Source organism: Globicephala melas, chromosome 10 (assembly GCF_963455315.2).
Source record: "Globicephala melas chromosome 10, mGloMel1.2, whole genome shotgun sequence".
Classification (NCBI taxonomy): domain Eukaryota; kingdom Metazoa; phylum Chordata; class Mammalia; order Artiodactyla; family Delphinidae; genus Globicephala; species Globicephala melas.
Genome location: NC_083323.1, coordinates 23,382,200 through 23,454,288, shown reverse-complemented (window position 1 = coordinate 23,454,288; position 72,089 = coordinate 23,382,200).

Here is a 72,089-nt window from a genome sequence, read left to right as displayed (position 1 = left end):
TGACACAACAATTTCCTATTTTCCCTTTTATATCTCTGGCTACGGCTCCATTTCTTTTGTTGGCTTTTTAATATTTAATATGAAGTTACTCAAGATTTGGGCCTGGGTCTTTTCCTCTTCTCTCCCTAGGTAAGCCTCTTTAGGCCTGTGGCTTCATAATTTCTTGCCTATCTCTTCTCTTAGTTCCAAATCCATATACATAACTACCTTCCACTACATTCACTAGGATGTTTCAAATGTATATCATTTGCAACACGTTCAAAACAAATTAGTTTTCTTCTACCCTAAACCTGGGCCTCCTCCACAGTTTCCAATATCTGTGAATTATATCCACTGCATAAAGTAGAAATCCAGGAATAATCCTTGGTATAGTTCTTACCCCATTTCCTTTTTTTTAATTGAAGTATAATTGATTTACAATGTTATGTTTCTGGTGTACAGCAAAGTGATTCAGATGTATATATATATACATATGTATGTGTGTGTATATATATATATGTCTGTATATATAGAGTCGTTTTTATATTCTTTTCCACTACAGTTTATTATAAGATATTGATTGTGCTATACAGTAGGACCTTGTTGTTTATGTTTTATATATAATAGTTTGTATCTGCTAATCCCAAACTCCTAATTTATCCCTCCCCCCACCCCATTTCTAATTTCAAGTTATATCTTTTATGTATCTATTGATTCCATCCACTTTTCTCTGACCCCACTGCCACGACCCAAGGTCAAATGCCAGAATGACTGCAGTAGCCTGCAGCTTGGCATTTCTGACCTATTCTGCACCCCCTCTGGATATCCAGTCTCACAGCACAGCCAGACATAGCTCTTCATATTCAAAACTGACATGTCAACTTCCTCTCCTTCTTAAAACCTTTTTAGTGTTTTCCAATGCTGTTAGAAGAAAGGCCAAAGTCATCACCATGCCTTCCAAAGTACTACAGGATCTGGCCCCTGGCCTCCCTGTCCCCCTTGCTCTGTGCACTCTGTTCTCCTTCATGCCCCTCAGTCCTTTAAACAAGTCTGTACTTTCCCACCTCTTTACACTCATGGCTGCCTCCATCTGGAAGGCTCTCCAGTTCACCGCTCCACCTCCATCTTTCTAGGAAGGGACGTCTACTCAAACTTCAGACTCTCCTCCTCCCATACGCCACCTCCCCAGCTTCCCGTACTAGATCAGGTTCATCTGTTACATATTCCCACAGAAGTGTGTGCCTTTTTTTCAGGAATTTTGACTCAGTTTGTAATTATTCATTGTGTAATTAATTAATGTTCTTATCCCCAAATATAACTTAGGCTCTGTGAAAGAAAGGGCTTTTTCTGGTGTTGCTTCTGTTTTCCTCGAGCAACTTACCAGAGGACCTATTATCTAGAAGGTACTCAACATTTGCTGAATAATTGAGTGAGTGATTTCCCCATCCTGGGTTATCAGAGTATTTCATGTTTCTTTTCAAAACCCTCAAATCCCCTCCAAAGCTTGATCTTACCACATTCTAAGAAAGATTTGCAGATTATAATTAAATTTTTTGGCTAAAACATAGCAAGGGTTTCTTTTAAATAGATGTGGTTTCCCTATAAAAGTGAGATTCATTAAAGCACAAGTTGGGGCTTCCCTGGTGGCGCAGTGGTTGAGAGTCCGCCTGCCGATGCAGGGGACATGGGTTTGTGCCCCGGTCCGGGAAGATCCCACATGCCGTGGAGCAGCTGGGCCCGTGAGCCGTGGCCGCTGAGCCTGCGCGTCCGGAGCCTACGCATCCGGAGCCTGTGCTCCACAACAGGAGAGGCCACGGCGGTGAGAGGCCCGAGTACCGCAAAAAAAAAAAAAAGAAAAAAAAAAGCACAAGTAGAAAGAATGTGTGTAAACAGCATCAAATGAAGTACCCAAGATTCAAATAGGAGAGAAGCCACAATTAACTTGAAATCTAAATTGTATTTGTGCATCAACAAAGTTAGAGAAAAACAAGTCATTAAGTAATTGCTATTGTGACATAGATTCATGCTATAGTTGAAGTACTTTGCACAGCTGTAATCTCAAACCACCTTGAGGTTTGCCGCGTTCTTTAATTTTCTGATTGACTAAATGGATTATTTGACATTTTGGCAGATCATTGAAATTACAGAATAACAAAGACTTCTTTCATTCCTCATTATTTGCTCTCTCTGAGCTTAATGCAAATTCTTTACAAAGGTATGATATTTCCTTTTCTATAATTTTATTTCAGTGTTGTAGTTTTATTGATAATAGTAGCAGTTCCTACACAAAAATTTCACATTATTAACTTAGCATTCTCTCTAATTAAAATGTAATGCATAATAAGATATGGACTTCATATCATATTCAGACTTTTATCTTCTTGTCATTTGTACAGAGAACTGTGTACTTTTATATTCTTGTCATTAGAACAAAGGATTTAAAAGAAAAACAAACACGCACTGATGATGGAAAATTTCTTCAGTTCTAGCCGCCAGTGCATCCTTTGGGAGATTAGGTATTTCCAGGTGGCCAGTTAAGTGATGGTTTGGACAGTGTTTACATTGATTAGACTGGCCAGAGGAGGGCTTTTAGGTTCCAGGCTCATTTTCTCTAGTCTATTCAGTTAGTACTGATTATATAAATATATAATAGTTGTCCCTCGTCCACTGGGACACCCACAGACCTCTATTTACAACCTCCATCCAACTTCTAACTTGGGTAAAGTTCCTTAGGGCAACCTCGCTAATCAGGTTCTCATGCCCACTCAAGGACAGAGCGTATTTGTCACCTGGCTGATTGCCTAGGAAGGCAACCCCAACAAAGGTACATTGAGTTTCTACTAAGTGATAGGAGCTGGTCTAGGCATTAGAAATAGACACTGAAAAGACACCAAGTTCTCTTTAGCACAAGATACTCAGACTCAAGTGGGGAAAATAATTGTAATGTAGTATAATAACTGCTATCTTGAACAATTTAACCATCCCCTACCCAACCTGGCAAGCAGGGAAGGCTTGTCAAGGAACTAACATCTCAGCTGAGATTTGAAGGCGAAATAGGAGGAAATGCAGGGAAAAGGGGTGGAGGGGGAATACGCAGCATTCAGAATGAAGCAGCAGTGTATGTTAAGGTTGGAAACATCATCCGCCGTGACAAGATTCAAGATATGTAATCAATTCCAATTCAGTGCATCCCAAGCACAGGCTATAAGAGGGATAGCTTAAAAAGAGGTGATTCAAGTAGAGAACTGAAGGGTGTGTCAAATAAGGAGCTCAATTTTATCTCTTACGCAGCAGAGAGCCACTTAAGATTCTGAGACAGGGAACACTGGTCAGCTCTGCTTCTCAGGAAGATCTCTCTGATTGCAGGGGTGGGAGGAAAAGATAGGATGGAGAAAAGGAGACCCATTTGGAGGTTAACGCAGTAATCCACTACTGTGCTAATCAACCTACTATAGTAGCAGTGGAGATGGAGACCTCAGGGGACAGATAGGAAAGCTATTTAGGAGGAATATTAGGCAGGAATTTGCAACCACCTAATGCAGACAGGGAAGGAGGAGTGGAGTTGAGGGCAATGCTTAGGCTTCCTTGGGCTCCTGCGTGGATGGCATCAGTCCCGGAGATAACACAGGCTTCCTATTGGCAGTGCGAATTAAAAATAGGTAGATACGCTCCTGGATCCTGGAAACTTTAAGCAAAAGGGATCCGTAGCATTCATTAGCTGGTCCCTTTCCTGTCTGTGCAAGAGGTTTGAGCCTGTGGCCTTTTTCCTCCAAGGGAGTCTTCAATTAGGTGGCCCTTTGTCTTCTCAGGACACCCTCCCTCCTGAATTTCTCTTTTGGTAACACATTTCAGATTGTGCTGTAGTTGTCCCTTAACTGTTTTCCTCAGCAGAACACGTTTCAGGCAGGAACAGTGTCTTATGACTCATTACTCAGACATTTGTAATGTCTGAGTTTACTCATTTACAATTTACTCATTACTCAGACAAGATACTCAACATCCGTCATGTCTCCTAGGTGTCAGGCACTAATCACGCTCAGGACCTTACACAGTGCTTGGCACACGGGACCCACAATGAATGCTTGAGGCATTGAATTCAGGCCAGCATTTGACTTGATTGGCTACTAGTCAAAGATCTTCACTCTCATGTGAGGAAATCTCAGAGTGTGAAATTTTGGCAGACAGGTTGTCTAGACTAGCCTTTCTACGCATGTGGGCCGAGGACCAATACTATTGACATCACCTGGGGGCTTGTTAGAAACACAGAATCTGAGGCCCCACCCTGACCCACTGAATTAGAATCTGTGTCGTAATAAGGGCCCTGGGAGATCAGTGTGCACAGTAAAGTTTGAGAAGCCTGGCTCTGGAGAGTCGGTGTGAATTGCTGTGGCCCGCAGTTGAGTTGTGTACACGTGGTCATTCCCCAGTACTTGTGATTATCCCTCAGCGTGCTCCGGTCCAAGCTAAACTTTCTTGGAGGAGTCTATGTGTAGCAGGTTTCAGACCACAGACATAAGAAATCCAATGAGGGAGAAATTATTTAAAGATGAGATTCCGGAAGAAGGCTTCATGTAGAAAAGGTTATCTCGAGGGATGAATATGATAATTTTTAAACTTAATTAATCATACCTTTGATGATAAAAATTAAAATGGTAAAGACTATTTTAAAAAATATGTAAACCCTTCCCCAAATCCCATCATTCTTTTATTTCTATATTGTTTTCTCCCTTTTTTTGTCTATGGGCATCCATATTTCTCATGCTAAAGCAGAACTATTCAATAGAAATGTAATGTGAGCCACAAATTCAAGCCAGACATAGAATTATAAATTTCTCAAGATCCACATTATAAAAATTAAAAAGATACAGGTGAAAGTAATTTTAATAACATTTTATTTAACATATTATATACAAATATTTTCAATACAAAATTAATGAGATTAATTCATATGTAAATACAGCCTTTTGCATGCTAGTTCTTCAAAATCCAGTGTGTATTTTACACTTAATACAAATCTTAGTTCAGACTGGCCTTATTTCAAGTGCTTTATGGCCACATATGGCTGGTGGCTACCATATTGGCAACATCATTCTAGAAGGTATGATCTACACAGGACATTTAAGGGATTCAGAAATAGTGAATATATATTAACTATTATTATTTTTGTTGTTTTCTTGTCGTTGTTATTAAAATAGAGATCTGGTTAAGACAAATCCCATAGAGTCAGACCACCGTGTGGATTACCCCAAATACTGGGTTAAGGGCTTTGAATTTTATTTAATGGCCATGAGAAAGCGCTGGCAATTTTGAGTAAAAATGCCAACTGGGCTGTGTTAGATGAATTGGAAGAAAGGGCAGTTGGAGGTGAGAAGACCAATTAGAAGTCCAAGAGAGAGGTAATTATGGTGTGGATTCCAGCCAAGGCAGGGGAAATGGGAGGAAAGCAACAAACGGGATAATGTTCACAAAGACATGGTGATTAATTTCATTTGGGATAGGGGTAGAGAAACAATAGAGTCAAAGATGACTCTGTGGCAGATGGGAAGGTCGGGGGAAGAGTTCGTCTAGGGTGTACGGAGTGATTCTGTTCAGGTTTATACATGTTGAATTTGAGATCTAAGTAAGATGACGTCCTGATCCAAATATCTAGGAGGTAATGATTGGTATGTGGTCTTGGAGTTTATCTAAAGGAAGGGTTAAACCAAAGAAGAAAGTAGAGAACATAACAGAGAAGATCTGTAGGGGAATATGAAAACTGTCTTTAAATACCTAACGAATTGATATTTGGGAAAATGATCACAGTTTACCAGTGCAGCTCTGAAAAGCAAAAATGGCATTAGTCAGAAAAGTCATAGAGAGGCAGAGTTTAGCTTCATATGTAAATAAATTACCTAACATTTAGATAATGGTCCATTCATAGAATAAGTGGCCTCAAAAGGTAGTAAATTCCTTGGCCCTTTTTAGAGCAAACATTTAGAAATAAAAGCACATGTAGATACAAATCAGATGTCTCTCTTCCTTTCTAACAAGACATTGCATCATTTCTGTAAGAGCTTATCTAAACTCCAGTCTTAAACACATACCCTGAGTAGACTGTTAACCTCTACTAAACTCCTTTATTCATAAGTGGCTGTGCTTGTGCCATCCCCATTCATAGTTTAACCACTGGCAGACAGGTTTGATTAGCCTACCTGGAGTCATCCTTCCTCTGCTTCTCTCTGAGCCTTTCTGACAGAGAATTCTCTCATCACACGGCTCTTCTGTTCTCCAGCCAGGGACCTATCTTCTTTTGGCTTTCTTCACTCTATTCTACCACTGATATCTATTAAAATGGCATGAAAGCTTCGGCTTCTAGGAAGATTTCATTACTTCCTTTACTCCTCCTCCCTCTTGTTAGATTGAATCAGAACCAATAAAAAGAACATTTAGTCAATTATGGGGTTAAGTTGTGGTATGAGTTTGGTATGATGTGAAAGAAGTAAAATGTGAACCTTCATGAGGCTGCATGGTCTCTCTCTCCTTCCCCTTTCCCTCCCTCCCTCTCTCTCTCTTTCCTCCCTCTTCCTTCTCTTCCTTCTCATTTCCTCTTGGATCTTTTTCTTACTTTGGCTTGACATTGGAAATACTGGTGGTTGGTTAGAAATAGGCTTAATATCCCACTACGAATAAGAACTCTTTCTCTTCCATCCTCATATTTTTACAAAACAAGCAGGACTCTGGGAGGATTTGGGACATGCCAGATGACACCATTGTGTTTCCTCTTTTAGTTTTAGGCACAAATCCTGAAAGCAAAAGTTTTGTGGATCCACGTGACCCAGGTTATTAACTAAAACCTCCTCCGTTAGAGTACAGTGTAGTCGGTAAGAGCATAGACTCTGGAGTCAGGCAGCCAGGTTCAGTCCTGGCTCTACCGCTCATTAGCCGTGTGTCCTGGGTCAGATTGCTTAACCTCTGTGTTTCTCCCATTCCTAACCTGTAAAACAGGGATGAATTATTTCTGCAGTTGTGTGGCTTGCACTGAGAGTAAAGCAGTATCCAAACAGATGACATTCCTGTTCTGATAGAGTTTGCATTCTAGCAAAGAAGACAAAACACAAACAAATAAATATATGATTTGTTGAGTAGTGATAAGAGCAAAGAAGAAAAGCAATACAAGGTAAAGTGATAGAGAGTGATGGAAGGGGTACTAGTCTATGGAACAATCAGGTAAAGCCTTTGTAAGGAATCATGTCCCAGCAAAGACCTTACATATAGCTGGGTGATGCATGTCCAAGCTGAGGGAATGGCAGGTGTAAGGTTCCAGTGAGGGAAGCTTCTCTGGGTGCTCAAGGGATAGTAAGGACCAGCATAACTGGAGTAAAGTAAGGGAGGAGAAAGTGGCAGAAGATGAAGTGAGGAAATAGAGAACAGATCATTTTGGCCTGTAGGCCATGGATGTTAGATGGTGTTCTAAGTGAAATGGAAAGCCATTAGAGAAGAGTCAGAGGTGACTGCAAAGTATTTTGCCAGTGCAGTTAGAATTCTGCATAAAGTTGTCATTTACTGAGGTGAGGGAAGATAGAGGGAGAAGCAAAATGGGGAGATCAAGTGCTTATAACCAGACACATTAAATTTGAGATGCCTATTAAATTTTTAATTGAAAAAGTCAAGTAGAAAGTTTAATATATACCTTTGGAGTTTAAATGGTGTGGTTGCTATGAGTCCATATGAGATGAGAACTAAGAATTGACCACTGAGTTTGATAACAAAGAGGTCATTAGTGACCTAGACAGGAATATTTCAATGTTTTAATATTTCAGTATTTCAATGCGAGGATGAAAACTTGACAGCAGTGAGTTAGAAAGATAATGGGAAGATTCTGCTTCTGGCTATGAGGATTGAGCTTATATCAAACCAGTCTCCTGCTGAAATAACTAGAAAAGCTGGATTAAAAAAAAAATCTCTTTGAAGATATTTGAGATAATACTAAGACTGACAGTACTGGAGAAGCCAAGAAGAGAAGAGAAAGGAAGTGCATGGAGGGAACCTCAATATTTGTTGCTGTCTTTTTTTCCCCATTTAAGGCGTTTGCCTATTCATAAGTGGTACTGAGTAGAGGCTAGGAGACAAGAAGAAAGTGATAGCCAAGGAATTAAGAAGCTGACTGGACCTATGGACAGTCTAACGGAGTTGCAGAGAAAAAATTAGAGACAGCTGGTGAATAGCTCAGGATTTCATGTGGAGACCCTGAAGGGCCTCATCCTGAGAGCAAGAACAACCAGAAACAGACCAAACCTCCCAAAGAGTAAGCCCAGCTTCTACTCACCTCAGTCACAGCCTGCAGTAAGAGTCTTCCAAAAGCAATAATAAATCCTCTGGAGCAGAGCGTCCAGGAGAACCTTTCATGAGGAGGTAAATGTTCTCTGTCTATGCTTCTAATGAGGTAGCCACCAGCCACATGTGGCTAGTGAGCGCTTGAAATGAGACTAGTATACCCAAAGAAATAATTGTTCATTTTATTAATTTTAATTTAAATTAATTTAAGTTTAGATGGCCACATGTGCTATTGGACAGTGTAGCTCTGGAGGAAAATAATATATTTAGAGCCTCAAATTATCTGTATAATTTTTCACACATCATGTCTACTTTCAACCAAAAATTACCAGGCATGTCAGAATATAAGAGCAAATGACCAAAAGACAAGAGAAAGAAATTATTAAGAAGAACCATAGATGATCCAAATGGATTAACTATGATTAATATATTTTAAAAACTTAATGAAGAGATGGGGAATTTCAGCAGAACACTGGTGCTAGAAAAAATAGAAATAAATGGAAATTCTAGAATAGAAAATTTTAAAACTCAGTAGATGAGTTTAATCATAGAATAGAAACAACTTATGAGAAGATTAGGAAACTAGAAGACAGATCATTAGAAAGTGGATTGAAGTACAGGGAAAGAAGAATGGAAAATATAGAAAAACATCCATATGTCATATGAAACACAGTGAAAAGGTCTAACATACATGTAATTGAAGTACCAGAAAGAGAGGAGAAAGAATGGGGTATAAACAATCATTCAAGGCATAAAAATTTCCAAAACTGAGGAGAGGCTTCAGACCATATTCAGGAGGGGTGAGCTATGATGGTATAAATTTCAGAGTCATGGGCTCAAACAGTCTATCCGTTCTTAGACTAAATGAATCAAAGCACTGTATCTCTTACCTAACCAGTAGAAGCTGGCATAAATCGATACACAGTGCTGGATTAGTTATCAGGTTACCCCTATAAATCTAAGTAGTTGATCTTATTAGAATAACCACAGTTAGAAAAATTAAACACAACAGGACGATGCCTTGAAGAAAACATAAATGAAAACACTGATTTTGTGTTGAATACCTGACTGCCCTCCTTACCACACTGGAAACTTGCAGCGTAAAAATGATGTGCCAATTCTAAATTCTTATTCACCTCCATTTCGTTTTAAGAAAATAGACTGGACCATATACTTTAATCTGCCTCCTGGTTCTCTTTTCCATATTAATCAGAAGTACCTCACTTACTTTAACTTCTTTTTTAGGGAAAGAATGCAGAGAATGAAAGTACCAACAATGAACCAGATACTTAGAATGGAAAGCTTACATAAAAGTAAAATAATGGAAGGAAAAAGGACCTAAATGTTATTTAGTTCAGGGAGTTCTGGAGGGCTTGGAAGAAGGATGAGACAAAATAGGGGTGGGAAAAAGGTCTACAGGGGCTCTTCTGATTTCCTTCTTCAGCCAGAGCTGTCCCGAGTGTTCAATTATGGTTTTATTTGAAGAAATGTTTCGACTGATTACATGAAGGTAAAAAAAAAAAATACTTTTCAAATTAAATGGCCGCCACTGGTCTAGTCCTGCCCACTCAGTGAGGAAACTGCCTCAGAGAAGAGAACAGCAAAGCTTTAAATTACAATTGTGTGGAGCTTCAAAGCAACTTTTTTTTTTTTTTTTTTTTTTTTTGCTGCAAAAAAAACCTCCCAAGCTTTATCCAGCAAGAGTACTCACGTGTGAAATCTTACGTTAGTCAAGTTGAGAAAGTTACCTGGATAGTTTTCCTGGCAAATAAATCAGTAATCTGAAATGATTTAGCATGGGACTAATGACAATTTGTATCATTTTAAGTACAGTAAACTTAATTACAGACACTTTATAGAGACTTAGAAAAATGGCTACAATAATGGCACGTCATTAATTCTAAGGAAACACAGCTTCCTGGGCAACACCTGCTAGATACATGTAACTTCCAAGTTAATATAGACTTTTAGAAATTAATAGTTTCCTTGCTTTTAAGCCGCAGTGAACTCCCAAAATCTCTACCCAGCTATGCCAGTGTCCACAGTGGTTCATTTCAATATTTCATAACTTTCAGAGACTGGAAAAATTCAGTACAAGTATTGAGTACTGGACACAGAATAAGTAGAGGCTGACTCCTCTCCTCGGAACTGCACAATCTAAACACGAATCTTTTAAGAAAAGTAATATGTGCTTAGTGCAAGTATAGAAGAGAAAATAAAAGATGGCACTCTCCACAAAACTTTTTCATTTCCAACCACAAAAGTTGTGTAAACAGTAACGCACTTATTTTTATCACTTCTTATGTGTCTGATGGGCTAAGAAACATATTTATGCTCATTTTCTTCAGCCTTGATCAAATGGTCCTTCAGCTTCAAACATGAAAGCTTTCAAATCTTCTAGTTCTTAGATTTCAGGCAGAATTTTGCCTTCATGGGCCATAAGTATCACGTAACTGTAAGAAGGTAATTGCAGCCACATGACACATCCATGTTCTTTGTCTATCACAGAGCAGAATTCTTATATTTTAATGAAGTCAGGCTTATCAGTTCTTTCTTTCATGGATCATGTCTTTGATGTTGTATCTAAAAAGACATCACCAAATCCAACGTCATGTAGGTTTTCTTCTATATTATTCTCTAGGAGTTTTATAGGTTCACATTTTATATTTAGGTCTGTGATCTATTCTGAGTTAATTTTGGTGAAGGATGTAAGGTCTGTATCTAGATTCATTTTTTTGGCATGTCAATATCCAGTTGTTCCAGCACATTTGTTGAAAAAACTATCTTTGCTCCATTGTATTGCCTTTGCTCCTTTGTCAAAGATCAGTTGACTCAATTTATTTCTATTTCTGGTTCTCTATTCTGTTCTGTTGATCTGTTCGTCTATTCTTCCACCAAAACCACACTGTCTTGATTACTGTAGCTTTATAGTAAGTCTTGAAGTCAGGTGCTGTCAGTCCCCCAACTTCGTTCTTCTTCAATATTGTGCTGGCTATTTTAGGTCTTCCTATCAATTTCCTTGCCTCCTCCAATTTTGCTTATCATCTTACTTCTATAAAGTGGTTTCCCTTAGCTCTATGCTCTTGAGCAAAGTAAGTTATCTCACAAATTCTGTTTCCTTCCCCATAATTAAAGTGCTTGCGTTAGAAAAAAAATGCCAAAATTTCTTAAAATTTCAATATTCACTGATCCCCAAATCATTCTTTTTACCAGACCACCTCCCTGCTTAAACTTCCATGGCTCCCCATTTACCTACATTATAAACTCCAATATTTTTTAACTTAGGAAAATGTTCTTTTTTTTTTTGTGGTATGTGGGCCTCTCACTGTTGTGGCCTCTCCCGTTGCAGAGCACAGGCTCTGGACGCGCAGGCTCAGCGGCCATGGCTCACGGGTCTAGCCGCTCCGCGGCATGTGGGATCTTCCCAGACCAGGGCACGAACCCGTGTCCCCTGCATCGGCAGGCGGACTCTCAACCACTGCACCACCAGGGAAGCCCAGGAAAATGTTCTTTTAAATTGTGTACCAACTTACCTTTCCAGTCTCTTATCCTTTTGTTTTAATCATGATTTACTCCATGAATGTTGGTTGGTGCCAGGCTGCACTCCATGTTCTTCCTACTTCTGTAACTTTCTCTTCAAACCTTATAACTTTCCCTACAGAGAGCCCCAGGAGACTACTGCAAATAAAAGAGTATAATCTGAGACAATAAAATAAAATACTTAACAAATTTTAAGAGATAAAGGAATGAACAGAATCAATAATGAAAAATAGGATCTTATAAAGTATAAAAAGAAGATTTGAATAGGAACCAAATAGAGTTTCCATAACGAAAAACTAAATGGCAGACTGAAGCTTAAATAGAGCTGAAAAGAGAATCAGTGAACAGGAAGACTGATTTGGAGAAATCATTCAGAATGCAAAACAGAGAAATGAATAAGTAGAAAATTTAAAAGAACATTTAAAGATGTGAAAGCAGGAATGAAAAGTTCCAATAATACTTCTCTTAAGAATTATAAGAAGTGAGAGAGGTCAGGAGGTAATTTCAAAGAAATATTGTTTGAAAAATTTTCTTTGAAAAGTAAAGATTAAAGTGATTACAGAAACTGATTAGAAAGCTCTTGCAGGGCTTCCCTGGTGGCGCAGTGGTTGAGGGTCCGCCTGCCGATGCAGGGGACGCGGGTTTGTGCCCCGGTCCGGGCAGATCCCACATGCCGCGGATTAGCTGGACCCGTGAGCCATGGCCGCTGAGCCTGCGTGTCCGGAGACTGTGCTCCGCAACAGGAGAGGCCACAACAGTGAGAGGCCCGCGTACAGCAAAAAAAAAAAAAAAAAAAGCGCGCGCTTGCAGAAAATAAAAATAAATCTACTACTGTATAGATCCTAGTAAAATTCAGAACATAAGAGACAAATAGAAAATATGATATGGAGCAAGATAAAAATATAGATTGCCTTCATAACATTTTCAAACTGACAATCTAAAATTCTATATTCTGCTAAACTTCCCTACCAAAATAAGAGTGAAATATAAATGTATTCCCTACCTTTAAGGAATTTATACACTGCTAAAAAAGAGATGAAGATTGGCTATCTAATACCATCTAAATGAGAGGTCAAGCAAACTCTTTCCGTAAATATTTTAAATATTCTGTGAATCTTTTAGACTTTCTTGATCACATAGAGTCTCTGTTGCATATTCTGTATTGTTTTACATCCCTTTAAAAATATCAAAACCATTCTTACTTACAAAATCAGGCTCTAAGCAGATTTACCTGAGTCATATTTGCTGACCCTGATGTAAACTCTCAACTTCTTATTTAATGACCTCTACTTTCTTTGCAAGCTTTTTTCTTCTTTTTCTAAAACCAGTATGTTGAAAAAAATATCACCTCGACATTGGATTTTCTTTGTTCCTTTGGTAGAAATCAGTTGTCCATATATATGTGGGTCCAGACTTTCTTTTAAATATTGTTCCATGGAGACACTCTACTCTGATATATTTAACAGAATAGAATATGTTTACTACAAACAATAGCAGAGGAACATATATTGTGTTTCTGTACTGTCCCAAGTGCTATGGGTGACCCAGGCAGGGCACAGTTTTTGGCCAGCTGTATTCAGAAAAATGTGCCTCTTTAACAAGTTTATGATTTAAAAGTGAAGCAGGGGCTTCCCTGGTGGTGCAGTGGTTGGGAGTCCGCTTGCCGATGCAGGGGACACGGGCTCGTGCCCCGGTCCGGGAGGATCCCACATGCCACGGAACGGCTGGGCCCGTGAGCCATGGCCGCTGAGCCTGCACGTCCAGAGCCTGTGCTCTGCAGTGGAGGGGCCACAACAGTGAGAGGCCCGAGTACCGCAAAAAAAAAAAAAAAAATAGTGAAGCAGTCAACTGGAGGCTATATCAATTCATATTTATCCTTGGAATTATGATCAAATATACTAAGATAATAAAAATTAATAGGATTCTGATCCTAAGTGTGAGCAGCTCAGTTGAATATTCACATTTAATGAATACCCTGAGCAGGGCAAACAACGGCCATATTACAGGGGTTGGTTACAAAGATGAATATAACAGTCACCTACTTGGAAGACTTCAGAATCTACAAACAAGAGAATTTGGGTGCATTAGTCAATGAATAATTTTAAATTCATGATTATCAGTTTCAAATGATTGTGTATTAAAAGGACATTGCAGACAAAGTCAAGAGGTTATTTTTGGACACTTACTGTAAGTCATTTAAAGAAAGAAACCAAGATGCTTCTGCCATACAGATAAATGTCTAGTTATTTCATGATTCTGTTTTCTTTGGGCTGTAATTTATTACTTACACAAAATTTTTAAATATATCTATTCCCTCAGGTACTTATTTGTTCAGATATACTTTGTCCTCTTGGTATCAACCACGAAGCTCAGGGAGCGTTTAGATTAAAGACTCCTCTAAATCTTTCTTGCTTTCTGTAGAAAGTGTGGCTGTCTGTAGTGTGCGTGTGTGTGTGTGTGTGTGTGTGTGTGTGTGTGTGTTGGGTGGAGAGTGAGGGGATTATATATTGCTGTTGGTAGAGGGATGGGAAGATCTCCCTTAACAACAACAACAAAAAACTACTTTCTTTCTTGATCTTTTAAACAACCAAGAAATCCCTGTGACTTCTGCTCCCAACCATCAATTACATCACTCAGTCAAAACCCCAGCACAATCACCTTCCAGCTCCCTACATAGCTAGCTCTATACAACATAACTCCAGCCATCTCAATGCGGAGGCCACAGTATTAACAGAATGTAGCAAGTTGCTTGTGTTGCTTCACTCACAGTAATCAGAAAAAGAAGTCAAGCGGGCACATTTATCATGGTGACCTCAGAGTCTGTAGGTGAGATGCTCCGAAGGGAGAAGATACCTTTGATTAAGTTAAGACAAACTATAATGGATGAGAATTCTGCGCAAGTCCAATAAATCACCAGAGCCTTCCTAGGCTAGCAGGAATAAGAATCATTGGTAAATTAAAACTTGCTGCAATGGCTATGCTGATACCTTTAGTGTGGATTCTGCCTGGACACCTCTGCAGAGGAAAGCTGTAAAGGAAGTCTAAATAGTCTTGAGAGGATCTTTGTGATTGACGACTCTAAAACGTATTACCCAGTGGACTTTTTCAGGGCTATGCTTTAATAAACCTCTGTCTCTTTTAACTGTGGGATGTGGTGAAAGGTCTCTGGGCTCAATTTTAGCAATCAGACTGGCAGGCTGAAATGGCAATGGTATTGGGACCATTGTGTATGTGGAACAGCCTCTCCTCTGAGGGTCTGAGAGTCAGAAGGTGTCATTTGAAATAAGAAAGTGTGAGTCTTTTTGTTTTGGGTTTCTCTATGTCTATACATTTAAAAAAAAAATTTCCCTGGGATTCTGAGGCCATGAATAAAATATGAGTGTGTTCTATTTCTTTTTTTCCTTAATGAGAGATTGCCTTGGATGGTAGGCCATTCCCTGCACAAAGAAAGCCACACGGTGGATTTATTAACTCTTAGCAAATGTTTGTTCGATTCTGAGTAATGAGGAGGTTGGCCAGTGCAGCAAGATAAAAGGCTTTCCCACTTTGTGTTTATCCTCTGGGTAATGAAAAAACAAATTGGCGATTTTGTATTTTTCCTGTTGGAAATTCATAAGGTCACTGGGGGGAAACAGAGAAAGTTAACTGGTATGAACATTTGCCTGTAAGCATGGTGTTGGGAAAGAAAGGTCACAAATGGATGAAATACCCCAAACCATAACTAGTGCCACTGCAAATGTAGAGCCCTAGGAAAAGAAATTACATTCAATGAAAGCAGAGCCTTGGGAATAGCACTGAATGCATGCAAGGAATCCCTCATTTTCAGCACAGACACATTGAAAAAAAATCTTTTGTAAACCAGTAGGATAATATCTCCCTTTCAAAAGTTTTTCGCTTTTTTGCCACTTTCCATTATCTCCCACTCTGTTGGCATTTTTTTCCTTCCTGCCTTTGTATTCTGTTTCCCCACCCCCTTTGCTTTTACATCTCCCATCACAGAGAAAAGCTACATGCTAAGAGTAGCAGGTAGCTAAGGGTCGAAGGGAGATGGGAGGAGAGGCTGGCGAACCTGAAGCTGGAGACTTCTGGTGACTGATAATCTACAAAGAGTTCAGAGCATTCAGACCAGCCTTAAGCTTCAGCTGATAACTTTTCTTAATATGGAGCAAGATTAGTCCCTTGTTTCCTTTGTTAGACTCATGAGGAGCCAGAGAAATGGGATTGCCTGCAAGTTTGCAGAGAATTTCAGTTGAATATTTTGCTGCAAAGTTACATCAGTCATTCCCTTTGGATGAATAAACCAGTTTGGCTAAGGAATCTGTTAAGTTAGAAGGCAAAGACCATGGTCATTTCCTGCCAGCAATCTTATTTCTCTGCCCTGGGAAAAACTACTTTTTTCCTACCCCTTTAGGAATCCCTATTCTGCTCTACAACAATCTAGATTGGGTTAAAATTGGAAGAAAACTCTTCTGGTTGACTGATTGCTTTCCCAGAATATGAAATAATCCCTGTCCTCGATGGGGAGGTATCACCAGAATAGGAAAACTGAAAGAAGGATTAGAGAAAGAAAGAAGATGGAGGGGGAAAAGGGAAAGACGAATGGAAAGATGAAAGGGGTGAAAGACCAGTCTTTGAAAAGGAGGAAAATTATAGAAAAGAGGAAGAAACTGGGAGAAACCAAACTGGAAAGAAAAGTCAGTATAAGCTAGGGTAGACGAGGGTCTTGGGAAATAAGTTCATTCAGAAAAGGATAATGTTGGATTTCAATTATCCCCCTAGTTCTGTCCTTCACAAGTGGAAAATTACAGGGTTCTGCCTGGAAAAGTACCACCTCTTCATTCTGTATAGGAAGGAAAGGAAGACCAGAAGGTGCTCAGAGGAAAAGAGCCCGTGTGTGCATATGTTAACTCTGAACTTTGAAGCTTTGAAGAAAACTATATGGTCATGGAATCTTCAAGTCAGAGAGGACCATTGACATCTATCTAATCTAAATTGCTCATTTTGCAGATGAGAAAATCAAGGTCCAGATTATTGGGAGGGCTTATCCCACATTGAGACCGTCTGTTATAGTGATACAGTTGGGAGTTGAACCCACATTTCTGCCTCCCTGTCATAGAAATTCTATAGCTGTTGCTAGAGCTGACCATTTATTTCTCATTGTAGATGCCTGGCCCCTGATAGAGCGCTGGGCTCCCGCCAGCTGCTCGCCCCTCACAGCTCTGACACTAGAAACCACAGGGGCTACAAAAGCTTTCCACGCAGGGGAGTGATGTAACAAAACTGGGCTGGCAGAAGATCATTCTAGCAGCTGAGTGTGGTGAGCAGGTGGGGATAAAGAAATCACAACACCGTAAAGCCCTGATAAAGTACCTGTGTGACCTTGAACAAACCCGTTAATCCCTGAACTCAGTTTTCTCACATATAAAATAAAGGCATTGGATGGTCCCATGCACCTGTAACGTTTCATGATTCTGAACCACCCCCATATGCAGTCGTGGCACTTAACGTTACTTAATTGCAACAGCTGACAGGCTATGACATGCCTGTCATTTATGTCCCTCGATGTTGGCCAAACAGGCCCTGAGGTAAATTGGCCACTCCACAAACAAATCCCTGAGGAATGGCAACTCTAGCGACTTGCCAGAGGCTGGGCCATGCCATCCAAATGGGGAAAAGACAGGAGCACACAGACATGTGTTTAACACTACTCCCTTTGATTAATGACTATTATCCAAGGTAATAGTCATAAAGTACAAAGAATTTACACAGCAAGAGACTCCCCAACCCCAACTAGCTAATAGGAGTAGAATTCCAGGGGTTCTGGCTGAAATAGTTCAGTATCTAATTGAAGGCAAAGAAATAACAGTCAGCTAATTCTGTCACCGGTGACATCGTCATCATGGAGAAAACCCAACTCCTCAATTGTTTCAAACCAGTTGCTCTCTTATTTTACATTTTAAAAGTTATCATTTCAAAGGAAAGACAGTCTCTTGTCAGAATTTAGAATCAGGTTGATAATAGCCCATTACATGGAGAAGGAGGTCAGTGATGAGAGTTCTAAAAAAATAGTAAGCTCTTGTCATATGAAGATAGAAAAGTCTGCCGAAAGAGAAAAATGTTACGGAGAGAATATTGTTCGAATATTTTCAGAAATGTTGAGTGAGCTGTTCATAAAGCATTCTCTGAGGTTTGAGAAAAATTAAGTTACAAGTGCTAAATTAACAAACAGCTTTGGGATATTTGACAAACACGGGGAAACGACACTAGAATTTATTATTGGACATTCAAACATTATACCCACAACCAATAAGAGGAGCAAAAGTGATGTCGGGGAAATGGATTTGCCTGGAAGGAAGAACCAGGTAAACATTGAACGTCCACCCATTCAGAAGTGAAATGGTGTGTGAGTCTAACTCATTGATCAGACTGAAGAAAGACCTGTGATTAGGAGGAGGCATCTTGTTCTTTACTAGATTTGTTTTTCCTTAAAAGGAATTCAAAGGGAAATCAAAGAATTGGCCATTGCATAACTAGGGCTTTTATTTTTACGGTAACCATTTATTACAGATTTTCATTTATCTGAATTGAGAAGTCTTCCGTTTGATTTCTTGATTAGAGATTTGTCTTGGGTGATATTCAGATGAGCGATATTCAGATGAGTCTAAAAATCCAAATAAATATTAATGGTATGGGTACCAACTCTGTCAAGAAAAGCAGCCTGAGATGGGAAATGAAAGAACAAAGAGAGAGAATTTATTAGTTCTCCTAACAAAAACATTGTAGGGCTTCTATATGTCAGACACTGTGCTATGAACATATAGATCTCTGAGTTTTCAGAAGTTTCCTTTGAATATTGTGTTGAATGACCATTTTCTAACAAATGCTTTCATTCATAACTTATTGGAAGTCATATAATGGATTAATAAAAAGAAAAGTAACACACTGCCTCGCTCAGTTCTACTATGTGAGTCTTTTAACCACAGATAAATCAATGAATTTCTCAGCACAATTTTTTAAAATATCTCATGGCTGTGAAATTTTAAATGAAGGTAATACCAACAGTAGCTTTTTGTCATCTCCCTTTCCTTTCCTCTTCCCTTTCCCAATTTTTTCAGTTGCAGGATAAATAAGTACTTTATATATAAGTATATATAAGTACTTTTACTTTTATATTATCAAGGGTGATAGCATTTACATGTTGTTCTCCAATTACAATGGAATCTTTACTGACTTACCTAAATGTTGAAAGCATTTAAAAGCATTCCCATTATTATGACCATGTACATATGTTTTACTGAAGAGACAATGTGTACTCATATTCCATCTCTTTCTTTATGTTTCTCTCTGCCACTCAAGAATACAATGTTTTCAGAACCAAGGTCAAAAGATTCTTTATTCCTACACTTCGTTAAATTCTAATTTGTTATTTTTGGGGGACACAGTATTCTTATTTGTTTTCGGAGTTTTTGATCGTCTCTTATCCTGAGAAAAAATGTTATTGATGTAGTTCGGCTCTTAATCATTGCAGCTACTCTTTGAGATCCATTCCCTTCTACCTGAAGCCATGCTTGTTGGATGACAATAACCTTTTGTTCTATAATTAGTTTTTCTTTTTTGGCCTGTTGTACAGCTGTCATCCTGATCATTCTTATCATTGGACTCTTGGTTTAGTTCCTCCATTTCTTATATCCTATACCTTCATTTTCTTGTTCTTAATCTCTGTTTTGCTGGAGTACATCCTTAAATAAGTACTTGGAAATAAGAAGGTAAACTTGAAGAGTCTTCACATATCTGAAAATGACTTTACTTACATCTGATTACTAGTTTATTAGTTATAGAATTCTAGAAACAATATAATATTCTATGAATTTTGAAGGCCCTGTTTTGTTGTTTTCTAGCATTTATTACTGATGGTGAGATGCTTGATGATGTTCTGCTTTTTATTCTTTTGTAAATTATCTTTTGTTTCTCTTTGGTAACTTTTGAGATCTCTATCTTCGGTGTTCAGAAATTATACAATGTTTTTTGTTGTGGGTCTTTTTTGGCACTTGAAAAACTCTTTTGAAGGAAAGCTTCATTTTCTTTCAATGCTGGAAATTTTTCTTCATTTTGTTTTATTAAAATTTTCTTATGTATAATCTACTTAGAAATGCACAAGTCATAAGAGTACACTTAATTATTGATTATGAGCTGAAAACATTCTTGTAACCAGCACTAAGAATGAGAAATGGAAGGATTCCAGCACCCCAGAAGCCTTCCTCATGCTCTCTTCTAATCATTCTGCCAATGTAACCACTATCCTTATGCCTAACAGGAAGTTTCATTCTTCCTGCTTTTGCCTTTTATATAAATGGACTCAATATATTATTTCTTTCCTAATTTCCTTCTATGCAAAATTTTCATCCTTTCTCTGGAACTCCTAGTAGTCAGGTTTAGACCTTCTGGATTGATACTTTGTATCTGTTATCTGTTCTCTTGTATTTTCCATCTTTTTTTGCTCTTAGTAGTGGAACATATTCTTATCTTCTAATATTTTACTTTTGGGCCACTTTTTTTCCTCTGTTACTTTTTCATATTATGTAGGCTATTGATGTAAATCTGAGTGGTGTCACAATAGGCCCCCAAATATAGTGACTTAAATAATAAAAAACATTCTTTCATTCACATGTAACTGACATGAAGTGGATGGACTGACTGTGCTACATGAAGACTTTCAGAAAGCCAAGTTCCCTCCATCATGTCACTCTGGGTGTATGCACATGTTAAAACATTAAATTTGTACATATGAATTAAAAAAAAAAACTTACTCTCTTTCCTTCAGGATTTTGAAATCCTTTTGTCTTCTCTTTAATCATTCAGTAGATCTTTAGAGAACTCTGACTCTTAAGGAAATCTTACTGCTGCCAGAGGTTTGAGGGTATATGTTTTGGCTCCTACCTTCTTTTCTTATATATATTTATTATATTTCACAATATTTACCAGATATGTTTTATGATTTTTCCCCTTGGGATCATGTTAGTTTCTTTTCTGACTTGACTATGACTTTTTCCACTTATTTTGTACTGTTCTTGTTTCTTGTTTGATTTTAATGACGTTCAAGAGAGAAAGTATGGTAAGATGATCATAAACCACATGCATCCACCATTTTGAAAATTTTTTTTCTGGAAGAATATTTGTAAGACATACTCATGCCTTGAGAAATGATGTGATTCATACTAGACCCACTGGATGGGTCTATCACCAAAAATGAACCTAGATCTGTGCAACAGTGTTGCTGGAATACAGCAGAGCAGCAAGGCAAAGCTATATTCTTTTCATATGTAATTGAAAATGAAAGGAAAAAAAAGAAACAATTAACATCCTAATATTTTTGAAATGCAGATCTTTTTTTTCCCTGAAGACAAAAGTTCAAGAGAAATACTTGAACTGCTTGGTTACTCATAAGTTTAGCAAGGATTACAATTGGGCATAAATTTGATGTGAATCAGAAACATTGTGCTATTGTGAAAAGCTACCATTATTCTGGGTGATGTTAAGTAAGTATGAGGCAGAAGAAACCAGAATCGATACTTCTAGCAATCTTTGTCAGACGTTTACTTTAAAAAAGTATCTAGTTTAGTTCATAAATTTTTATTATGCATCTTCTTTCTTTCCCAGGTTCTGCACTGGGCACTGAGGATGAAATGGGGAAAAGTTTTATCCCCTCACCTGCATGCTTTGAGGTGCCAAGTTCCTCTCTGCTACCTGTACTGTGTGAGTCCCAGTCTCCAGAAACACCTTCCTCAAAGTTTCCCAAGTACCCATTTCTCTGTTTCAGGAGGTACTGTCCAAACCAGCAGCTGGGGTGCCTCAGGTAGCCCAAGGAATTCTGGGGCTCAAACTATGAAGACCTCCTGGACCTCAGAGCTGGTACCCCATTCCAGGAAGGAGGCCTAGCAAACAAATCTCTTCTACTGACCAGTATGATATTTCTTTCCAGGATCACTTGAGCTTCCAGGATGGTGCTGACTCATATTGTTTATACTGACAGAAATCACTGGGAATTTGCCTGGGACACTGCCTACCTTCAAGGCAAACCTGGGGTAAGAATCACCCTTTCGGTTCGTGGAGCAGGATGTTCAGAGGCCAGGTGCAAGAGAATGCAACAGGACTAGGGCAAGTAATTTAGATGCTAGAAAATGAGGTGGGACTTCCTGGTGGCTCAGTGGTTAAGAATCTGCCTGCCAGTGCAGGGGACACAGCTTCGAGCCCTGGTCCGGGAAAATACCACATGCCGTGGAGCAACGAAACCTGTGTGCCACAACTACTGAGCCTGCATGCCACAACTACTGAAGCCCGTGCACCTAGAGCCCAGGCTCTGCAACAAGAGAAGCCACCTCAGGGAGAAGCCCACACACCGCAATGAAGAGTAGCCCCCCGCTCGCCGCAACTAAAGAAACCCCACGTGCAGCAACGAAGACCCAATGCAGCCAAGAATAAATAAATAAAATTTTTTAAATTGTTTAAAATATAATTTAAAAAAGAAAACGAGGTGCCTTGTATCCCACAGAAAGAAGTTGGACCTATTATTTTTTTTAACGTCTTTATTGGGGTATAATTGCTTTATAATGGTGTGTTAGTTTCTGCTGTATAACAAAGGGAATCAGCTATACGTATACATATATCCCCATGTCCCCTCCCTCTTGCGTCTCCCTCCCACCCTCCCTATCCCACCCCTCTAGGTGGACACAGAGCACCGAGCTGATCTCCCCGTGCTATGCGGCTGCTTCCCCCTAGCTATCTATTTTACATCTGGTAGTGTATATATGTCCATGCCAACCTCTCAGAAGTTGGACTTCATGTTGAGGTCAGTGCAGAGCCAGTGAAGGGCTTTAAGTGGCGAAGTTACCTGGTCAGATTATTGTCACCTTACTTCAAAAACTAACAAACAATACCTAAGGAAGTAGAGCAAAGAGAAGCAAAATGGCCAGAGGAAAGAAGTCCATCCTTAAAGTAAAGATTAGAGGGATAACTTAAGTTTTATTGTCCCTATAAATGATTCGCGGGAGGAGGACATGGAATTTCTCTACAGCTTTCTGAGAGGAAATGGACTTAATTTATATCAGGGGAACATTTGTGTGAACATGAAGAAGACATTCTTTCCTCTGAGAAGGAACACAGGAACGGGCCACCCAATGGGTCTCTATCCCTGGAAACTTGAAAGAAAACATATCACCTCCAGTGGCTTCTATCTTCTTCTTGCCACAAGGATGATGACGAAATCGAGAACCTTGGTAATTAGCGAGGGAACTTTCAGTTTCAAGTGACAGGGATGCATCTCAAGTGAGTTTAAATGAGGGAAAATTTATTGGTTTACATAATTAAAAAGGCAAGGAACTGATCTAACTTTAAGCATGGCTGGACCCAGAGGCTTAAAATGTGTCATCTGGAACCTATTTTTCTCCATCCCCTCCCTTTGCTTTCCTTTTTGTTGATCATGTGGCCCCAAGCTGCAGTTCCTATTACATCCTAATTCTTTAGCAAACATACTCCTCTCTCAAGAGTACTGGCAAAATTCTAAATTGACTCTGATTGTCTTGGTTTGAGTCAAGAGTTTACCCAGGAACCAATTACTGAGAGTGAGTCGTTTGAATAGTCTAATTGGTCACTCGAGTCATATATTCATCCTTGGAGCCGGGGAAATTGGGCCAGCCTCACCTAAGGGCCTGAGCACGATGACGAGCTGGTGGTGGGTGATTCCCCAAATTATACTGGAGTGTTTTAATAAAGAAGAAGGAAAATGTGCTGGACAGGCAAAACAAGCAAATAACAACAAAACAAAACCACCCTGCACACACGTACATGTACACACATATACGTCCTCTCTACCTTTTATAGACTCTTTAATGACTATATTTACCAAGCTTCGTATCTTAAGATTATGAATCCAGCCAAAAGTATTCCTGGTTTTACTCAATTTTACTCTGTGATCAGTTACGCATTTCCCGTCATGCTCCACAAACTTGTTTTGTTTCCATCCTGCACACTTTACAGTGAAAGCCAAGGCATAAGGAAACTAACTCCTTGGCTGTGGGTCACCCAATAAAATGTGTTCCTGTATATTCTCTGGACTGGAAATACCTCTTGGCAAGAAAATAATGGAACTAGCTGCCTTCATCATAAGGGAGAAGAGCCATGTGTAGCTTATGTCTGGAATAAAAAATCCAGTGTACAACTTTCAAGCAACAGATTGTCCCCAGCAGTACTGAGCCATGGGCAATGACAACTGAAGCTTTCTCAGGCTGTCCCCTGTACCTTAGTTGTGTTCTGAACTGAGAGTGGTAGAGGCACCGTGCCCAGTTAATCCTTAACGCTCATGCCAAGACTGCCGACAAAGGGTCCCATTGTCACAGCACAGTGGGGCTATGGTACCAGAACGCTAGGAACTGGATGGTCACCACCAACTCATTGACTGAATGTTGTCTCCCCCCCCCGACCCCCGCTTCCCAAAATGGAAATCAATGGTTGGCACTTAGCATTCATGAGCAGTCTAACAATACCACTCTTGATGCGCACATGCTCATGAGGAAAAGGAAATGGATAAGCTAAAAGCAGTCTTCACTTCCAAACCTCCGAGGGGTTGCACGCATCACTGACAAAAAAATTGATTTACCAAAATTATGACTGGTCCTGACTGCCCTTTTAATTGCATGCAAAGTTCAGTGATGATGTGTCCGATTTTCCTCGTGCGTTACAAAAATAAAAGAAGGAATAGAAAGAAAAAATATGGAAATCAAGAGTCCCTGAAATTTCCTTTCAAATTTTCAGTTTCAGCACTTACCGTGCTGGCTCTTTCTCTTTATTGCTTGCTAAAAATGATCTCCCTTTCAATGTTGGAGCTTATTCTCTTGAACCATTTCAGACAGTTTTCTGTTATTACTTTAATTCTCAGTAAGCTGTTGGCAATTGCTATCAAATTGCTTCATGGATCAATTCTTCCCTCATAGCCCATTAAATTTTGCTTTTTCGTCCAGAGTAAGAAGTCACAAACACATTTGGTCACATTTGGTCAGTGGGCCATAAGCCCTTAACTCCTCTTTAGAACTTACTGCGATAGACTCCCGTTAGAATTTCTTAATGCCCCATATTTATGGAGCTTTACATATTCAGTACCATATCTTGCTATTATGGAAAGGTCTGTTGGGATTCAATGTTATTTCCTTGGATATGCAGTCAGGAAGGGGTGTAAGTATACCGGATGTAGTTATTGGCTAAATCCCAAGTCTTGTTGGTGATTGCAAAAATGGCCACAGATTAGTCCTTTCCCTTTATCGTGGCCACTTGGCGATGTGACTTTGCAGCTTCTTTTGCCAATAAGTGTGTCTCTTTCCCCACCTGTTAAATGGGAGCTGGTCCTGCGACTTGCTTTGATCAACAGCATGTGGCAGGAGTTGTGATGTGTCTGTCCCAGGCTGGGCTTCAAGAGGCTGTGCATGCGTCTGCTTGCTCTCCTGGAAGCCTGTTTCCGACAGGTGAGCAAGCCCAGAGGAGCTTGCTGGGAGGCGAGAAGCCACTGGAAGGAGAGCCACGGTGTCCTGGCCTACAGTAAACCAAACCCCAGCTGACTCTAGACGTGGCTCAAATTACTGACCACAGAGCTAAATTAATGGTTATTGTTTTAAGCCATTGAATTTGTAGTTTATTATGCTATAAAAATTTATTGATAAAATCCTTATCTTATTGGAGCTGGTGGTCCTTGCCATTTTTAGCCTGTAAATACCACCTTCTAGCTTCTATCCTAAACTAAGAAATCCTTGCTGTATGCCTAGTTAGAAAATTAATGACGATAAGGATCTATGACTATAATATTTATGTCTATGATGGTATCAGCCCTCTGTTAAAAGAATATGAACAGAGGCTTATTGCCATTTAAGTAATGTTCCATCTTATCAACCCGACATTTAAGACCCTGCACAATTGGGTTTTAGCCTACCCTTTCAGCCGTGTATCTAATTCCATTCAAAAACATTTTCCTGGACTATCTGGATTACTCTATTTTTACCAAATTTCAATGCTTTCCCACCACCTTCCCTTTCCTCATACTGTTTGCACTCCCTGGAATGCCCTTCCCCTTATCTCTGTGCTGTAAAATCCCACATAACCGTCAAGGTCCGTTTCAAACGTTACCTCTTCCATGATGTTTTCCCAAAACATCCTGATCAGAAGGTACAATTTCTTCTTCCCGTGGAATGCTGAAATGTCTTGGCATCTAGCCTTCAGGAGTCACCAAAGGGCCTTGGGTTCTCGTTGCTTTGACCCCTGTGATGCTCTGGTATAGGACGTCACCTCTACCATTGTCATCATCCAAACTACTGAGCACTTGTCAGAAGCCAGACCCCCACATATTCGCTCATTTAGTCCTCTTCATTACCCTGTCTGGTAAGTGCCATTGCTTTCAGTTTATATGTGATAAAAATGAGGCTCAAAAACCTAAGCAACTGGGACTTCTCTGGCCGTCCAGTGGTTAAGACTCTGCGTTTCCACTGCAGGGGGCACGGGTTTGATCCCTGGTTGGGGAAGGTCCTTCATGCCATGTGGTGAGGCCAAAAAAAAAAAACCCTCAGTAATTGGTCTAAGGTACCACAACTCCTGGGTGGCAGGTGCAGTATTAAGCCTGAGCTTTCACTTTGTCCCTTAGGTCTCCCTCACAGCCCCTGTGCAGGGACACACAGCAGTTGCTAAATCAAGGTCTTGGAGAGAGCATTGCCAGAGCTTTGACCGCACGTATCAGCCCAAATGAATGTCTGTACTGAGCTCGAGAGTCAAATGAAGGGGAGAAATTGCTGAGAAGAGTCAATGGGGGTAGCCAGTCAGTAATACGGGGCTCTATCAAGACTTGTTTCTTCAACTTCCTTTGGCTAACCTAGAATGTTCTGAAATGTTTTATGAGTTGTAATTGCCAGACAGTGGCTCACCACTAGAGACACTTAGTAAGCTTCCTGCTATTCGCTGCTAATTGGGAACTAATAACTCCCCCACCCCCATACTTTCTGGTCGTAATCAGTTTCTGTTTGTGGAGCCTAGCTTGTCTGTACGTTGCCCATGTGACTGACACCCAAGAGGTTGGCCCTAAAGAATCAGATTTCAATATGGCAGCTGCCTTTTGGCCTAGGTACTGGGAGCACGTCAGCAGCTGAGATGCAAGATAAGAGGCGGAAAGCTTGGCTGCTCTGGAGGTACAGGCGAGCCTCTCTTTTACGAGGACTTTTCCCAGGACTTAGTTTGTTTGTTAGTTTGTTTGTTTGGAAAGCCACAGATCATTCTCTCACATGCATCAGGAAAGTGGGACAATTTCCCTATACTTGTGAGTGATTTCTTCTTAAAATAGTAAAAACAATGGAACTCAAAAGGCATCACGTTTTGGTTATGGAAAGGTGTTCTTGTAGACAGAAGTATCTGGATTCTCGCTTTGAATGGCTGGAATGATGAGGCTGACTTCACGTCCTGCAACCTGCCTGGCCACAGTCTTGGGCACAAAGACCCGGCTGGGGATCTTTGGTTCGGTCAGGAGGTGGCGTCTGCTTGGAAGGGGGAGCTCACACTGGGGGTCTCTCATTTGGAGAGGTTTGGCCTTGAACCTGGGTGCTATGGGATGCAGACTTCCTGACTAAACCCGTGCTCCCATCAAGGAGTTTCCTGGGTCTGAGTCTCAAATGGACCCCCCCCCCCCGCCAGAACCTTGGGTGTGGCTGCCTCAGAACACAGCACACAAGCCCTGAGCACCACAGCCAGACTGCATTGCACCCGAAGAGGCAGCTGCCCGCACAGAAGGCTCTGGCTCTATGTAGATTCTGTTTCCGCCCAAGCAGCACCTGATCTGGCAGATGGTGATCTTTGCCAAGTTCCCTCCTTGGCTTCCTAACAGTCTTGACCACAGTGGAGTTGCAGCGGGCTGGTGCCAGACCCGATCCCCGTTCAATTTGATACAGCAAATATCTATAGACACTAGAAAGGCCCGGCAGCGTGCTAGGCCCAGAGGGGAATCGGACTTGGTTTGTATTCTCCAAAATCTCTTTAAGTACATGATATAAATAAATGGCATTGGAGAGAAAAAACAGAGAGAGCTTGTAGTACAAACTGCTTCTCGCTGTGTTCTCCATGCTTTTACTCCATCAGGTTTCATTTGCTTCCTCTCTCATGAAGTCACTTTCTCATGTTCGGTTCTCAGAACAGCAGCGACAACAGCTAAGCCATGTTTCTTTAGCATCTTCTTGACAATTACTGTGCTTCACTCTGAACTAATAACCTACCATTCGCAAGAAGCTGTTCCTGGAGGCTCATGATCAGACTCTTGCAGTGCCTTGCACATAATCGGTGTGCCTAAGAAGCTTATATACATATAAGCGTCCTTCCTCAATGTATCAAGGAAGGATAGCCAAGTGGTTCAGTGTGTGTTCTTTGATCAGGATGCCTGAGTTGGAAGTGCGGCCCTGCCACTTACTTGCAGTGACACTAGGGGCAAATGTCTTTACCTCTCAGAGTTTCTCAATGTCTTTGTCTGTCAAATAAGGATAACAATAGCAATAACAATACCTCAACTGAAGGCTGTTATCAGGTTTAAGCTGTAAGCTCAGCATGTAGGGCATGTTAAGCACTTAATAAATATTATTATTACTGTTATGATTTTTTTCTTTGCCAAGCATTCTACAACGTGCTTTATCTGCATGTTTTTCACTGAATGTTCATGGTGTACACTTTGAAACAGGTATTAACATATATATATTTATTTCCCAAAGCAAAATCAAGACTCAGAGAGATAATAAACTTATCCAAGGCCAGAGAAGGGACTGACTCAGAGATCTATTCTCTCAGCCCCCAGCAACCACAGAAGTCACCTTCTGTGCTGTGAGAAAAGAAAGGCTCTTTATGAACTTAAAAAAAAAATTTTTAAAACACTCTGTAAAGTTTGTGGGAGGCTTATTATTCCAGAACAGGCAAAGGTTATTCTACACAACTCCATTGGTCAGTAAGTCTGGCGGTCCTTGAAGCAGGACAATTCAGTTCAGGGCTAAGTTTTCTCTGCAATCTCCTTGCAGAATACTACTGTTATTTCCCATCAAACAGAACACACGGGAACTCATTTCCTTTGTTACTGGAACCTCTCCTTTCTCAGGCCACTCGTTATACTGAGAACATGCAGCCAGGTTATAACTTAGCATCTCTTCAGCAGTCTCAGGGTCCCATCCCAATTTGGGTCTTCATGAAAGAAAACTAAAATACAAACTGTCTCTGATCAGCTCCCTACCAATCAACGTCCTGGACAGAGCCAAGCGTGCACTCGCTCACTGTGCCTCAGGGAACCGGGAGTGTCTTTGGCAGGGTGGAGGGGGCTCGAGGTCCTAAACGATAATATTTCTACAGGACTCAACTCTGGAATTTGGTCGCTCCTGGTCTGTATGACCTTGGGCTTTTCTGCAATTGCTTCTTTTCTTATAAAGCAGATTCCCAAAAGGCCCAGCTCCAAGTGGGTCTCCTAGTGATGACGGTGGCAGCTCCCAGCAGCAAGGTCTTCCAAGAGCTACTCCTTGTTCATGAACCTACTGTGCATGACACCATGCCTGCCCCTGGGGAGCTCTCCTTTAGTGTGGGACTCCTGGCAGCAGCACCTTTCAGCGATGGCAGCTGCCGGTTTCCTGTACTAGAGGCCGTGGACCATCCTCCCTGCACTGACCTCCATACCCCTCAGGTTCTATGGGATCTTAGAGCCCACACTGAGCATCATCTCTGGAGGCAGCTTCCAGCTGGGCCTCTGCAGAGCCCTCCACTGACAGCAGTGAGAAACAAGCTTTTAAAGAACATCACCTCAGCCTTCAGAACTGCTTAAGGAGTAACAATCGCTACTGCTAATGATAATAAATTAATATTAACAACAGCTACCATTTTCACACACTTCCTGCGTGCAGGAACTATATTAATATATTTTATCTTCATCACAATTTTATGAGGTAAATGCCCCAATACCCATTTAAGACATGAGGAAATGGAGGACCAGAGAAGCTAAAGGACCTTACTCAAGGTTACTGGTTGGTAGGTGGCAGAGCCAGCATTTGAACTCAAATTTGTCTGACTTAAAAGCTCTTGCTTTTATCCTCAAATTTCCATTTGTCAAGTGATAGGTACCGTTCTGAGAGCCCTGGACACGTCGCCTCACGTAAAGAACGTGCGGACAGGGGGCGCCGCACAAACCATCCATCCATCTGAGATGGCCCAGGGATCCACCTAGCTCAGGCTGAGCCCTCAGGATTCTGGGGAGGCGTCCCTACCACCTGGAAGTGGCTGTCAGGACACTGGCCACAGCTTAAATTCATCACATCTCTGTCCTCTTTGCCAACACCTCTCCCTCCCACCTCTACAAAGCAGATCCCTAAGACATGCAAACCAAATTCCCAATTTTGGCTAACCTACTTTCCCTGAAAACCGGTGGCAATGAACGCGTCTTACATGAAATAAACTGATTTGTGGGTCTCCCAGAAAGCAAGCTGAACTCAAATCTAATAACTGGCATGCAGCTCCAACTTTGATTATCCATGAGTGGAGTACCCACGGCAAATGTTTAATCCCACATGAAGTAACATATGCCAAAGGGCTTTGAAAAGTATAAAATATTCTGCAGATGTCAAATATGATTATGCTTGTCAATGCCACACTCACCCTCCCAGCAGGTATGTGCTGAGGGAATATATGTGACGTCAGGGCTAGTGGGAGCCAAGTATATTGAGAACATAGAGACTCTGATGGGGAGGCCCAGTGATGTCAGGGTAAGAGCCCTCATATAGCAGTCAGGAAACCTGGATCTGAACCCTGACCCTGCTGTTAACAAGCTGGGGAAACTTTGACAAGTCACTGGCCTTCTCTGATCTTCAATTCAATAATAATTCAATAACAATAGTAATGACATACATAAAACAACAATTGCAACTATTATCAATGGATGTATACTCACTCCAAGCCATGTGCTTGTCTAAGAGCTTTGCATACAATAGTTCATTTAATTCTCACAACAGTCCTCTGTACTGTTAACATCCCATTTTACAGATGCATAAATAGAGGCTCAGAGATATGAAATGACTTAAACTGGCTTCATATCAAGCAAGTAAGGAAGCCTATATTTGGATCTAAGCCAAATTCTTTTTTGCTGTTCATTGCAAAATCAAGTGATTGGTGGGTTATTTGTGCTCTGTCTCCAGTTCACTTGTAGGAAAATTAGCTATGGTTAGGTTTAGAATTTGTTAAAATCCCAGAGGGAACAAATAGACTCCTAATAAGTGAAGCAGACGCATGATTGATTATGACATTTTCCTAATACATGAGCTATGCCTGCTCTCTCTTCGGAAAATGCCTTTCAGACTGAGGGCATTGCTCCCAGAAGAGGCTACCTTGGGAGAAAATGGAATATTATACTTAACTCCTCATGTTTCAACGATCAATTGAGCCTTCTCTCTTGCTGCTTCTAGACTGTGAATTTTTTTATGGAAAGTGCTGGAACTCATCTACATCCCCAGCACCTATCACAGTGCTTGTCACACAGTAGATCAACATTCAATGGCAGATTGAATAGATGTGTTTGCAGGATGAATGAATGTATAAATGAATGAATGTCTGGCTCTTTGCCCTATGATTCTTTGTCCTTTTCTAGTAGAGCTAATTGACTTCCTGGTAGAGCTAAATGACTAATCTCGTCCTCTGTCCCTTGGAGTCAAAGAAACCTAGTTCAGCAGCTCAGGTATTGAGTCAACCTTGGAGCTCATGTTTCTCTGCTGTTGTAGGTCTCTGTCTGACTGCTTATGAAAAGGTAGTGGACATTTGTTGTTCATGAGTACCCAGAACCCAGCTCACCTTCTTTCAGAAACACCTGCTCCGTCCTTTCATTTCATGTGACTCCTGTTGGGAGGACACTCTTCTCTTCCCTCCATTCCTTCCCTAGGAGTGAACCCAGGGTCCAGATATGAACAATCAGGGTACCCCATCCTCTGGCCAGAGTAATTACTTGCTTCATAAAAAAGCACATCACAGGCTTCCCTGGTGGCGCAGTGGTTGAGAGTCCACCTGCCGATTCAGGGGACACAGGTTAGTGCCCCGGTCCGGGAAGATCCCACGTGCCGCAGAGCGGCTGGGCCCGTGAGCCGTGGCCGCTGAGCTTGCGCGTCCGGAGCCTGTGCTCCGCAACGGGAGAGGCCACAACAGTGAGAGGCCCGCGTACCACACACACACAAACACACACACACACACACACACAAAGCACATGACTCACACTGCCCCAGTAAATCATAGGACTTTTGTTGAGCCAATAAGGAAAAAGCAGCCCTTTTCCACTAGGGACACTAGACCAGTTCAATGCAAGCCTATAGCTGCTTGTGGCCACCTTGCTGCTGCAAAAGAATAGCCTGTGTGACAGTGAAGCCACATTAGGAAGAGTTGTGTTAAGAGCTGAAGAGAGATGTATTCTTGACAACACAATGTACATACTATTTACGGATTTATCCATGCTTGGAACCAAGTCTGCTAGTGGACTTTTAATTATGTAATCCAATAAACCCAGCCTCCTCTTGTGTGTGTGGGAGATCTGACCACCAGCCTGAACTGCTGTATACTATGGTTGTTGAGTACTATGCTTTAAGGACCTAACCTAACTTGTTCCCACTGCAGGATACAGCCAGCTCTTCTTACCAGTGTCTGCCCCATGCTGGTGGTTGTATGTAGTCTCTAAGTCCCTGTTCTTTAAGTGTGGGACGGTTCCATCACTAACAGAGTCCTCAAGTTGCTGTTGTGACATATGTTAGTGGAGAAAACTGGTGGTTTTCAGTTAAAGATAGAGTAGCATGGCTTAATAGGTAAGAGCCTTCAATCTCAGGTAAACAGGGTCCAAATTCCACTTTGACTATTCAGAAGCTATATAAGATTAGAAAGTTGCTTTATCTCCATGAAACTAAGCTCTTTTGACTATAAAATGGGGATAAAAATGTCCCCACTGCGAAGAATTAGATAAGTTATGTAAAGTGCCAAGAGCTTGGCAATACATAGTAAATGCGCCATAAAAGGTATCTATTGCATTCACTTTTTTATAAGCCTTAAAGGTAATCTACCAAAAAAATCCTCTTTGGTCCCCCTTAAAGCTGTATACTGACTATTTTATGAAAAACAGATATGCTTGTACTTGGAAATAAAAAACTATCTTAAGGAATGACCACTATAACAGATTGTGTGATTCTGAAATCTTCAGACACTGGAGGTAGGTGGTTAGGCATATAGAGTTGTGTAATGTAGACTTTGGAAGGAAAACAAAAGACCCTGAGGATTGGCTTTTTTTTTTTTTTTAGTTTTAAAAAGTTTCTGAAGATGTTTCCTTACCTCTCTCTCTTTTTTTTTTAACATCTTTATAGGAGTATACTTGCTTTACAATGGTGTATTAGTTTCTGCTGTATAACAAAGTGAATCAGCTATACATATACCTATATCCCCCTATCCCCTCCCCCTTGCGTCTCCCTCCCATCCTCCCTATCCCACCCCTCTAGGTGGTCACAAAGCACCGAGTTGATCTCCCTGTGCTATGCGGCTGCTTCCCACTAGCTATCTGTTTTACATTGGGTAGTATATATATGTGGGTTGTTTTTTTTAATTGACAGCTCTTGGGCAGAACAATAAAGATATAATTTATAGGGCAGCAAATAATTTACATGAACACAAGAAGTATGGAAAGCCATTTTAGATTTCATTAAAAAGGATTAGAGAAATATGGGTAGGACTTCTTGATATGAAACCAGCTAAATCAAACATCACAAGTAAACAGTTATGTGGAGGGCTTTATTACAATAATTTATTTACATGTATGCGATACTGTACTATGAAATTTTTAGAAGACAGGCATATAATGTAGAAGGAGGCAAAGCTAGTCTGCGCAATTTTTTTGAATGGAAAAAAATAAAGGTACAACTTGGAGTGAAAAAGCAAAATAATTGTGGTAGAAAAGAAATAGTAAGGAAAACATAATGATATACTGAGAGAGCAGTATTTCTAAAGACACGAAGGTCCTTAGAGAAAGGATAAAGTATGGTTGGCAGCGACAGTCAAATGTATTGTCGGGGAGGGGAAATTTCCGCCTCTACCCTGCTTGAGTTCTTGTGACTGAACTAATAATAAAATTGACACAAGACAGATTAGCAGGAGAAAAAGAAACAAATTTAATTCCTGTGCACGGAGGTCTCATAGAAGTGGGATCTAAGAAGGGGTGAAAGCAGGCAGCTTATATACTTTTTAGACAAAGAAACAATGAATTTGAGAGGAATTGGCAGGACAAAGAAACTTCAGCTTGGCTGCTTAATTAGTAAGGAATTTAAGCAAAGTTTGGGCTTGGGTAGTGAAGTAGTAGAGAATAACAAGGTTTCTTTTACACTGTCTCCTCAGCTCTGAATTCCCTGTCTCTGGTGGTAAGGATGTCTTCCTTCCTCCGGGTACAGGGAGGCCTCGTTGCACTTGGGAGATTTGCTTCTTGCGTTCAGGGAGACAGAGAGGAGGGTCCGAGCGTCCCTCTTGCACTGGCTGTTTCTTAAGTGACTTTTAATTCAAAATGATCAGTATGCCATTGGGGCATATTTTAGGGTGACCTGCCCTGGGCCCCCATGTTACCGAGCAAAGGATTCGCTGCCCAACAAGGATAGAAGCCAATACTATGGCACCGACCATTGAGAAAAGGAAGAGCCTTATCGTGAGGTCTCAGAAATCCCGGTAAGGAGACAGGAGGCGCAGCTCCAGTCTGTCTCCCTGATCAGGGCTTCAGTTTTATGAATTAGGGGAGGAGGGCTGGAAGTGCTGGCGGGGCAGGTTTTGATTAAATGAACTTATTTACAAAACAGAAAGAGACCCGCAGACGTAGACAACAAACTTACGGTTACCCTGGGGGAAGGGGGGGAGGGGTAAATTACAGTTTGGGATTAACAAATACACACTGCTATATGTGCGGAAGATAAACAACAGGACTTGCTGTACAGACCAGGGAACTCTACTCAATGTTCTGTAATAGCATATAAGGGTAAAGAGTCTGAAAAAGAACACATATATGTGTGTATATATATAACTGAATCACTGTGCTGTACGCCTGTAACTAACACAACGTTGTAAATCAACTATACTTAAATTAAAAAAAGAACAAAGAACTTGGCTGTTTATGCTAAGTGTGGGAAAGGGGCTTCACCAGGTCTTCCTGGACAATGGATCCTTTACTTCTGAAAGGGTCCTGGCCTTTAGATTCTTGTCCTGTCCCTGTCCCTTGGTTTCATGGGGGGAGACATTTTGGTTCCAGGTGTTATTTAAGATCAAAATTTTCTTCTCTGCGTGTACTTCGGCTGCATGACTTGCGGTTTTATTCTGTTGTCTCTGAAAACCAGCTCAGTATTTGTTAGGAACAGGATAGTGCCCACTTGGGGGTGGTTCTGCGGCTACGTTTCTGTATACCATCCACAGAGTTCTTTCCCTGTTGATACATTGCGATTTTTGTTCACACCCCTTCTACAGCCCAGCATTTACTTACCCTAGGAAGCAATTCAATGTATTAATACATTTTAACTAATGGGTCTAAATTCAGGCCTCATGCTCTAACTCCATCACTGACAAAAGTCTTCTTTCTAGTTTCTCAGAGTTGGCTCTTCCCCCCAAATTGATTGCCTTAGGAGGAAGAAGAATGAGAGGTGGGCACCCTCCTAAGAGCTCCCCTGATTAAGAGATGAGGGCTCTGCAATTGAAACCAATTTCCTTTTTGAAATGAGGCTGAATCCCATCTCTGTTGCCTTTGACCCTCTCCGTTGTCCCTTTAAATGTCACATCTGCCCGCATCACTCAATATGTTTTGCATAAGTCAGGGATGCTTTCCCACCTGAGCTGAGGAGGGATGACGTCTTGGACACTGAGAATTCATCATCTTTACAGATGCTGAATGTGCTCAGTGTTAGAAAGAAAAACCACACAGCAAGGCCTTTAGAGGAGGGTCTGTGAAATCCCCTAATCCCAGGAATTTAGTCCTAAGGATTATTTCGAATGCCATCCCAGGGCTCCTTTAGTGACACCAGAGAAGAGTGACTACTAACAGCTTGGTAAAAACCACTTGCTAATGGTTGAGTGGCTGCTGTGTGGTTATTATTTTCTTTTCACTCCTGGGTGTAAATGTCCATTGGGCACGCACATCCAATGCTGTCGATCCTGGTTGGAGATCAATCTAGATTATTGGATGGGAGGTCGAGCAGCAATTCTGCCTCTTAGCCACCAGATGAGTATTGCAGAATCCAGGCAATGCTCCGTGTCTAGTGTGTGTTGTTTCCACAGGAAAGTTATCCTTGAATCTTTTTCTACTCCCCCCTGAAACTTGTAATTGGTGTGTTGTGTTTAAATCATAGTCTAAGCTTTGTTTGCTGTTAACTCTCCCAGGATATCTACCTTGAAGAGAAATAGCAAGAATAGGAGGCGAGTGTGTTGCCTAGAGAATTAATCTAAGAACTCAAACAGCATCCTTTCCAGAGGCAAGAAAATTGATAGAAAATGGTGGGTGGGACACAGCTTGCTGTCAGAGTAATCATCTTTAGTTGTAGGAAGGTGGGGGGCAGGTGAGAGTGATCACCATCAAGTGAAACGCGTATCGCAGAGAATGCATTTCTGGGAGCACATTTTGACGGCAATGCCTCGTCAGCGGCCAAATCTCTCGGCGGCTCGGCGAGCATCATTCTGCAAATGGCCGTTGCGGCCTGGATTTCATCACTTCACATTTGCACCTTTCAGCTTTTAAGGGCCATTAGCACCTAAACACTGCCCCATCAAAACTCGATCTGAAAAGAGTTGTTGCTGGCAGCCAGATAGCCCATGGAATCTCAGCCTTCGACAGTTCTTAACAGGTAAATACCTTTGCTTATGAGAGAGAATGATGATCTGGAAAGGCTGGTGCTTGAAAACTCTGACGGTGTCCACGAGCAATTGGAAATTTGACACTGTTGCTCATCACGCTCTTATGCTCGTGTCCCTGCCCCACGGGGTGGGCTGGAGTATCAGAGACCTCGCCTTTTGAAAATTTTGCCTAATGTGAGACATTAAAATTAAAGGTGGTGTTTACTGTTCAGTTATTACATAGATATTCCCAGATTTACAGTGAGATATTATTTCTCTTGAAATGCTTCCTGTCCTTGCCAGTCACTGAATGCAATCAGATAGCTTTGCGTGGGCTGGCATACCAATTAGAGGCCTTGTCTGGGTTACGTGTGATGTCTTCCCTCCTAAACTCGACAGCACGTCTGCACGTAAACAGATACAGAGAGCAGAAAGCTCAATTCCCAGAAAAACCTAGAAACTATTTCTGTTCTTAAAATTACACGTGTACGTAGACTCAAGGTGGAAGGCAAAATAGCCATAAAGCTTGGCGAATAAAGGAAGGTTAATGAGGGAAAGAATCTGACAAAAATATTTAATTAGAATGCAATGGCCTGGCCCTATTATCTTGTATTATTATACATCTTGTCATTAACCAAATCTGTAGCTAAACTGTGGGCATTTGTCTTCATTATGTAGTAAAACAATATAATGAGCAAGTTCCAAACAATGAATAACTGCTCTAAAATCCTCCCAAACCTGCAGAATGGTAAATGTTTCTATTTCGATTCCATGGGCTCAGGGAGCTAGAGCTCAGCCCTGCTTTGAGAGAGGAAGGAATTCTTTTGTGTTTAAAGTTGTGGGTAGATGCGTCAAACCAAGGTGTCTTACAGTGTGCCGTCCAATGAACTTGGCATCCCGAGGCCCAGGGATCTGTCTCTGCTGTAAACTCACCAGGAGAGACCCTTTTCGGATTGTAGTTTCCTTATCTGTCAGACATGATGGATCTGTACCATCTCGAAGGTCCCTTCTGGTGCTAATATTCTGTGTTCAAGAAAATGATATGAATTGTTAATTCTCGTTTGGGGTCTAGTTTAACTGATAGGCAGGAAGCCATTCTTCATTCATTCATTTGTTCATTCACTAAACATTTATTGAATGTTAATAGAATGCCAGCTGCTACTTCAAGTATGAATGGTCCAGAGATGAAATTTCTGCCCCTAAGCTAGTGCTGTTGTTTCCAGTCCTAACTGCACATTAGATCAACTGGGGAAATATTTTAAAACCCTGATGCCTGTGCCCTAGCCCCAGAGATTCTAATTAAACTGGTTTTCAATAGGGCTCCGTTCTAAAGTATGGTTTGGCTTGAGAAACTCCTGATCCAGAGGAAGATGCAGAAATTACAATACATTATACTGTAGTGTTAAGTATGGTGTTTCTGAAAGTCACGCCTTCCACTCACGAGAGAACTAACAGGGTACAGGGGAAGTTCTCCTGTAGGAAGTAACATCTGAGGTCAATTTTAGAAGATGAACAAGAGTAAAGCTGGCTGAGAGGTGCTGGGATTCAGGGTGGGCTGCCCCCAAATATGCCACAATGGCAAATTGATGATTTTGAATTGAAGTTAAAGACACAGCCAATGCAAGAGGGTCACTCTGACCCTCCTCTCTGGCTCTCTGAAATCGGGAAATAAATCTTCCATGTGAAAGGTGCACTCCCAGCATCTGGAGGTAGAAGGACACCCTTACTGGCAGAGATAGGAAATTCAGAGTCAAGAAGCCTGTATAAACAAGCCTGTTACTTCTTTAATTTACTATCCTAAGCCCAGACTCAACAAATTCTTCCTAACTGAGCACCTGAAACCTAAGTTTCTTTGTCCTGTCAATTCCTCACAAAATTATTCTTTCTTTGTCTAAAAATATAAAAGCTGCTTTGGCTACTTCTTAGGTCTCATTTCTATGAGACCTCCATGTGTAAGAACTAAAATTTGTTTCTTTTTCTCCTACCAATCTGTCTTGTGTATCAGTCCAGCTGCAAGAACTCAAGTGGGGTAGAGGGGGGTATTTCCCCTCCCCGACACAAGGAAAGCAAATGTACTCCCAGAAGAGAGAGCTGAAGAGACATCAGACAACCTGGAGGTGCCCAGAATCCCTAGAAGTTCAGTATGGCCAAAGCCCAGGGGAAAAGGCTCCCCAGATAAGATTTAGCAATAAAACACTTTGGTACACACTGCTAATTGCTCCTCAATAACCCTTCATTTTAAGCGGGGGAGGGGGAGGAGGGAGGGGGGGCCTATAGTTACCCAATTAGTAACCACATTCGCCAGGTCCCTGGCAACTAAGTATGGCCACAGAACTAAGTTCTGGCCAATAGGAATGTGAAAAGAAATGATGTGAATAACCTCTAGGTCTCACCCTCAGAAAAGTCATCTGCTTGCATCCACATCCTCTTTCTCCCTGCCCATGAGCTGAAACACAAAAATAGCGCTTCAACGGTTGGTCAACAGCATTCGAGGGAAAGAGAGAGAACAGATCAGAAGAAATCCCTTCTCTAAATGATACCCCGATCATCCACTAGCTTGGACTTGTACCCCAAGGGAGAAATAAAGTTTTTATTTTCCTTGAGCAACTGTTTGATATTCTTTGTTACAGCAGTATAGACTCTTAATAAATATACCACTAGAAGGTTATTCTGGTGAAGAGAAAAATCACTACTTTTGGAGGGGTAGCTTTTATAAACATCTGCTTCTGTGAAGTTCTGTTGTGGAAAGTATAACACAGGATCTTTTCAAAATCCTAGTAAAGGAAGAAATTTTCTGAATGATCATTTTTCACAAAGTACTCCTTGCTCTCAATGCAGTTTTAGTACCTCTAACATAGGCTGGTGTTTCTACATATCACAAGATTGTAGGTAAGTGGTCTTCATTCAACAACCAAGTCTGTTCTTTGGTTAATGAAGGCCCAGTTGTAATTCCAAAGATTTGTATTGTTAGAATGGGCCTGGAATTTGTCTTTTGTTTAATATTCTGGAATGATTTTGGTGGATGATGCCCAGACTTCAGGATAGTACAAGCTCTCAGGCATTTTATGGGATTTTGATTGAGAATGTTTGCAGGAGCAATTTCCAGGGGAACACTTAGGTGATACGCCTCAGGAGGTTGCAATCTCAGGTCCCAAGGGAACAGAAATCACCAGTGGAAACATGACTATTACTGGGGAAATCGATCTTCTTGGCAGGACATAAATCCCACCCCCCGCCCCTTGGTCATCCTACGAGAGCAGAGGTGTTAACATCATCAGGACAGGAGAGCAAAGAAAACTGGTTTGAATGCCAGAGACTTCCCTCCTGCTTCACTCTATGCTCTTCACAGACCTGCTTGCAAACACTGGGCAACTGGGGGAAGTTGGTCCTGTGTGCCGTGGTGCCTGCCTTCCCAACGGATGGTGGTTTCCACCTTTGTTCTCCAGGGCTGAGTGTCCTCGTTCAGTCTTGCCCCTAAGACTATATCTGGGCTGAGGACCCTCTCCCCACCATCTCTAAGGCTCCTATTCTTTCAGTCTCTCTTGCTGCTGCCTTGGTTCACATTCCCATGATCTTTTGTTTTTTATGAATTTTTATTGGAGTATAGTTGCTTTACAATGTTGTGCTAGTTCCTGCTGTACAGCAAAGTGAATCAGCTATACGTATACATATATCCCCTCTTTTTCGGATTCCCTTCCCATTTAGGTCACCACAGAGCACTGAGTAGAGTTCCCTGTGCTAGACAGTAGGTTCTCATTAGTTATCTATTTTATACATAGTAGTGTATATATGTCAATCCCAATCTCCCAGTTCATCCCACCCCCCTTCCCCCTTGATATCCACACGTTTGTTCTCTACGTCTGTGTCTCTATTTCTGCTTTGCCAATAAGATCATCTACACCATTTTTCTAGATTCCATTTATATGCGTCAGTATATGTTGTTTGTTTTTCTCTTTCTGACTTACTGCACTCTGTATCCCATGATCTTTTATCTGAGCTACTGCAGCAATTGGCTCCTAACTTGTCTTCCACCCTCCCTCCATCGTCTCCACTCTAACTTCACACTGTAGCCACAGACCCTCCGAGAGCACAAATCCAACCGTGCTACTCCCCTGCTCCAGCCCTCCCATGTCTTCCCTTTGCCCACTGGATTCTTATCAGACCAGGTCAGCCAAATTCCTATAGCTCCCTTGGTCTTATTCCTCATCCTTCTTCCCTAGATTGGCAGATGCCTTGCTTCCCTTGCCTTCGGGAGTGGGTGACATCATTTTCATTGCAGGGGGTGAGGGAGACACTCCCCTGAGATACACTCAGGGTATCTCTGAGCCAGAGTTCCCACTCTGCTTCCATTTGGCTCAGCTCTTGGGGAGCAGCATTTCTGCATGGTGAATGCAGCCAAAGAGTCCAACTGCTGTTAGCATACCTGTAACTGGCGTCTCACTATTTATGCTGCTTCTGCTCTCAGGATAAGAGATCAGATTGGCTGTGGGTGGTTCTTACAATATAACTAGCAAGTGACGGTAGATGCTACTTTCTTTTATTGAAGTATAGATTTTTTTTGGCAGCAAAAATTTTGAGATTTAATGTTTTTTGTTTTGTTTTTTTGTTTGTTTGTTTTGTGGTACGCGGGCCCCTCACTGTTGCAGCCTCTCCCATTGCGGAGCACAGGCTCCGGACGCGCAGGGCCAGCGGCCATGGCTCACAGGCCCAGCCGCTCCACGGCATGTGGGATTTTCCCGGACTGGGGCACAAACTCGTGTCCCCTGCATCGGCAGATGGACTCTCAACCACTGCGCCACCAGGGAAGCCTGAGATTTAATGTTTTAAATAGATCTTGTACTTTCCAGTTCACTGTGGTGCCCACCACTTTTTAAAAAATTTTTATTTTATATTGGAGTATAGTTGATTTATAACGTTGTGTTAGTTTCAGGTGTACAGCAAAGTAATTCAGATATATATATGTATACATATATATATATATATGTTCTTTTTCAGACTGTTTTCCCTTATAGGTTACTACAAAATATTGAGTAAGTAGTTGCTTTCACTTTCACATGTGGTATGATTCTACAAAGCATGAATGTCTCCTCCCAACACCACACACACACACACACACACACACACACACACACCTGATTCCTAAGAATCAAAACATTATTTTAAAAACCTAGGGCAGCAATAGAGAACAAGAGAATAGTAAACAGGGTGACAAAGTATCAAAAAAAGAAGAAGAGAGAGAATGGTTTTGAAAGGGAATTAAAGAGACCAACTCTGAAACTCTGAATACTTCTCAGCTTTGTCAACAGCTGCCCCTAGGCCCAGGCATCTGTGGTTCACAGCCAGAGTTGATTGGCTTTAGGTGGCCTGTGGATCAATGACTGTAAAGACGCCTAACATTTGTAATAACCTATATGAAAACCTTCTGAGGAGTTGGGATTCTTGGTCACTAGTCCTCTTTCTCTGAATCTCTCAAGAAATAAGGAAGCAAGATATTTAAATGCAAAGAGCACAAGCACCGAGGATGAGACAAAATGGCTTTCGGTCCCAGTTATCCCATTTACTAGCTGGGTGCCCTCAGCTAAGTAGCTTAACCTGCCCGAGCCTCAGTTTACTTAATGGCAAACATAGGAACATAAACACCAACTCACCAGGCTACTGTGAGTCTCAATGAGATAAGCATGTTCGGTTGGCAGTATTGAAGCAGCACATAGAGGTGATCAACAGATAGTTTAGCTCATCTCTTCTGAGCATGAATCCCATCTATGTTAAAGGATGGAAAGACTATTTGCCCTTCTCTCACAGGGCTGTTAGGATCTTTCATTACGTAATGTTCATTGAAAGACCCCTGTACATTCTATAGCACTGTATGTATAATTGAAGTTATTGTTGTTGCTTTGTTAATTATTTTTATGATTCCTCTAGTGATTATTTATAGGCACCTGGGGGTTAATGATTCTTAGTCTAAGGAATACAGATACCTGGTGCATGGGTGATACACGTCATTCCTGGCAGCTGCCCACTCATATTGGAGAGAAGGAAGAAAACCAATGTCAGAGAAAGGCTTGGCAATGCCCTGGAAGGCAGAATGAATAGACACCTAGGTTGGGACCTGGTTTTTGCTCTCAGATGATACGAGAAAGCTCAGAGCTGCTTTGCTGAAGCAGGGTGATTGTAAAGTCACAATAGGGCGTTAATCTTATATGATTGTTGTCACTGTCTGGTGAACCTCTACCTTACCTCAAAACTCAGCTCAAGCATCACCTATTTTATGTGGGTTTAGTTCCTTCTTCTCTATGCTCTCACAGCACCCCATACTTACCTCTTTTCATGCAGCTATCATACTACATTATACTCTATCCATCCATCCATCCATTTATCCATCCACTATCCATCCATCCATCCATCCATCCATCCTTCAGTAAATAGCTAGTGCATGTCTCTCCTGGGCTGGACACTGTGCTAAGTACTCAAGTTACACAGGTGGTTCATTCACCTATTCCTTCCACTAGACTGAGAGTTCTGTGACCCTTTTTCATTCATGCCTATATCCTAGAGGCTTAGCCAAGGGCCTGGTACCTAATAGACACTCAGGAGATGGTTCAGTGTGGTGATTAAGAGCACACCAAGTCTTGTGTAAGTGGCTGAAGCCTTAACCCTCATTTTCCTCATCTGTTATAATAATACCTACCTCTACATTTACTCTAAGGGTGAAAATAAAACACTCCCATAAAACACTTGGAAAGGTACCTGGGATCTAGTAAGTGCTGTATAAATGATAGCCCCAGTCATGATAAATCACTCTGGCTTACACTCTCAGGCATAGGAGGCCGGTCTGTCACAATGGATGGGGCAGCTCATGCTTCTTTGTCCTCCTTTCTCTCATCCCTCCCCCCCGCCCCTCATCACCAATGCCCCCCGTAACCACATACATATTCAGAAGTATCTTCTGGGTCCCTCTTGCCCAAAAACTCACCTGGGGTAAGGAATCTGCTAAGGTCTGTGACAGGCCTTCCCAGTACCAGGTGTCATCTGTCTAGTTTTTAGCAACTTTGTCCCTTTCTGTTCTCATATCCAGAAGCATCCCAAGGGGCAAAACTCATATCCCAGCACAAAACACTTCACTTTAGAAGCAATACCGAAACTGTCTGGCCACGAACAATGTCCTTTTCCCCAGGATTAATGTTTCCTTTTCATAACTGCTGATCAAATTAAGACTACAATGTGAGCAAAAGCAGAGAGTGGCAGAAAGGAAAGTACAGAGGATTCTTCCCGCCCTCCTCCACTGCCAACCGTACAAGTCTCAAAGCTAAAATAAAATTAAAGGGAAAGAGAAAGAAAGGGACCAAACTGATTAGGTGCTGGTATGCAGTTTAGAAAATCAGTTTAACTGAAGTTAAAAAAAAAAAAAGTGCTGTGGTTGTTCCTGTGATTGGATTTAAAAATTCATCTCCTCAGATAAAATCCACTTTGTCACTCTGCTGCCCTCTGTCCTGTCTCCAGGTCATCCTGATGTTGGGTCAATAGTCTCTGAATCGTGTTTCCTAGCTCCATGGCCAGTCACTGTGATGCTCACTTAATGACAGTCACCAGGAAGAATCTTAATCAAAATGTGGGTTTGGGGTCAGTTAAACCTGGGCTCAATTCCAGATCCATGCCCTTTGAGTTATGTGGCTTTGAGCAAGTTTCTGAACTTCTCTGAGCATGTTTCCCCATCTGTAAAATGGGTATAATAACACCTACCTCCCAAGGTAGCTATGAGGATTGCATAGGATATATACAATGCTCAGCATACAGTAGGTGCTCCACAGTTGAGAGTTCCTTTCTCTTTGACACCTGAAGATGTTACTCTTGTTTTTGTTTTGGTCTCCTTTAACATGTAAATCCCCATTAAATGTGTAACTCTTTAAATTGTTATCAATTTGTTATTTGCTCCCAAATGGGTTTCAGATTTTTTTTTCTGAATACAGGCTTTTATAGAGGAAGAAAGAGGACAGAGAGAATGTGATGGATACAGAGTAACCATGGGATCCCAGGGCGAAGACAGCTGTGGAGAGTGGAAGGATTACAGAATCAGGAGACCAGGAGCCCAAATCTACTTTATATATAGTAGTATGTATATTTCAATCCCAACTAACACAACACTGTAAATCAACTACACTCCAATAAAAAATTTTAAAAAACGTATCCATTTCCTCCCTTCCTTCCTTCCTTCTCTTTCTTTTTAAATATTGACGCTGCAAATCACAACAGTCACATTGTATAAAGAAGTGAGTGAGAAGTCCAAAAAAGTGATCTATTCCCTAAGCACAGGATTGAAAGTGTCCTGCTGGCATTACTGGATTTTGTAGCTGTGGGCAGAGTCATGACTTGAAGCCTAGGCTATTTTTCTGCTTCTTGTCTCTTTGGGCAACTTTCACATGCTAAAGGGACACACACACACCCACACACACACACCGTGCATGCAACACAATGTATGGCTTTATTTATTGAACTCCTGCCATATAACAGGTATTAAGTGTCTTATGGAAATTATAATTTAATTTTCAAAACTCATGTATAAATTTTTTATATCAATTAAGATTTTTAGAAATCCAATTCAAACAAACCAAAACAAAAGGAGAATTTATTGACTTATAGAACAAACAAGTCTAGAGCTACAGCAGGATCTAAGGACTTAACTCTGTCTTTCTCCATCTCCCACCTCTGACTATCTCTGTCAGGTTTGTGTTTAAACAGGCTTCTCCAAGGCTTCCAGTAGCTTCTGGTCTAATTTCTATCGGCTCAGTTACTCCAGCACCCAGAGATCATTTCCCCAATCATTCCCTAATATATCTTCAGTGGGAGTCTCATTGTCCCAGCCTGTGTCACATGCATGAACTTGAAACAGCCCCCATGGCCAGTGGTCACAGTGCTCAGAAAGTCCAGAGGCAGATCCCGTGTCCTCTCCCAAGAGTCTGAGGTCATCCTCTCACACCACATGCCTTGAGAGTGGAAGCCATGCTCTTCTAGAGATAACTAGACTTATGTTCCTGAAAGTATAGAAATGGTGAGAACAAGAGATGTGCACTGTAGTACCCCAGGAGGTGAGTAGTATTGTCCTTGTTTTGCAGAAGAAGAGATTGTAGGTTAGAAAGACTGAAGGACCTGCTCAAGGTCACAGAGCTGGCAAAACGAACCCAGGACTTGAGTTGACATTGGCCACTTTCAGGGTTTTCACCCTTATCCAGGTCTATGCTGCATAAACTAGAGGTTGACACTGAGTGAAGCTGTTAAGTCTTAGTGTCCCTAGATTGAGAAAACTCATTTTTGTCTGTTTTAATATCAATATAGCATGAGCATTCCTTCCCCCTTCACTATGTTCAATCCCTCTTTCTCTCACTTTTCCTCCTGGACAGATAATGGCTCTTTCTATCTACACTTCTTCACAGGCAGAGCCTCTATGTAAGTAAGTTCTTATTAGTAAATCTGGGGGGGGGGCATATCTAATCTGCTTCCAGCTTTTTAAATAAAGGAAGTAAGAAGTTCTCAGCAATGTCAGCCTTGTCAAACTGAAATGTGTGGAAATCTAAGTGTGACCGCCAGGGGGTCCATGGCGGGGATAGATTTTTTTTTTTAATTTATTTCTACATTTGTGTTAAGGTCAGTGTATTCATTTCACAGTAGGGAAGGATGAATTTTGACATTTTTATAACGGTCATTGATTGGTTTGTGTCCATTTGTGAGACTCAACATGGCAAGAGGCCATGGCTAATGGAAGAGGAGGGGGAAAAAAACCTCAAAAATAACTACTTTTGTCAGAAGTCTGCCTATCACCGTTTTGAAAGCTGTCCAGAATTGTGGACACAGATCCGAGCAGAAGATAGAAAAGTGTTCAACACACATTCATTAAAGTACAAAGGGAAGGTTATTGACAAGGATTTCATTTGAAATATGCATCCCAGCTGCCCCTGCTTTTTGCTGACAAACCTTCTGTGTCCCTCTCACGGAGGTATTACGGAGGAATGACATCTTCACAAAAGGGACCTTCTGCCTGGAACCCTTCTGCCCACACTTCATGGTCTCCACTGACGGTTCGGCTTATGTGGACCTTCCTTGGGGTGTTGGAGGCCTCCTGAGCCCTCAACTAGCTCTATGTATCCTGACCTTTGACCTCCACACGATTCTAATCAGAGCACCTGTAACTCCTCCCTCAATCGTTGTCCTCCTGGCTAGACTCTGAATTTGATGAGCTCATGAGGCTAGGGGACATGTGTGTCTGCTCCTTGTCGTATCTTACTTGACAAGCAGAGGACATAAAATTTATGGCAGGAGTTCCCAAATACCTATTAAATGAATAGCTTTTAAACCATTTCAATCTCTGCCTTTTGAGCTGTAGTATAGAGTCATGCTCTCATGTGAGGGAGATATGCCCTGGCTGATTTTACTAGCCATACTCTGGCACCATGGATAAAGAAGTGGACCCTTCTAAGTAGACATAAGTCTTGGAGAGCCCGTAGTACCATGAGTAAACTGTAACTTGAGTGCTTCTCATGTGGTTAGGTCATTGCTAAAGAATAAGTGGAAATAATGAGGTTAGCCACGTATGTTGTTATATTACTGCTCTGAACACTGATTCCTTTCCTTCTCTCCAAGGATGAGAGCAAGCTTCATCTAAATTATTATGCTTGTAGGTGATTGATAGGGAGCTGTGAACATTTAACTGGAAAGCATTTCTCTATAAAAACAGAATACTGTTCCTTGGTGATTTGTCACATTTTTCTGTTATGACCTCATCTAATGTTTAACCACACTGAAGCTTCCATGTTGACCCAGGACTGCTTATTCCTGTGACCTCATGTGTATTAGGCTTTGTTTTAGAGCATCAGAAGTCAGAGACCTCTGTGTGAAGGTCAACTCCGGTCACCCCAAAGTCCTAAAGCTGATCCTTCTAAAGGCAATGACCCCACGTTTGAGCATTCCATGATGTCAGTGATATTTCCACAGGGCCTGGAGGTGGAAGTCACATGGTTCCGTTGACTCCACAGACAGTTCCTGGAATAGTTAATAAGTTACATTGTTCAGAGATTCCCTGGGGTCAATAATAGCTAGAAAGGTAACCTCAAATATTGTATTTTCTGTTGGGATTTCGCTTGCATGCTATTATAAAGGGATGAAATTATTCACTCATGGATATTCCTAGCCTCTTCCCTCTCCACTCTCTCCCCTAAAAGAATTTTGGTTTTATGGTGAATTATTTCTCCTCCTCTGTTCTAAAACTTCCCAGGGTGGTTCTTTGGGTTTCCACGTTGCAGAATCTGAAGGGTAGGGAGAGTAGAAAATACCTAATCCAGGAGGGAGTTTATGGCAGCAAAATGGGCCTGATCAAAGTGCACTCCTCAGAGGCCATGTGACAAGTTGAAGGGGAAAGAGTATGATGGGTAGGGAGCATATCTGTGCGTTCACACCAGCCTTACAGCATGGGATGGAAGTACAAGGAGAGATGAAAAGGTATGATTAGGAAAAGAGCTAGAAACTCCCAGATATTGCAAGATATTAGAAAAAATTGGTGATGCCTAAGGTCACTAATAACAGTTTCATGACCTATGTACCACAATATGTTATATGACTTTCAAGAGACTTTAGGATGATTGGAAATTCTATTTTGACCACCTTTCTCTGCTTAAAGCTCTACAAGTAGGTCAGGACCCAAACAAATAGACTAGGCCCAAAGCATTATCTGTGACTTTCCATGTGTGTCAACAAAATAAATGGGCTTCTTCCACAACTAGTTTCAGGTCCTGTCTTAAGGACCTTTCCCTTTGTTTTAATACCCTCTGATCCAAGTCTCTTCTTCCAACTCTTCACATCTGAACCAACCTTGGGATTCACTTCCAGACTAAGTGACTATGGAATCTAAATTGGGGGTGAGTATCCACCTGTGAACGTTCTCTTACTCCTCCTTAGTATAGAATTAATAACATGCAGACCAAGCCTTGTCACACAGGGTCAGGCTGCTGCTAACTGGCCAAGGGATCTGTATCTGATGTGGCCCTCAGAGTTGAGTTGAAGTACATGGATCGCATCCCTGATGGTTGCTTCAAATGAACCCCATGGGTTCGCCTCAATAACCCTTTCCTGTGCCATCTCCTTAACACAATCTAAACTTCTGAGGCTGTGTTTTATTACTGCATCCTAAATCATCACTTGGAATGAAGTGTGTTCCCAATGCACAACACACCGTGTGCATTTTTCTAAATTTGCCCTTTTCAAAAGTCAAAGGAGAGTTAGTCACACATAGATTTTTCAAAAGTTCAGCCAACCCCACTCCTGTCTCTTTCAATAGCACAGCTCTTCCTCCTTCCTCAAACCCTGTTTATTCCTTCATTTTTCACCCATAAACTTGGAATCTACCATTCCATCTTCTTCCCAGAAGCACTGCCCCGGGCACAGGGGGATAATAACCCAACTGAGAAGCTTCTTTTTCCAAGATTGAGCAACTAGCATAGTATTTGACACATAGTAGATACCCAATAAATATTTTCTGAATGAATGGCTCTCCTTCAGAGATACCCGGGAGTGTGTTCTCATGATGTCAGGAAGAGTGGAGAGTCAAGTTATCTAAATAATCCACTTGTAAATCGCTCAGCAGCATTGTATAAGTTTTTATTCATTCAAACAACTCATCTGCCTGGGCTTCAGGGCAACATCCGGGGCCATGGCCTGGTCTTTATACCTCTTTCAGATGGATAAAGAACTTGAGTTTGGTTAAGTCAAAGGCTTTGGTTCAAATCTGGTTCTATCCCATTCTACCTGTGTGAATTTAGAGAAGTGATTCAACCTCACTGGCTCTTATCTTACCCGACTGAAAAGTGGGGATGATAATGCCTTCCTCACAGAGTTATAATGAGAATGAAATGAGATAAGAAAGCCTGGCATATGGTGAATGTTCAATAAATGGTCCCTGCTGGTATTGATTGATTCACTGAAGAGTCTTCTCTGGAAAATTAGAAGTTTTGAGTAGGTAAGTTAGCATGGATTCACTTTAAGGAGAAACAAAAATCTATTTTTATTTTTATCACAGAATGTTGCTCTACCTTCCCTCTGCAACTCATCTATTCTGTATCAAAATAATCTTGCTATTAGAAAATTCAGGGTCACCTTACCTAGGCAGGGGTTAATTTCCCCTCTAGAACATAATTTCTCATAATCCTGGACATAATAACTCCTCATATGCTTGAAAGCCATTAGTCAACATAAGCTCCACAAAGTAATATTTTCATTTAATTTAACATGTTTGTTGTTTTCCCAGGCATAATGGAAATAGGTCTATGGTCACAAGCCTTGCATCCTGGGCCATTGCCCATAGAGGAAAACTATCACTAATTAGCACCTTTGTGCGGGCCTGTGGAAGGGCTGCTTTTCTTTTTTTTTTCCTCCTGCTTTCATCCCTTTGGCAAACATCCCTTGAAGGCTAGTTGTAAATGCTAATGAAATCGCAGTTTCTGTTGGAAGATGAAATCCCAGAATATTTGAAAGCTCAAAAACTCACTTAACACTGTGGTGCATTGTCAGGTATATTAATATTCTTTTGAGACTTGCTTGTTTATGTAATTTAATATCTATTTAAAGAGCATTTGTCCAAAAGTGAGGCGATATCTATTATGCCTCTCACTTCTACACCATCAGCAGGGAGAGCTCATCCTAGTCACCTGGTGGGGGTAAAATACATCATCTTTATCCTTCGAGTTTCAAGGTAATTTGGTGATAAGAACTACATAAATATATCGGTGGATAGATGCAAGCTGTCAGTCTCTCGAGAGGGATATTAATATCCCTAAATATCCCTAAAAGAATATGGTATGACTATTTCAAGTGATGCACTTCCTTAGAGCTCTGGCCTTGCTAAGATGCCTAACACATTAAACGCAGAAAACTGAACAGCAGGAACACATTTTGCATTTCATTTAATCCTCTTGATAAGCAAGTCAACCTACTTTCTGATCCTAGCAAAAATGTCTGGGTATCAGGCCTAAAGCCTATGCACCCATCCTAAGACTCCACATGAGGCCACGCGGAGGAGAAGAAAAATATACACTTCAGTTAAATGACTTGAACATGGACGGAGCGCGCTCTGGAGAGTGAAGCGGTCTCGGTTACTTCGCCGTCATTTTAAATTCCAGCTTCCCAGTCTATCTTAATTGCGTCGTTGCTGTTTCTCCCACACAGCCCTCTTCCCTCTCTTTATCTGCGATTATACGCTGGTGTCTGATGCTTCACTATAGAGTGTTGGGTCTTGACAGTATTTCCCATCACGGTGGGAGAATTTTCTATTTTCCCAGGCCCTAGAGATCAGCTTTGTCTTTTGTGAGAAGGAGACTTTCAAAAGACAGCTGAAGTGGATAAGAGCGGCCCTGGGCTCGCCAAGGAGGCGGCTGCACGTGAGCTGCCAGGCGCGGCATTAGCCCTGCTCCAGCTCGGCTCCGGAATAGCTGGTTTTGAGGGGTTTGGCTTAAGCCTATGGAAATAAAAAGACTTTTCCATTTTACCTGTTCCCTGGGATGGCCCAGAGTTACCATTCAGAGAGCACAGGAGGCCCCAGCCAAGAGGAAAACCAACAAAACTTATTGTAACTTAGCAGCAGAATCCCACAGCACAATGGCTCTCACGAGGGCAGACAAATACAGCCTTTGCTTTCCCGGCCTCTGCTACTTCCTTGGTTTATTTATACATTCAATAACACCATCAACGGGAACGGGAACCCTCCTCTCCTTGAGTCTGCGCTGCCAGGAGTAGACGTATGAGCAAGAGCTCTGACATATCAGTCAACAAGATCGTTGTCCAGGTTAAGTAAAGAGAATGTTGTCATGTGTGTAATACAAGACAAAACCATTATGCAAAATCAATATCTCCTTAAACACAAATTACTCTAATTAGGTTGGGACAATGGAGGGACTGATCTGTGAAGAAGTGAGCAGCTTATTGCGATAATTATTTATTCTTTCAAAATAATTTTTCATCAGGTGAGTCAAGACATTTTGGAAGCTCTCTCTTACACCCCAGAGCTGACTTCCCCTTACTCCTCTGCTTTCTGAGCTGCAGCAGAAAGACTAATGTATCATATGAAGATTATTAGAGGTGGCCTAGGAATTGGAAGCTGGCATTAAGTGAGCTCAGACTGGCCTGTAACATAGGCTCTGAGATGCATTTATTGCATGGTTCTGCGGGAAGCAATGCATGGAAAGAACATTCGTGTTATTTTTGGCTTAGTTTTCAGTAAAATTAATCTTCATTTCGTTGTACTGAAAACAGCAAGCAAAAACAAATACCTCTATCAGAAGCATTACTTTCTACACAATAACGTTTTGGAATAAAATCTGGGTTTTGGTGAAGACATATTTCCACACACAGAGGCTTTTTGCTGTGAGTAAGAAACAATCCAGTATATGTAATTTAAAATGCAAAAAGATACATGTAATAGAAGACAGTTACTACCTACTCTTGATCACAAAGAAAAACCTAATGAGATTGATATTAATGTCGAAGCCTGTATTTTAGCAGTGTTTGTAACTTTTTTCTCCAATGGGAACAATAAATGTGCTTTTATCAGGAGCCATAATATAGCCAAACATTTAAAGTTCTCCAAAATCTAAAGGGAAATAATACACAATAGCTCCTTGGCATGACGGTTTGGCTGATGGAATGAAATGTTAGCCTCACTGTAATTGGTGGAAGCAGAAGTGGCTCTAGCGTGGACGCTAAGAGTGCCAGGTATCTGACCTTGGTCCTGAACAGCATAAGAAGAGCAAGAAAGGGCTGGGAGACTGGAAGAAGGCTAAATGCTATAGGCACCTATTTATACTTGAATATGGACATGGTAGGCGGCTTCTGAAATGGCCCCCCATTGTCTCCATCTCCTGGTTTTCATGGCCTTGTGTAATCTCCTCCCCTTGGGTACAGTGACTTAATCATAATGAATAGAATATGGCAGACAGGATGGGATGTTACTTCCAAGATTACTTTACAAAGAGATGGGGACTTCTGTCCTACTCGAATTCTCTCTCTGGTACTGCCTGCTTGTTTGCTCTGATGAAGCCAGCTGCCATGGTGGGAGATGCTCTTTGGAGAGGCTCAAGTGGCAAGGTGACCTCTAGCCAATGGTGGGGGAGGAACTGAGGCCCTGAGTCCAACAACCAGCGAGGAACTGAATCCTGCCAACAACCAAGGCTGCTTGGAAGCAGCTCCTTCCCCAGCAGCACCTTGAGATGACTACAACTCAGGCTGCCACTTGGATAACCGCCTGTGAGAGGTCCTGAGCCAGAGGACCCAGCTAAGCTGCACCTGGATTCCTGACTCACAGACTTCGTGAAATAATACGTGTTGTTTTAAGCGACTAAGTTTGGGAGTAATTATTTATGCAGCAATCGCTAATGAATGTAGTGGAAAACTGAAAGTTTTATCAAGTTTATCAAATTAGGCATCACTTCTGGAATGGCTCAAGCCTCACTATTCCTCTTTTCAAACGATTAAAAACACCAACCTTGTCTATGGCTAGGCACCCGTTTTCCTCTTTTCCTAGCTACTATCAAGCCTTCCACTTGGTCAGGGTCTGGTTCTGATGACTGCGGTGCTAGAGTTGATCCCTCAAATCCTCCAGAGCTTTCTGATGGCTGCTAGGGCCAGAGATCATATGGGTTACAGTGACGCAGAAGAGTTACCGTTGATGGGAAAACACCTCACTCCCAAAGTTCTTCAGAAGCTGATCACAGTTCCATAGTGGTAAGAGCGCTAGGCCTGATCCATGGAGCTCAACTCAACAATGGACACCTCCTACATTATCTCCTTGACAGCTGTGTATCTTGTGCAGGGAAGGCACCATGCCAGGTCTCTGAGGAATGCCAAAACCAATAAAACAGTTCCTGCCCTTTAAGAAAGCCCAGTGTAATGAGGAAGACAGGCACATAAATAAATAACTCTAATATGAAGGTGGAGTAAACATCTGAGTGAAGTACTCTCTGGCTGCTTTGAAGTGAATGATTAAAAGAAAGGAAAGTTTGGGGAAGTTACTTTGTTTAGGACTCTGTTAACCTGGGACAACAGAGAGAGGTGCTTTTCAATGGCAAGACTCCAAATTTTCTGAGGGAAGATGGAATGGAGGGAGTTTGAACTTGAGATATTATCTTATCGCTAACATGGTATGGTTTGGACTATGTTGTCATGCTGATCATTGTGTAACCTCCAGAAAACCTGGTCAAACAGCCAAGCTGGTGGGTAGTGAGTATAGCTTGAGATGGGAAATAGAATAGGAGTTAAATATTGCCCTGGATAGAGTGTGATCTTGGAGCTGACTTAATTGACGTCCTCTTTCTTCTACTTTTGGCAACTTGTGAGAGCAATACCCACCTTCCCTGGTATTACATTGTTTTTCTTCTCCAAGGAGGCAGTCAGGACTCTCATGCACAGAGGCTTTGGCTATAAATTCCCACAGGTTAACAGGATAAAAATAAGGAGAATAGAGAGGCAAGGGTTATATTTCTGCCCTTTTCCAAGGCTGTGTGCCCACTCCTTCTTTAATCCTCCCTAAGAAGAAAAAATACTGATCTTATTGGTAGGATCACAGGATGTTGATTAGATCCCATTTACTAGAATGTAGGTTTGCCTTGTGTCAAACTGTCATGCATTTACCTCAGACCCTTTTCTTCTTTCTCCTTTAGCTAAGTGGCGGAGGGTTAGGTGGGGAAAGATTTGGAGGCAAGACCTGCCACAAGGAATCTCCACTGTCTTGCTTCTACCCTTTCATCTCATGAACTGCTTGGGAGTTCTACTGAGACCTAATGGAGAAACGCCCTTCTAAGGCTCAGGGACTAAGCCACAAGCTCCAACCTAGTATTACTGTAGCTCTGAATTGGGGGCATAAGGCTTTGGCCCAATTAGTGACTGATTGGACTATTCTTTCCCATTGGACTATTGGTCCCTGTGTATGAATGCATGTGTGTTCCTTCAGAATTTCAAATCTGCTACCCTAAAGATGTACAGTGCCATGGTGCTTCAGGGAATAAAGAATTTAATTTTGATGAGAAAATCTAGGAAGACTTCATGGAGATATGAATTGATTCTTGAAGAATGGGTAAGAATTTGGTTAAGTGGGTATGAAAGGTCAGGGCATTCCAGCATGTTCCAAGTTTAGGAAGCTAACTCTGGTGGCCCTGTGGGAGATGCATTAATGCTAGAGGCAACGAGAGGTATTAGGAGACAGTTGTCATAGTTCTGAGATGAACCTGACAAGATACTACAAAGAATAATGCTATACAGACAGTGTGGTGTCATCAGAAGTGGCATGGAATGAGTTATTTTTTGATAGGAGACATCTTAGTAAAATCTCAGTCAAACTTGTGATTTTAAGATAGCTCTTAGGGCTTCCCTGGTGGCGCAGTGGTTGAGAGTCCGCCTGCCGATGCAGGGGACACGGGTTCGTGCCCCGGTCCGGGAAGATCCCACATGCCGCGGAGCGGCTGGGCCCGTGAGCCATGGCCGCTGAGCCTGCGCCTCCAGAGCCTGTGCTGCGCAACGGGAGAAGCCACAGCAGTGAGAGGCCCGCGTGCCACAAAAAAAAAAAAAAAAGAAAGATATCTCTTAGGTTAGAACATGAACTGTGCTTAAAATACTGTATCTGGCAAAGAAGTGTTATAAAAGGAAACAAAATGCTTGGGATCCTTCTTTGAGGAGACTTATGTATAACCTAGTTTTACAGAAAATACCAAGATATTCAAAATGTTTGAAAAACACTTCTGAAAAATTTGCCTTAGAAGTGCAAATAGATGTGATTCTTCCATCGCCAATTTTGAATTGTGAAGAATAACACTGAATAGAGATGGTGAGGCAAGGGAACCTGAGCATGAATGGGCTGAAATGCCCAAACATGTTCAAGGACGTAGAAGAGTACATTGAATTGGTGAGCATTATTTATTTTCATTCCTGGACATTGCACTTGCCTATGAATATTCAGAGCTAAATAATAAATGGTTCTGACCATAAGAATCTTACATCTAGTGTATGTCATCTGGAAGAAATAAGTTCTGAACAACTTAAGGAGATGAAATGCATCTGTTGGTGTAAAGAAATGGGCTGCTCATTCCTGCTAAGAGGAGAGAATTGTTAAGTGGTAAGTATGTAGAAGTGACTTAGTACATTCCTTTGGTAGAAGAGGAAATTTTGAAAAAAAGAAAGGCCAGATGTGAGCAGCTTTGATGGCCAGACTGAGGATGTTGGTAGAAGTCTTGGTGATGGGTAGTTATCACACACAGAATAGCAAGTGGTTGCTTTCTAATGAAATCTGAAGGATGCTAAGACTCTCACTTGAACTAAAAACATCCTCTTTGAAATGGACATTACTTTGCAAAGGTCATAAACTCTCTTAAAGCACAACTGCCTTAGAAAAGCTAACATATTAAGCTGGCCTTCAATCATTCACACTTTTATTGATATTTTAGATAATATAATGCTTTCCTCCTAAGATCAGTTTCTCCAAGGTTAAAAAGTTTTCAGAGACCAAGAGAGGACTGAGAAGAAATTTAGAAGACCAGGGTATTTTCCGAGAAGGACATCCTGAGTTGGGTTTCTCAGGAGGACATAGTCCATAAAGAGGGAACAGACTGATGAGACTGGGCTGAGGTGGATTAGAAAGTTAAAGAAAATTATATGTGGTATTTAGACCAAAGTTTGCAGAAAGTTCTCTATTGGAGGAACACAGAAGAACCAATAGCCAAGATGCCTCTCCTCTTACGATCATAGTACTGAAAGAAAAGTCAACATAGGCCAATTAGCAAAATGTTGCTAATTGGCCTTTGCCACTTGGTCCTCCATGGTAAGTTGTTATCTCAGGATAGGGCAGGCCAAGAGAGTTGTATATGGTATTGGGCCTGGCTGGAAGGTCAGGATAAAGAGAGTAGCAATATAACAAAATAACACATCTGGGGCTTCTGTTCGTATAGTACAGTGGTCAGCCACGTTTTAAAAGTCCACTTATTAAATATTTTAAGTTTTGTGGGCCATATGGTCTCTATTGCAAATAATAAATTTTGTTATTATAGTGTGAAAACAGCTACAGACAACAAAAAAAATGAATGAGCATGGTTGTATTCCAATAAAATTTAATTTACAAACATAGGCTATAGGCCAGATTTGGCCTATAGGCCATATTTTGCCCATCTTGGCATTGAACAAATATGCTGGTACAATAAATTTTTAAACATTGGAACCAAGACTAGGTTCAGCATATCCTAGCCAATAAGTAGTTACAGTTAAGGTAAAGAGTCCAGAATTGGGATCTAGGTATCAGAATTGGGCAGCATGGCCCAGACTGCTACTGTGTCTGTCCTTTGGTAGAACTCCTTGTTCAGAGTCCGGACAGGCCAAGAGAAGATGGGTCAGGATGGAGACCAGAGGAAATCTCGAGATGAACGCATAGTAGCTTGCAAGGAGGAGAAAGGGACTAATTTGGTTCAAAGGGAAAACAACATATAACCAAGTGAACTATATGGATCTAATGTTAAGTCCCTTCTCTATGGACAGGTAGGGGTTGGCATTTATGATATTGACTGGACGCTGCTTCACAGGCAGAGTGGCACATGGTCCTGTCCATTCTAACAAGCAGCAATTTCTCATATGTTTACATCTCCCGCAGCCCTGGAGTTCGGCCCCCTCACCAGAAATGTGTTTATTAATATTCCACACAGTTAATTATGTTTCTAAATTTCTTCATAGAATTCAAAAATGTGATTTGATTTGGGACATTCCATTTACACTCAGAGAATGAAACTATAATTCATCTTTTATGCCTTTCTGCCTTGCATGCCAAATAATACTCAAATTGTCATTCTCTCTACAGAACCAAATACCATCTTGAAATTGTTTATTCTTATCGTTTAAAACAATTTTGATTCTAGATTCTTTTATCTCAAGTTCTTTTATCTCAAGTAAGCAATACACATTTAAGAAATTAAAAGTCATATTATTTTTTCTCACTGGAATAATTTTCTTTTAGGCAGAATATTGTTTTGTCAAAAACTGGGATGTCTCAATGCTTTCTATAATTTTTTTTCAGATAATGCTAGACAGTGTGTTAGATAATTGTCCAGAATCTGAATCCTAGTTCTAACTCTGCCACCTATTAACCTGTGTAACCTTGGGGAAATTGTCTATATTCATTTTGTTTTATTCCATTTTGTTGCTTCTCTTTTTCATCCCTGGGGAAAAAAAGAGATGTTAATTCTTACTCTGGTTCTCTAAGTAAGAATCTGATGTGTCAACATATTCAAAAGTATATTGTAAAACCCTGTAAGAACAGTAGGTATTACTATTCATCAAGCATTTATTTTGTTCTCAGTTTGTACCAGGAGCTGTATAATAGATGAGGGTATAAAAATGAATAAGACTAGTCTCTTCTTTCCAAACACTAACTACATCAAATAGTTAATTACAAGAGATAACACTTTTATAGTATTCACTATGTTCTAAGCACTCTGTATATGTTTCATTTAATCTTTGCAGTATAAGTACAGGTATTGTTCCCACGTTAAGATGAGAATATTAACCCAAAGAGAGGTTAAGTAATTTGCCCAAGGTCACACAGCTAGTAAGTGGTTGAGTCAGAATTACAACTTAGGATGTTTGATTCCACCGTGCTTGTGCTTCTACATCATGCTGTATTGAATATTAAGACTATACATACTTAACTGAAGGTGATTAGAAAGTCATTAGTGATTTTAGAAAGCAAATAATTAGGAAGAAATAAAAGTAGAAATGGCCAGAAGAAAGAAATATTTGCCTAAATGTTTTCCATGAAACACAAGTCCCATAGATGCTCTGTGGGAAAAAAAAAGGATTGTGTGGTCAGATGTTTGGGAAATATCTTGACCTTCCTCAGAAGCTTAATGTATGGTAACGTGGCAAAGTCCTGCTTAAAAGTGCAGCAGAAAGGATAACTAGCTCCTTTTGGTGGGTCTAATGGTTCCCAAAAGGATTTGTCCTCAGGATCCTTTTTCACCAACACAGTTATATGATTTCTGCTGAACATTTTGTCTCCCTGAAACACTGGTGTAGAACTTATCTTTGAAGCAACTTGGCGTGGAGTAGGGTATTGATTTGAAACAGCAAAATGAGAATGAGAAAGGGCTCTGACCAGGGGCAAAATAAGGAACTGCTGAAGAGCTTGTGAGCACAGCTGGTGTTGAAAAACAACCATTGGTGATCATGCCAACTGGCATGGTTATGGGGTTATCTGTAGCTGTGCTCAGCAGTTGTGGAGTAGGGGCAGAGAAAGTGGAAGTTTGGGTTGATCTAGGATTAAAGACTGACAAGCAGATGAAGTAGAATATAAGAATGGAGGAAATGAATTTACTATTAATATTTTAAAAGGACAAGGCAAAAATGATGTTGTTTCTTGTAAATTGTACAATCTTTAATAAACCTAGAGTCTTCAGAAATGTCACTGTATAAGCAACTTGACAAAGAAAACAGAGTAATGTGCTCATCAATTTTTTTAAAAGAATATTTATTTATTTGGTTGCGCTGAGTCTTAGTTGCAGCTTGCCAGCTCCTTAGTTGCAGCACATGGTCTCCTTAGTTGTGGCATGCGAACTCTTAGTTGCAGCATGCATGTGGGAATCTAGTTCCCTGACCAGGGATTGAACCTGGGCCCCCTGAATTGGGAGTGCAGAGTCTTACCCACTGCGCCACAAGGGAAGCCCTGTACTCATCAATTTTGAGGGAAAGATAACTCTCTCCCTAAGTTAATCTAGCGTCCCTTACACATTCCTGTTGGGGGTCTGACTAGGACTTTCAAAGCACTGATGCTCAGACACCTCTGACATTATTCCCAGTACGTAGTAAATACAGGGGTCTCTGAGGCATCTTGACCAGAGAGGGCGCAGCCTAGATTGTTATCTCAGGTGCTGGTGGCTGAGTAAATGGCCTTGCTCAGTCGTGCCTAATGCACAGAATCCGGCTAAGGAAAGCAGTTCACAGGGCAACTGAGGAGAGTTGGAGGGTGGGTCTCTTGAAAGAGAGAGAGGGGGCAGGGCTCTCCTAGAAGGCAACGGGAGGGGCTAGGTTCTCTCAGTGGTTCTCCCAGAAGAAATAGTGCCCTCTTGCAGCAAATGTCGGTTGAGTTAGTAAGCACACCCATCACTTCCTAGGGCAGGGGTGCTTAAACTTTTAAGTCTTCAGGACTCCTTTACATCCTTCAAATTTATTAAGGTCCCCAAAGAGCTTTGGTTTCTGTGGGTTATATCGATCGGTGTGCTTTATATTTGAACTGAAAACTGAGAAACATTTAAATATTTATTAATTTCTTTCAAAATAGAAATAATAAACCCACTACATGTTAACCTAAGTAAAATAAAATTTCATGAGAAATAAAATTTCATGTCACGGACTTGCATTTTTGCAGATCTTTTTTTTTTTTTGCGGTACGCGGACCCCTCGCTGTTGTGGCCTCTCCCGTTGCGGAGCACAGGCTCCGGACGCGCAGGCTCAGCGACCATGGCTCACGGGCCCAGCCGCTCCGCGGCATGTGGGATCCCCCCAGACCGGGGCACGAACCCATGTCCCCTGCATCGGCAGGTGGACTCTTCAACCACTGCGCCACCAGGGAAACCCCCTGCAGATTTTTTTAATGATTGGCTTAATAGGAGACAGAATGTCCCACCTGTTTCTTCCATCAGTCTGTCATAATCTGTTGCACACGTACATATAATTAGAAAAGGGAGAGGCATTCGATTGCTTTTCCATATCCATTGGGAACATTCTCCTTTGAGACCAAACCAAAACTCTAAAAGCGAAAGTGGTAGTTTCTTAATGGTTAGTTGCAAAGAAGAACCTGAAACCATATTGATGAACCCTTGGTACTCTGTTATATTAAAATTCATTGCTCCACCTCAGACTTTAAGTGGATGTTGTATCCATGCAGGGCTTTGTAACATCATGCACTGACCATTTGGAAAACGTTGGCTCATTGAGATATGCAGATCTTCCAAATGTTGATATATGTCATTAAACGATATAAAATACCACATTTATTAATATCACCTTCATCTTGGCAGAAGAGTCTTTAAGTTTTGAAAAGCTGTCGAGCTCACAGCAGCCGATACAAGTTTTCCAAAATTCTAATTTTTGCTCGAAAGCTCAAATTTTATCATTGGCAACAAAAATTGCCAGTGTTTTCTTTGAAATGACAGGTTCACTTAGGGTGACCGACCATCCCTCTTTGCCCAAGATTGAGGGCTTCCTGGGTGAGTGCTAGGGTTTCAGCACTAAAATCTGGAAAGTCCCGGATGAACCTGGATGAGGCAACCTAGGTTCATTCACTTTTGAGAAAATATTCATCAAAAACTCAAGTCAGAGTAACTTCAGTCATTCCTTCCAGCAAAATATGGTGTTCCAAACCAAATACAACTAGTTCAGTTTGTAAATCAAATAACCACACAAGTGCTTTTCCTTCAGACAATCATCATTCTTTGGTATGCAGCAGACATGCTTTGATTTTCCTATTTTGTCACTCAGAATACTAAAAAGACATGTACTCAAGGGTCAATGTTTAATAAAGATATTAATTTCTACTGCTTCATTACAGGCATTCTTAAATACAGCTGGCATTTTTTTAAACATAAGCATGTGACTGTGAAGTATATCTTAACTACAGTGGTTTGGTGCCACTGCCTTAACTCATGCTTAGGTTATCAGCACTTTGTCCCACCATGGCTTCTGCACCATGTGGATACAAGGTCAACAGAGAAAATAAAAAGGTAAATAGTGTCTTACTGTATCATGAAAATAGCTTTCATCTCATGAACTGCCTATCCTCAAGAGTCTAGAAACCATACTTTGAGAAGCCCTGTCCTGGGGCGTAAGCCTTGCCAGGGGCTCTGTGTAAGAACTGGTTCAAGCATCTGCCCCTTTGTGAACCCAGAATTACAATCCTCTTTTCCTCCCTCCAAGGATCTTTCCAGGGTTCGGGAAGGTTTTCCTTTTAAATTCTCAAAGCACATGAGCTTCGAATATACCTTCCTTTTGATAATAGAATTCTGACCCTATGTCCACGCTTCTGAATAAACTTACTTTCAGTGATTCAAAAGCTCTCTATCTTCATCCTTGTAAGAGAATCCACCTTCTATGATCCCAACATGGTTTTCTGGCCCTATCCATCTAAAAAAGAGTGAACACAAAACAAATTTAATCTCCATTGGGTCACAATCCTGCTATATATTTTAATACACTTTAATACCCCAGTGGTCTAATCAAGGTAGAAAACTAGCATTGAAAAGAGAAGAATGGGACCATTTTCAAATTCGTTAACGTACTAATTTTTATTATTTTACTACAGGTATTAATAGATTTTATTTTGTAACATATACTAAAATTTAGTATAGGGCTGTAACATATACTAAAATTTTTTTTTTTTTCGGCATGCAGGCCTCTCACTGTTGTGGCCTCTCCCGTTGCGGAGCACAGGCTCCGGATGCGCAGGCTCAGCAGCCATGGCTCATGGGCCCAGCTGCTCCACAGCATGTGGGATCTTCCCGGACCGGGGCACGAACCCGTGTCCCCTGCATCAGCAGGCGAACTCTCAACCACTGCGCCACCAGGGAAGCCCTATACTAAAATTTGAGGTTGCTATTGCCAGTAAGAAACCTCAGTTGGAATTATAAAAATAAAAATCACATCTTGTAACCCTGAGGCCTCTGCATAAAAACAAGGCTTTGTAATAGAAAGTAGACTCTGAGGCACTTTTCCTCAAGTCTTAGAGCTATCCAGGGTTCTCGTTATCTGTCACAACATCTGCCATAGGTTGATGAAGAATGAAATAAATGTAGTACGGTGGTGACATTTTGCTACATTTAGGGTTTGAAATAGCTTTTTTTATTAAAAAAAAAAAAAAGGACAGATGAAAGGAAGCTCAAGACAAGATTGACAGGTAGACATATTCCCTGGAGACATACACTGCTATTCTTTGGAGTCAGAAACATAAGCTAGAATTAATTTAATTACATGGTTCTACTTTCATTTTATATGGCATTTTACAGTTTATTAAACATTTGACATGCCCTAACTTATTTCTCTTCACAGCATTCATAAAGTAGGTATATACTTTCTCTCTCCATTCGACCAGACGAAGCCAAAGCTGAATGATTTGCCCAGGACACATCAAAATAACCCTGTCTGCCGACCCAAAGTGCAATGTTCATCCAGGGGACAGCGGTGGCTTTATGAAAACCTTGGTGGTGGAGAGGAAGAAGTGGGGCCTGAGAAGTGAAAGGTGGCAGACTGGAGTCACTTGTTGATCTCTGCTAGCTTCTTGTGCTAGGCTGTTGGGAACACAGCATCATTCTCCTTCTACCTCTCCCCGGGGAACACATTTCCTGAATCCCTTGCCAGAGTGTTTCCAGATTAGGTGGAAGGTAGAGGAGAGACAGGTGTGATTTCATGGGTGCTTTAGCAAGAGTGTGTGGAGATACAGCCTCCGTGGGTCTGAGGTTTACAGCTGCCTCCCCGTGGTTTGCTGTGCTGAACCAAAGTCAGGGTTATAAACATTAGCAATCACTGCAGGTGGTTTCTCATGGTTCCTGCAAACTTCCTGACTCTCTGAAAGCTAATGGAGACCTGAGAACAGGCAAAGCCTTTACTTGCTTGATCTTTGAAACTCCAGCCCTTACCACCATGTTCTAAACATCTATAGTCCCTAAATTAAACTCCTGCCAGCTTGAAATACCTGAGAGGCTTATTATTTTCTGAAAAAATACCAACTGGTAACTCCTCAACCCCACAAAAATGACAGTAAGATTTTTAAAAAAGAAGCATAAACCTTTAAGGACAACGAGAATGTGAGTTAAAACAGCACAGAGATGCCAACAATTTTTTTGGATGATAGAATTGAGTTGAGTGGTGGTAAATGACATATCAGAGAAGAGAAAACTGAAACTCAGCTCCATGTAGTGGTGAAATGCTGATTAGAAGTAAGCAGATTTATGCTGTACTATTGATTCCTGGAAAGTTTCAGGTAATTTTGAAGTTTATAACACAGAATGAGATAGAAATAAGTGGATTGATTGAAAGTCTGTATAAGTATAGTTCAGGAGCTGGAAAACTTTCTGTAAAGGGCCAAATAGTAAATATCTTAGCCTTATACTTCATATGGTCTCTGTCACAATTATTTAACTCTGCAGGTGTATTGCAGAAGCAACCATAAACAATACTTAAACAATGGACATGACAGTGTTCCACTTTATTTACAAAAACAAGTGGCAGGTCAAATTTGGTACATGGGCCATTGTTTGCTGACCTCTGTTTGGATCATTAGAACCTTTCATCAGCTTTCATAGTTCTCCCCATCCAGGACAAGACAAGAAATTTACTCTCTGGAAAGACTGAAATAAAGTGATTCTATAGTTGGGGACACTAGACACAGCTGGGGTGTGGATATGGAGTAAAGAATCACATAGAAAACAGAACTACATGCAAGCCTGCTAACTGGGCCATGGGACCCAGAGAGACCTTACCTAGCCTGATTCCTAAGAAGCATTTTTTTTTTTTGAAAAGTGGAGGTAAATAACAAAGGAAAATTGAAAGTGGTTGCCTAAGGGGAATGAGAATCAGGTATGAGGTGTTCTTTCACTTTATAGGTATCATAGTAATTATTTGACCTTTAAAAACATTGCATGTATTATTTAGATAAAATTAAAATTAAATTAAGAAAAAAATAAAGTAGAGAAATTCAAGGTACTGCATGTATGTTTCATGACCCCATGGAGTAGGCAGCACAGGTATTACTATCCTGATTTTCCAAGTGAAGAGGCTGAAGGGTTAAATTCGGAAGCTGAATAACATAGAGGGAAAGTTATTGCACTGGAGAAAGGAAATACATTGGGTTTATGGAAATACATTGGGTTAATCCTGACCTGTTTCCTCTCTTTCTGATATTTAAGTAAGTGTATGTTGGTAAGTTTTCAATCCCTTACCTGTTGCAGTGGGCGCCATCACTTCAGGGGAGGAAACTACAGGGCAAGTAGATGACAGCGCTCATAATACACACGCTATGGCTGCGGAAATTTACTTGGAATCATCACAACTGCCTTCCCCAGTTAGTTTCCCCAATGATAGTGGCAATTCTTGCCACTATCAAGACGCAAAAAAACCTACTTAAACAGATATGGCTACGAGGAAGGAGGAGTCCACAAGAGAAAAGGTTTTAGCAACCAATGCTTGGATATCACATCTGCCTCTCATAACCTGGATGACGTCGGGCAACTGACGCAGAGCCTCAGCTTCCTCTTCTGTTAACAAATATTTGGGGGATTGTGATGGTTAATTTTACATGTCAACTTGACTGGGTTGTGAAGTGCCCAGACATTTGGTTAAACATTGCTCCGATGGTGTTTCTGCGTGAGAGTAACATTTGAATTGGTAGATTGAATAAAACAGATTGCCCTCCCTAATGTGGATGGTCCCCACCCCATCTGTTAAAAGCCTGAATAGAACAAAAAAGCTGAATAAAGGAGAATTTGCTCCCTCTCTGCCTGGTTGTCTTCAAACTGGGACATTATTCTTCTCCTGCCTTCAGACTTGGACTGGAACTTATACCATTGGTTCTGCTGTGTCTCCCGTGACTGAAGATCTCAGGACTTCTCAGCCTCTACAATCATCTGAGCTAATTATATATATATAATTATTATATATTAATATGATATATATTATAGTCTATATATTATATTCTATATATTATGCATTACATATAATATATATTAATATTATATATACTATAATAATATATTTATATATATATATATATATATATCCTATTGGTTCTGATTCTCTGGAGAACCCTGACCAACACAAAGGTACTAATACCTTACCTTTCGCCTTTGGATTTTGGAGGAAAAGTTTTATTTTGTATCGTACTTGATCAATTGTAAGTATATGCACACGTACAAAAAGATAGGTCTTATTATTATAACTATTATAACTATTCTTGGGAAAAAAATAAAGAAAAATCCAGAGGTGTAAATATTTGTTGATTTTTTCTTTGAGAACAAGCAGTAGAAGGTACTAGATTAGAGTGTGAACTTTGGGGTTAGATAGAAACCCTGCTGCCACATGTTAGCTATAGGGTATTGGACGAAGTACCTAACTTTACATCATCTCAGTATCCTCTGCTATAGAATGGAGTCAATAACACCTTTTCATAAGCCTGTTTTGAGGATGAAATGTGATAACATAGATAACATCTCTCACTCAGTAAATGGTGGCTAATATTGTTAAAGGTCAAACAATGACCAAGACCACTTGATTAATGAAGATGGGACTCCAACTCAAGCCCTCCACCCCTGACTGTTCAGCCCCATGACCTCCCACTTTATCAGCACTCTTGTGGTTGGAGAGCCATCCCCCTGATTTTGCTGGGTGAGAAAGAATTTCTCTGGTGCTGCTTGAAAGGGAATGGACAATTTTCTACATGACCTTCCTTAACTATACACATTTAATGAGAGAAGGGAAGCTTCATTTGGCATGAACAGTTCCTTTCTTTCCTCTGCTACCCGCTGAAATCGGGCTGTCCCCTAAAGGGAGCCTGTGATCTTAAGTCTTGGACTCCTTTTAATTAAAGCTGTGAATGGCTAATGACCAGCCTGCCAGGGGTGAGAGTTGGGTGAGGGACCAGATAGAAGCAAGTCCATAAGGAGTAAGACGTCAGTGGTTGTACAGACTATTGAATACCAGGCATCCAAGATCATGATGCATAATTGCTCAAAATGATTTCTCAGACTTGGCACGAATGTATTAGACACACACCCGCCAAAAGCCTTCATCCTTCTGAGACAGTAATGGGGCACTTCCTTTTCAAATGGGAAGTGCCTTTCAGGGCTGCATAACCCAAGAAACTTGAAATTCTGCAGGTCAGCAACAAATAATGATCATTTGTTTCTGGATAAAATCCTGGACCTGTCATCTTTTTCAGAGTGTTGCACATTTCCTGGAATGTAGGACACAGCTTACAGTTCTGAGCAGTTTTCGAGAGTGTGAATTAGATATCCTGATACAATGAAGGGTTGCTCAGGTTGCTATTCCACTTCTGATTACAAGAGTCCCCTTGAGGCTTTGCCTATGGGTAGATGAGTACTTTGAAAACTGTAGAAGCACTTTAAATGATTTTTATTTTTTCTCATGTCTCTGTATTTATTTTATAAAAATAAATTCTTCTTGTATATTATAATACAGTAAACTCTCTGGATCTGTGGTTCTTAATTTCTTTAGGGGTTTGAAGGAGGCAGAGCTCACAGACTTCTTGGAACTTCTCTCCACACAGATACCTACACACACACAGACACAAAGACACACACACACAATTTCATATTGGATTTTTAAGGAATCCTTGTTCTACGAGCCATTGATTGGGATAAGGGATGGAATTAGACTGAGGAATAATATGTTCAGGGCCACAGAAGGAGGATTCTGGGGAAGATGGCTGGATGTTTGTATGCACTTTCATGAGTCAGCTTCTTGAAGAGCCCATTCAAAGGGTTTAGGTCCGAAAAGGAGAAAAGAAGGAAGGCAATTGGATAGAAAGAAGAGAGGAGGGGGGGAGAGGAAGAGACATGGAGGGTGAAGGCAGAGAGGCAGAGACAATCAGAGAAGCTCAACCAATACTACTGATTGATTATCTCCTCTACACCAGGCACAGTCCCAGGAACAGGGCAGGCAGATATACATGAATGTTGTTTTGTCTGGAAAAGGTTCACAGAACAGAAGGGAGCACACGTGCAATCATTTAGCCCTGTAGATGGGTACACACAATGCCCGGAGAGGACAGTGGGGGACACTCAGGAAAGGTTTCAAAGCAGAGGAGAGATTTGAGTTGGGCCTGAAATCTAACAAGGATTTCAGCAGGCCAGGTGGATTTAAATATTTTTAGCCCTCTTGAATACCTGGGGATTTGTACTGGCGGCATGACTAATGTCATTGTTTGGACCTCCTATTTCAACTGGAATCATTCAACAAGTACATATGAGGCATCTGCTCTGCAGCAAGGACTGGGGGAGAAAAAGAAGCAGCATAGCCTGCAATCTGCAGGAATTTAGGCTCTAGGCAGGTTGAGGATGCTGGCGAACACAGACCAGAGAGAGGCCAGGGAAGGCAGGAAGCAGGGGGGCAGGGCGAGGCAGTGGGGACAGCCCAGAGCAAGAGGCCTCTTCTGGATTCAAAGCATCTAGGGCAGGAACTGGCAGCTGAACCCAGAGAACTGGGTACGCCTGACTCAGCGTCCCAGCACCTGGGCTTTTCCCAGCAGGGAGCACATCCATTCATTAGGTGCTGAGGAGCTCCTCCTCTGTCTCTTCCATTTTCTCAGCGATGTCATTTTGTGAATAAAAAAAGATTATTCTTGTTTGTTTGTCTTCGTTTTTGTATAATCCCTCGAAATGCTCATCTGGAATAAGAAGATCCTTGGAGCCCAGCAAGCTTCTGGTTATGTTAGCAGAGGAAATAAATATTTTAAAAATGCAATTGTGGTGGTATTCCATTTTTAAAAATCTATTTCAGCTGTGCAAGGAAGGTAACACATCTTTTCCGTCTACCCTTCTAGGTTCTCAGCTGGGGCTCTGTAACAAAAGACAGATTAACAAGGCATATTCAATAGCAAACTAATTGAATATATTTTATGTGACATGAGCCTTCATAAGGAAATGAAGACCCCAAGAAGTGGCTGAACCTGAGTGTCTTACATTAGGTGTGATGAAGAGGGGACAGTCGGGGAAAGATGTGATAGGACAAGGGGGATGAGCTGAGGGTACAAACCTGGGGAAACTTAGTAAGACCTGTTCATTCCACTTGGCGTCCCTGTGTCTTCTGAGATAAGGACACTCCTTTCTTGGGTTGGGGCGGGGGTGTGATCCCTCACCTGAGGGCTTAGGACCTGCTTCAGGGGAAGCTCAGAGAGTCTTTCCAGCACCTGCTACTTCTCAAATTCTTTCAGCTTAAAATATTCAATCTTCCAAAGCACCCTGTTTGGGGTGCTGTGTCCTGAATCCCATCACCTGCTCTCCCCAGCTTCTAATAGATTTTATTATACCTCAAATGGTTCCCTGCTCTTAGTTCTCGGCTTCACTTCCTTAAAAGAGAAGGAAATGAATCCTCTGTCATTAGAGAGGCAGCTAAGGAAAATGGAATAAGAAATACTTGTCCCACTCAGAGACTATTTGAGGTTCTTCTAGGAATGTAGTCACTGATTTGTCATTTCAGACATGTTTATCCAGAGCCTACCCTATACTAGCCACAGTCGCAGGACCTGAGGATAAAGCAGAGCAGGAAAAATCAGTAAAAATCCCTGCCCTCCTAGACCTTACATTCTAGCTAGGGAGATGCACTAAAAACAGATCATTAATTAAAATATGTAATATCTCAACTTGATAAAGACAAATAAATGAAGACAAATAAAGCAAGGAGGAGGCATGGGAATGCTAAGGTAGGGGAAGGCGGCAATTTAAAATGAATTGGTCAGGAAAGGCCCTACAGAGAGTGGCATCTGAGCAAGTGGCAAAAATCCTACAAACAGACTTCCATGGGTCCACAAAGCCCTGTTGTACCTCAAGAGGAGTATTATAATTCTTTGGAAAGTCCTCTTTTTAGTGGTAAAATAAATAAAATATAAAATTTACCATTTTAAACTATTTTAAATCTACAATTCAGGGACATTAATTACATTCACCATGTTGTACAACCATCACTATTTCCAAAATTTTATTGTTTCAAACATAAACTCTGTAAACCATTAAGCAATAACTCCCCATTCCCCTTTCCTGCTGAGCCCCTGGTAACTTTTTAAAAAAATTTTTTTACTTAATATCTGTTTTATTTATTAATTTTTTAATTTAACATATTTATTGGAGTATAATTGCTTTACAATGTTGTATTAGTTTCTGCTGTATAACAAAGTGAATCACCTATACATATATATATATATATATATATATATATATCTCCCCCTATCACCTCCCCCTTGCACCTCCCTCCCATCCTCCCTATCCCACCCCTCTAGGTGGTCACAAAGCACTGAGCTGATCTCCCTGTGCTATGCAGCTGCTTCCCACTAGCTACTTTACATTTGGTAGTGTATATATGTCCATGCCACTATATCCAAAAATACAAGGGAAGAAATTGGTTCATGCTTAGGCAGGAGTTGATCAAGGTTCCAAAGCTTCCCCCTGCCCACCCACTGTCTCCACCAGTGAAGGGTCTTCCTAGTGTGTGGAAACTTTTCCTCTTTCACAGCTCCCTCCCAGAGGTGCAGGTCCCATCCCTATTCTTTTGTCTCTGTTTTTTCTTTTTTCTTTTGGTCTACCCAGGTACATGGGGATTTTCTTGCCTTTTGGGAAGTCTGAGGTCTTCTGCCAGCATCCAATAGGTGTTCTGTAGGAGTTGTTCCACGTGTAGATGTATTTTTGATGTATTTGTGGGGAGGAAGGTGATCTCCACATCTTTCTCCTCTGCCATCTTGTAGGTCCCCTTCCCCTGGTAACTTTTAATCTACTTTCTGTCACTATGGATTTGCCTAGTCTAGATATTTCATATAAGTGGAATAGTACAATATTTGTCTTTCTATGTCTGGCTTATTTCATCTAGCATAATGTTTTCAAGATTCATACATGCTGTAGCATGTGTCAGAATTTTTTCTTTTTATGGATGAATAATATTCCGTTGTATGTATATACCACGTTTTGTTATCCATTAATCTTTTGACAGACACTTGAGTTGTTTCCACATTTTGTCTACTGTGAATAAAGTTGCAGTGAACATCAGCATACAACTATCTGTTCAAGTCACTGTTTTCAATTCTTCTGGGCTTATATCTAAGAGTGGAATTGCTGGATCATATGATACCTCTATGTTTAGCTTTTTAAGGAAGACACTAAACTATCTTCCATAGTGGCTGCACCTTGTATATTCCCACCAGCAATGTACAAGTATTTTGATTTTTCCACATCATTGCCAATATTCATTTTGTGTGTGTGTTTTTTTAAAATTACACCTGTCCTGGTAAGTATGAAGTGGTATATCTCATTGTGGTATCTATTTGCATTTCCCTAATGACTAATTATGTTGCGCATCTTTTCATGTGCTTATTAGCCAGTTGTATGTTTTCTTTAGAAAATATCTATTTAAGTCCTTTGCCCATTTTAAAATTGTATTGCTTGTCTTCTTGTTGTTGAGTGTTAAGAGTTATTTATATGTTTTGGATATTAAATCTGTATTAGATATATGATTGGCAAACATCTTCTGTTTGGAGAGATCTTTTAAATAAAAATTTTATTACAAACGATTAAGGAATGGGGCAAAATAAAGAAGTGAAGGAAGCAGAGAACAGACTAGTCTTTGGGAAATTAGGTGTTAAAGAGAAAGAGGTAACTAGGGAAGATTTGTGATAAAGCTGAGGGATAGTTAAATGTAACAGAAGGTGGAAGAGAAGGAAGGAGACAGTGAAAAGTGATGGATTCAAAGAGAGGATAGTTGATGGAGAAGGTGGTGAAGACTCCAGAGAAAGGAGTGGGTACAGGGCTACAGAAAGATAGAAGGATATAGTCAGAAATATGAGTCTGGCAAAAGGATGACAGTAAAGAGTGACCTCTTTTTCCTGATTTAAGAAGGAAAGTGATAAATCAGGGTTCCATGTCCTCCTCGCCATCTTCATGGATGTGAGAAGCCAAATTAAAATAAATCAGGTCAGTGTCATCTAGAATTTATAATTTCTCCCTCATAACTTCAATATGCTTCATGAATAGTTATTTATCATCAAAAGAGCCTCAAAGTTAGGCATAACACCTATGTCTGTACATTACAAACTTGAAATCAATTGTCTTTCAAAAGCCCCTAGATTTCCTGGGCCTTCCAATTTCCAGGCCAAAATGTTTTGCAAAGACCTGCCTGCCACTGCTCACTGTTAACGGCAGTGATGATGGAACTCTTTGTTTTGATATACCTGTTCTTGTAATTAAAGACCCTGACCAGTTGTTCCTGCAAAACCAGCCTTGTATCACCTCTGCTCTTGACGTGTTCCTCACCATATTAAAAGACCTAAGAAGAAACCAATTTAACTTGGTTAACCCAGGTTTTAAGAAACTCATTCGAACACAAAACACTTTGTTTTATATTAGCAACTATTAACCTCCCAAGGACCAGAATTCCAGAAAATACACTTTGGGAAATGCTGACATGGATGAAGAATTCCTTTTCTGGAGTGTTCTGCGTCTCCTTAGTTTTATCTCACAAATGTCAGAAGAAAACCTGCTTCATCTCTGCCAGTGTTTTTCTTGCCTCCTCTGTAGCTCCTTTGCACT